General features: G+C 38.4%; 1 protein-coding gene across 1 annotated transcript; it reads left to right on the plus strand.

Annotated features, from left to right (window-relative positions):
* Nucleotides 1-4,059: 4,059 nt before the first annotated feature.
* On the plus strand, nucleotides 4,060-31,330 carry LOC146318453 (uncharacterized). The gene is made up of 3 exons (XM_084733153.1): nucleotides 4,060-4,394; nucleotides 23,386-23,448; nucleotides 31,222-31,330. Exons 1-3 carry the CDS (start codon nucleotides 4,140-4,142, stop codon nucleotides 31,318-31,320), a joined length of 417 nt encoding a protein of 138 aa, XP_084589279.1. The 5' UTR covers nucleotides 4,060-4,139; the 3' UTR covers nucleotides 31,321-31,330.
* The last annotated feature ends 40,759 nt before the right edge of the window (nucleotides 31,331-72,089 follow it).

Consider the following 72,089-nt stretch of genomic DNA (forward strand, 5'->3'; position numbering starts at 1 on the left):
AAAATCACGACAGTTCAGACAGGTGAGGTGACTTCATCTGGTCATGACACTCATTTCTCAGACAGGAGATGAAATGGTTCAGTTCATGTGTGATGGGAACAGATTTGAGAATGTGTTTACCTCTGAATGAACTTTACGTGATTATTTTAAGATGTCATGACATAAGGAAAAATAATCTCTTTGTGTGTACTTGTTTGTGTGTTTAGTTTCCAGGCAGGGTGGAAAAAAGTGACAGCGACTGAAAATGACACAAGCACTTCAACATCTGAAGACTTCCCCACTTGTGTGAAGAAACAGTTGCCACCTCCACCTGTGACTGAATCGTCATCCAAGAAGGAAAAGAAAAAGAAAAACTGCTTCCGGCGTTTCTTCTCCTGGATGAAGAAGACTTTCTGCCCCTGTATGACCTGCGTTGACGACGAGAAAGAGTGAATTGTATTAATATAATGGTTGTTTTTAGCACGAGACTCTCAGGCAAACATATTTTAGCTTCTAAAAAAATTAGTTTAAATGAGCAATATGTAGACATTGCGTGTGCAAAAATGAGTACAGCAGTCCAAACAGCGAATTGAAGCCATAGACTGAATATTAAATAGTTTGTAATCCTGTTTAATATGCAGTCTATGTTAAAAAAAAAACAACAACTCTGAAATAACTGTCACACTGCCCACCAAACTCCATTAACATTTTGCTCAATTTAACAGTTACAAACATATACGATAGTTCACCCATAAATGAAATTTCACTCAATATGTACTCTGTTCACAGAACACTCCCGGAGCCTTTATATAAACCGTATATCTCTCTCCCTCACTCAACCACACTAACGTTCTCCCCATGTGTGCGAGGTTTTCCTCCGGGTGCTCCGGTTTCCCGCACATTTCAAAAAAGTACATGTAGCTCAGGTTAATTGGACATTACAAATTGTTACAAAACCTGTTTGACCCTAAAGGGATAGTTTGGATTTGGAGTTGGAGTTTGAAGTCAGGTTGTATGAGGGACAGTCTATTACTGAGAGTAGGCTTCACCGTGCATTTCAGACAGAAAACCACCATTATATAATCCACATTTCACTCTCTCTCCCTCTCCTTCTCTCACTCTCTCCCTCTCCCTCTCACTCTCTCTCTCTCTCTCTCTCTCTCTCTCTCTCTCTCTCTCTCGTCTGCGGGGTTTTCCTCCGGGTGCTCCGGTTTTATCCACATTTCAAAAAAGTACATGTAGCTCAGGGTAATTGGACATTACTCTCTCCCTCTCTCTCTGTTTCTCTACCTCTCCTTCTCCCTCTCCCTCTCCTTCTCTCTCTCTCTCTCTCTCTCTCTCTCTCTCTCTCTCTCAGCCAGACTCTTTGTGTAAAAGCAATGAGGATGGTGAAAAGTGAAGCTCTGATAAGTTTTTTTCCAGCGTGAGCCTCTCAGGAGTCGTGTTGTAAAAACACTCATTGAGCTTCACTTGGGCGGCACGGTGGCTCAGTGGTTAGCACTGCGGCCGCACAGCAGGAGGTCTCCTCCTGTCTGTGTCGAGTTGACATGTCCTCCCATGTCTGCGTGGGTTTTCTCCGGGTGCTCCGGTTTCCTCCCACACACTAGGCTAATTTGTCTGTTATTGAAATAAATTAATAAACATTGAAATTGAATTTTAGAAAACTGTCTCATGACTTTTATTAAATAATACCACTATTATTCAGTGTTTTCCTCAGAGTTGGTCTCAGGTTCAGGACATAAAGCTTGACTAATCACTAATATGTATTAACGATGGATCAAATGATGATGTAAATGTGTCACCCACAGAGTATTATCAGCTTTTTTTCAGTGAAAAAAAAAACACTGTACACTACCTGCTCAGCAGCAGAGAACACACAGTTAGAAACACTCGCTGGTGAACAGAGTGGAGTATTTAGCAGACATTAAAGACATTTTCTCATGAGTTGGTAGAGACCAAAGTAGAGCAGAAACTGTGTGAATACTGGACTTGCATTCAGCAGGTCTCCAAATGAACACTAATGTTGCTCTGTGTCTGCTGGATCTGTCAGTAAACCACTGTTTGCTAACACTTCAACATATCAGCTTTATAAGGTTTGGACAGCTTGTTGCACTGTCCTCACTGGTCAAAAATATCAGTTAATGCTGCTTTGAGTAACAGTACAGTAAATTAACTGCTGGACTAAGTAACTTTGAACATTGATATAATCAATGTATATATTAATCATTTTATTTCAATACTTGCATTTTTTAAAATATATTTATAGTTTTTGCCCTTTGTCACAGCATGTTATCAAGATGGACAAATAGACACAACAACAGAACAAAATAAAACAAGCTGCCAGTTCCACAAAAAAGTGTGCACATCAGTCCTTAGACTGACTGAAATGTCCACAAGTGGATTGTGGGTCAGAGAAGGGGTCCACTCTGCCAAGACAGATCAGATCTTAAGAAGCTTAGGGTGAGTGTTTGACAGAGGACACTGAATTTCCTAAAGATATAAACAAGAAGCCATTTTTAAAGCAAGGAGGAGACATGGATTTCCACTCTCTCAGTATAACCCTTTTTGCAATGACCGTACCAAACATGAGGGCTTGTTTGTAATGCAGAAGGGAGCGTGATGGAAAAATCAGAGCAACCCAGAATCACAAAAATACTGTCAGGGGTTAGCTGTCTGCTGTATATGTCACTGTACAACTTAAAAATATCATACCAGAAAGACGCGAGTTTTGGGCAAGACCAGAAAAGATGGCCTCAATGATACATCCACTGCTATTAATACTTCTGGCAATATGGTGAGGATACTAGTCGGCAGTGAGCCTCAGGCACACTCAAAATTTCGTGCAAAATTTTCTAGTTTTTATTCATGATTCCTATCAATAATAGGTACAATGATAAAAAAAAAATGACATCTGTCCCCAAAATAATACAGTATGTGTGTATTAATAAGGGAAATAAAACAGACATTTAAAAGTAATGTAAAAGTTGTTTTCCCTGCTAAGTAGTTACTTTATTTTTAATTTTTGGGGGAGCCGAAGACGTCAAATTTCCAGTAGGTAACTGGAAAAATACAAAAATGAGACAAATCTCAAAAAATGTCCATAGCTTTGTGTGCTTTTCTTTCCTTAAAATCATCACAGGGCTCCTCAGATTTAATTTTCAACCTGACTTTAATTTAAAGTCAGGTTGAAAATTAAATCTCATCATTTCAAATCATTTTAAAATGTCTAGTGTCTAGTTAAAATGTCTAGACAGACATGTCTAATGTCTGTCTAGGACTGTGAAAGGTTGAGAACAATCACCTCTGGGCAGAGAAACAGGAGAGCATGACAGAGGTGGCAAAAGTACACACATTATTTACTCAATTAGACAGGTACATACATAAGAGACTCTGGTAAAAGTAGAAGTACTGATTCAACTTCTGTACTCAAGTAAAAGTGAAGAAGTACAGACTTTGAAATGTACTCAGTATAAAAGTATAAAGTGACAAATTGAACCTCACTTTTTCTGTTTCATCTTGTTTCATCATTTTACATTTGATGAGTGACAGTTGAGAGCCATCACAGTTTTTGTCTCGTTGTGTCTTTTAAGTTGTTTTTGTCTTTTTATGTCTCTTACACCTTTTTTATCTTGTTACACCTTTTTGTCTTATGTTGGGTTTTTTTTGTGCATCATTTCGTCAAATGCATTCAAACGTTGCATATTGATATTGGTGTTAAAATATATATGTTGTAAGTAAAAACTTGTCAGAAAAAGAAATACTCATGTAAAGTACAGATCCCTGAAAAATAGTAAAAGTACAGTAACAAAGTATTTGCACCCACCTCTGTGGTTGACTTCAGTCATTATTATACAGTCTTTCAGGATTACGTTTTAGTTTATAAAAGAAATTCTTCACTGAAAATCAATCTGTGCTTAAATTTTTTCAATAAAAAACAATAGGGGAGGAGACAAAGATGGTAGATAACACTGAGGATTGTAGTAAGGACATTTCAGAAGGTAAATGATCAAAGAGCTAAGAGAGGAGGTGGAGAATCTGGAGGACAGTATGGGAAAAGGGACAAAGAGCAGGACAGAGGCAGAGAAGAAAGGACAACGGAAGCTCTGGGGAAGAATCAGACCAGAAAAGAGGCCAAACTGTCCACAGAGGAGTCCAAGAAGATGAAGATTCATAGAGGTGATGAGAGCAGAGAGGCTGAGGCAAAAAGTGAAGCCTCTGGTTTAGAGAAGCAGGAAGAACAGAAAATGAAGAACAAGGTAAACAAAGTCCAAATGATCAGACACAAAACTGTGAAAAGGTGGGCGAACAAAACGCAGAAGAGGAACAGTGGAGATGGATCCCAAAGATCTGTGAAAAAGGGAGAGAAGGCTGGTGATCAACCTGTGGCATTGGAGGAGGCTGCTCAGATATTCAAGGTGAGTTTTCACTTTCTCTTCATCTGTGTGGTGTAGTGTTGGATAACCTGTCATGATCCTCAGGCTTTGCATGCTTCCTCACCACTGTGTAACTGATTACAGGAATCTCTGTGACCTGATTAAAAGTCTTTTGGGATGTTATATTCAACAAAACAATGGGGTACAAGCGCAGGATGTGTGTAATCCACTCAAGGCTGAATATGCAAGAGCCTGTGAACTATGGTAGTTACAATACAAGTTAAGAGTGGGGTTTTCCTATGATCCATCCACGATGACTGTTCTAATCTTTTATATGATCAAATTTAGAACTACAATAATTAGTCAATTAATCAATTAGTTGTCACATCCTAAATTGATGACCAGCTATTGTAGTAATCAATTTTTCATTCTGAGTCATTTTTTTAAAGATAAAAATTCCAAATTTTCTGATTTCAGCTCCTGAAATGTGAATATTTTCAAGTTTCTTTAGAAAAGCTGAACTATCCCTTAAATGTGGCTGTCTCATCTGAACAGAACAGGCCCAATATTTGGTGTACAGTATATGACACTTGTATAAAAGGTATATGAACTCTTTTTTTTTTTTCCATTTGCCCTTTTCACAGCTTTTAAATGTCTTCATGGTTTTGAAAGGACGTAAGAGTAACACAATATGCAGCTGGCTTTTATAAAACAGGTATGCTTTTAAAAGAAAAAATCACTGTCATCCCGATACAGCCCTGTTACCACGTAGTTATCACATGGCTTATCATTATCGTACAATTTGAATATTAAAATTCCCTCCAAGTTTCCCGCCGGACCGCTTATCTGCAGGACCCATATAAAGAGAGAATCAGGGAACATTCTAAGAGCTAGTGAGGCAAGTGAGGCAAATTCCACAACAAACATTAGATATCACATATATGAAAAAGTGTTTTTATTCTGAAGCTCAGAGTCTTTTCCACTCTGATGAGATAGAAATGCAATAAATGCAGCAATAAACGCAAGATTACTTTACCTTTAATGGCAATCACCAACATTAAAGTTCCCAAGTAGACAGAGATGCGGAGTAGGTATTAAACTGATTCACAAACTTGATGAAATAACAGAACATATTTCCTACCAGAAGAGGGTGAGTTTACAACAAGACCATAGCAAATGCAGAAAAGACCCCTTTTGTCTCTTGCATCTCCAACATAAAAAGGATATTTCTGGATGCATAATGTTCAGTTTTGCTGGACTGTAAAATTTTGTATGCAAACTCTTGAATTGTAAGAGATTGTGCCATGTTTTCCTCAAGATCAACTTCCTATTTTCTCTTAGTAGAGAGAGTGTTGTCTAGAGAAGACTCCATCAAGCCTTGGTAAAGTTTAGACGTGAATTTAGTTTCTGATGGTCTTAATATTTTCTCTATTACAGAGGCCTTTAATTTACACGTTAGGTGAAATTGTTTCACCTTGTGGTAAAGTGAACTGCACAAACAGGTGGATCAAGACTGGGAAAAGAGGAGTGTCAGAGTCACCTGCTTTACAGTACATCAGACAGAAAGGAACAGACTGACAGCACCACTGAAGTCAAGATAAGTCCTTCTCTCGACAAACAAACAACTTGAAGACTTCAGGTCAACAGCACAGCAGAGCCTCTGAGTACAACCAGAGAGTACAATAATTAAATGGAATTAATAAGGACACTGGCAAAAAGGCTGACATGCTAGTTTTTCTGTCTGGGCATTGTGAGGTGTCTACGCCAATTTAACGCCTAATCACTAGTGCTGACTATTAGCAGTGTAGTTTTCACTATGGTGGAAGTGACATTCAGACATATCAAAATATCTTTTTGACATGTCATAATGTTAAAGATGATATATTTCCTAAAGCAAACACAATAAATGGCCTCATATTAAATGATCTCTTTCAATCATCACTTGTGACTCACTAGAAGTGTGTGATGGTGTCTGTGATGGTGTCTGTATCAGGTATACTCTGAGTATACCTGATGAAAGTTGTCCAGACTGAAACGTTGGATATTTAATAACTCAGCAGAAAGCGAGACAGTGTGTGGGAGTCTTTCTGTGTTTTTTTTTCAAGTTGCACATTCAGGTGTGCAGAGATCTTTTTTTAAGGGGGAAAAAGTTTGATAACCACTAGTATATTTGTATATACATATGTATATGTAGCGAGAGAGAGAGATTTATGAAGTGACAGCTGAAAAAAATATGTTTTTTTTCGTGCTCAGATTTTGCAGCTTTAGTTAAACTGAAAACACAGGAGAAAAAATCTAAACTGAAAAACATCAAAACTAATTAGGTTTATTAAGACCTTTTAAACCTGTAGTGTGAAACAACATATACAGATATGAGGGATGATGCCAGCAGAGGGTGCACAAAGTGCAGGAAATGAAAAATGAATGAGGGAGACAGAATCCACATCTCACAACCACAAATTATTACCCAGAGTTTCTTTTCTTTTTCTTTATGTTAGAACATAACAGTAAAGTGAATAAAGTCTCTGGTAACATCCTCTCTGCCCATTAAATAAATAATAATTATAATTAAAAAAAAACTCACGTGCAAAAATAAATAAATGACAAGAACCAGCAATTCCACATTTCTTTCTCTATCTAAATATACCTACACACCACTTTTATTATTATTATTAAACACTCCATGAATGTTATTTTTCAACAGCTGAAATAAAGTTGCCAGTGTGAACCGTCAGATAAGGCTTCTGCATGCATGCTGGAGACTCACAAGCTCTCCTCCTCTCCCCTCTCCCTCACCTCCCTCTGTTGGCGAACACTGCCCTAGCGCTCTCTGATTGTGGTTGCTATGGTAACGTTTACATGCCTTCAAAATAAGATGCAGATACACCATACATCTTTTTAGATACATCTTTTTAACAGCAGCCTCTCCTACAAGTTCACGGCAAATGTCTTTAGTGGCGGGCAAGATCAATTCTTCACCAACAGTGAATGGCTTTTTAGCCTTAGCAATACGATTAGCCACTAAGCTCTGCAGTACATTCTCATTTACTGATGTGGTGGCCCTCAGTAATTTCTTCTGTCCTTCGTGTTCATGTTTTTTTCTTTCAAAATACTCCGGGGGCTTGTCTTTTAATCCAGGGTGCTTGGTCTCTAAGTGGCGAAGCAGTTTTGAAAGCTTCATTGCCTCATTAAAGAGCCGCCGCATATTATGCAGAGCGGGATTGGTGTGTGGGAATCACCTGTCGCGATAAATCCATATTTCAAGTAGGACTCCTGGTATTGTCTGTTAAAAGCTTTCTTTTTCTTGGAAGTCGTAGGCTGTTAAATTTTCGCGCTCAAGTGACCGAGATATAACCGAGAGAATCCGGTCATTTTTCAAAATAAAAGATTTTTCAAAATAAAAGATCGTTCAGACTCAGATAATAAATAAAACAGAAATAATTAATTATTTCTTGTGCGGCCCGGTACCAATTGATCCACGGACCGGGGGTTGGGGACCACTGAATTAGAGATATGTAAGTGTATATATATGGCCTGAAAACCACACCAAAAAAACCCTTCAGTCTGGCCTAACTTGCAGTAGCACACACACACACACACACACACACACACACACACACACACACACACACACACACACCCTCACCCCCTTCCTCCCACAGCTCACAGTTGTCTGTTGATCCTCCATTCATTCCTGGACCGGCCCAGCTGTCAGTCACTTCCACGTCACTGCATCTCCAACGGCTGCACACTACTGCTGGACAGCTCCAGACACTGAGCTGGGATCAGTTTCTGCAATTCGCCTGCTCACTGCAACAAGTGATCACAGATTAAAACTACTGACCCTGAATCAGTTCCTCATATGACACCTAGGGAAAAGGAGAGAAGAAGGGAACTAGACAGGGGAAAGGAGAGAAGGAAAGAGAGGAAGGATGTATGGTAGGAGGAGGAAGAAATGTTAGCCAATCAGCTTCTTAGCTCTCCATCATCAGTCAGCCAGGTCAGATCTGCTCTCAGAGACACAGATTTAGGTTTTGATTAATTAAAAAAATAGGAGCATATTGTTTAGCCCCCAGGGCAGACTCATACAGTAGAGAAGCTACGCCAGAGGAGACGGGGGTGGGGTCACATCTCCAGCCACCAACAGAGATATCCAATAGAGACTGGGGGGGTGAGAGGGGGGGGTACCCCGGACCATACATTTCCTCATCCAGGGATTATGCAGCTCAATCAGACTCTGGCAGATTATGTCTGACCAAAACAGACTCGACCAGAGACGGAGATTAACAACTATTTCCAAATAGTTGTGTTGGGTGAAAACAATCAGCTTTGTGATTGAGAGCAAAGCTACAGGCATCAAATGGCCCACAGATGTAAAAGCGACGGTTCTGGAAGATAAATCTGCTCCACAAATCCCCTCAGATCCATTAGGTTCAATATGTTTGAGAGGTTAGATTGTAATTGGCTTGATTTTACTAATCCAAAATATATTAACAGAAAGCTCCCAAACCCAATTAGAAGCATCAAAATATGTCTCTGTTGGGATAATTAGAAACACTCATAGTGTCATGAACACTAATCCAAGTTAAATGGATCAAATGCACAGATTAATTATTAATACACTAATTATTAATACACTTATGCTTGAAGTGCTTGGCTGTTGCAGTTGCCACTGACCATATTGTGATACACTCTACGACAATGTTGTTTTTTGTGTGTGTCAGACGTGTAGAGTACACAACCTTCAGGATCAGCAAACACTGCAGAGTGTAGAATATACACAGCATAGAGTGTTGTTCAAATGTTGATAATGAACATATCTGGGAAGTCACAAAGATGTTGATACTAAATGCATCAGTAAAACTACAACATTTATTTTCCTTCCATATCTGATCTTGTAATATGATAACTTATGCTTATATTTAGGCACCAGCATGTCTTGGTTAAATGGTAACTCAATGGTAACGCTGTTTTTTTAACCTGTAAAGATCTTAAGAGTGTAGGAACTCCTTTAAAATGCTTAGTTTAATCTAGAGAACAAGCTGCAGAGAGCAAGACTTGCCACGATCATCTAAAGTGTGTGAGTGTTTTAAACAGAGATGCAACAGTAGAAGTCACTTAAGATAGATTTTCTACATCTTCTCTACATCTTCATCACCCTCATGTTAAAAGTCATGTCTGCACTGCTGCTGTTAACGTTACACCATGTATCATCTAACGGTGTTATTCTGCCGTTTTTTACTGTCTCTTCATTTTATCAGCCACATATGAGACAGAAATGGCTTTAACTAATGTTACAGACTGTCTGTAATTCATTTCAGTCAGCAGTAAAACAATAAAAAGTATTATACTCTGCCAGAGATCATCTTACCTGGATATGACTCCAGAGATGAAATAACTTCATGTTATAACCAGTTTAAGTTTGAAGTCAGAATACTGATTGTCCAGTTCAGTGATTAATGATTTTATTAATCTGCATCAGAGCTCCTTATGATTTAAGGTCCAGTATTTTCTGATCAGGCATCTGACATGGAGTCTATGAAACAGAGTGGAAATCACACTAACTTTATCATTATTCTAAAGTGTGTTGTGTGTCTATTTTTCAGGATGATGATTGAATAAAATATTGAAATATTAATCAGACAAGTTTTTGATTTATTTTCAGGTAAATTAGTTGTTATATAATTGAATCATTAAAATAATAATAGTAATTATAATGGGACATCAGAGAAGCAGAAGGGAGAAATGACTTGAAGAGTCAGAAAATGATCACATCTATGAATTTAGGGTAGGGGTTCTTTCTCTTATGTTGTCACACACTTAGAAGAACAATCTGAGCTCTTCAGTGGCACTTTTAGCGGACGCACTTTGATGGCACTCGGTTATATTACAAACTGTTTCACGGCTGATGGCTGCAGTGGTCTCCATCATTACTGTACCAGTTTTAAACGTTGTCCTCATCAGTCACTGAGACACAAAAAATGTGTTGTTAACAGTAACAATACTTTTTAATTCCACAGTATTTAAAACAATACAATGCTAACATCCAGTAGTATCAGACTTTATTCTCTTGGCTTGCACCTGCAAAACTAGTCAGTGTTCAGTGTTCACTTTTTTAAAACAAATAAATAATTATAAATAAATTTTGAGTCTGAAAACTTTGGGAGATATTAAAAATACACTTAGAAATTTTAATGTTTTTAACTAGGAATTATCTTAAGCAATTTTTGTTTTATCATCTTTTTGTTTTTTTCCTGTATTGTTTCTATTGTATTTCTGCTTTTCTGCCTAATGTAATCTCAGCAATATTGAAAATAAGGGCCGACCCTCAATGTATTCCCAAGAGGTTAATAAAGGTTGAATGAATGAATGAATGAATGAATGAAAAAACTTTAAAAAGTTAGTTATTGTTGCTGTTAAAGTTATTGTTGTGGTATCAACTGAGGTATTGAGTATTGTTACTGGTACTGTATTGCAGAGTCTTGAAACCAGTGTGGTTATTAACGTTGAACTGAAACTATGATATTTCCCAAACATTAACCAAAGCGCTTGTGTTGCATAAATCTAACCACATGTAAGGATCTGGATGTGAACTGCAGACTGTGGCCATCACCCACCTTGATCACCTGCCTGACCTTCCTGAGACAGAAATGATGAAGTAGAATTTAAAAAAAAAAACCTTTTGTTATCCAGTTGCTAAAAATACTCAAGGCTCATTAAGAATAAAGGCATACAACAGGATTATAATTATTTTCACTGTCAATTAATCTTCCATTTATTTTCATGATTAATCAGTCAATCGTTTAGTCAACAAAAAGTGACTTCTTTAAAATGCTTCTTTAGTCCAGGCAAAACTCAAAGACTCTTCATTTACTGTCATAAATGGCAAAGAAAAGCAGCAAATCCTCACATTTTTTTGTAAAATCTGTTCATTTTATCAGTACAAATGACAAGGACAAACAATCTTCCCTCCTCATACCACACAATTTTCCCCAACACTTCCCAATAACACAAAAATAAAACTCTCATATATAACTAACAAAAGTGAACGTATGACAGCAGCAACACAACAGTAAAACAAAATATAAATAGTAGGACTGACATGAAAATTATTAGGAAGTACTCCTAATGTCATTCCTCCAAAGGTGATTATATATAATATTCTATGAGAGAATAAAAGATGCTTGCATTTTTGAGAAATGTAATAAAAGCTTTCCAGATTTCCTCAAACACTCTTTTGTCTGATTATAAATATCTAACTTATCTTCTTTAATGTTGCCATTTCATTTGTCCATTCTTGCAATATGCTATTTGGCCTGCAGGATGCACATGTCTATAAGAGTTTATTCTTTCTTCCTTAGTTTTCAGTTTGAAGGATATAAATCTAAGGTTTGAGAGCAGTGTGTCCTGCTGTGATAAGTCTGTCTAAAATACTCCCACACTTGAGATGATCGTGGCGAGGCTCTCTGCAGCTTGTTCTCCGGGTGAATCCATGCTCTGACTGGGCGCAGCAGTTCATAGTGATGCATCTATGCACGTTATGCAAATTGATGTACTTTCACTACCAATGACATTGATTATGTCAATGAATTGCCCTAGACCTGCATTCAACAAATCAATTAATTCAATTCAGTTCAATACAATAAACTAATTGTTGCAGCTCTGTTTAGTATTACACTTCAGTAATTTTAGATGACTTGCAACAGATGTCAAACTGATGCAGCAGAGGCTTACATATCCTGTTTTAGTCCATAGTAAGGTCAAACTATATTTCCCATAATGCAAATCAATGGTGCCTTTTGTTAGAACATCTCTGCCTGGTTTTATGGTTACATCTAACACATTTCTGTCCCATTTTGAATCTGCAGGCTACAGTCTTCTACCACCACCCTAACAAACACTAAGCAACCACACACTAAACACACTAAATTACATGTATGGTTAAAAATCTAATGTTGCAGACCTCACCTAAGAAACACGGTTGCACAGCAATGATCTCATCATTAGACATGTTTAATAAGTTGAAATTGAATTAAAGCTCCAGGCTGCTGACAGCGGTGCAGTGTGTCTGTGGGGAGTGTGGAGTGGAGCTGCAGGCTGGATGATGAGTGACACCCTGAATGTGCATTCCACTTGATTTGCTCAGTGCTTCAATTCACTGATGGTAGTCCTTTCATCCTATTAGCTCCAAATTCCTATAACTGGGTCTCTAAATGCATGGGCCCCCATATCAGGGCCGGCCCCTGCTGGGAGGGCATATGGGCTCCTTTGTTGGCAGGAAGGGAGTGTGTGTGCAGGGTCCACCAATCACTGCCCTCGCCTGGGGAGTTAAACAAATTGATTGGCAGGCTAGTGGCGGCCAGTTCCAGACACTGTGGTCCCTATTCATCTCCACACAGAGCACAGAGAGCTCTGCAGTGAGGCAGCTGAAAGGCTCAGCCCCGAGGCGGACTCAGAGCAGTCGTAAAAGGGGATTAGCTTATTCTTTAAACATACACTTCCACATTCTGTTACAACACACAACAGAGCCTCAAATTTACTCCCACTTCAAAGTGCATGTTTGGAATTCATCTGTGTTCATCAGCAGTGAGGTGGGAGGAGATCTGACAATTTGGAGCCGCTATTGGCTGCTATAGAAAAAACAGGAAGTCTTTGAAATGTTTTAGTTTCATTTTAAACTGTTTGTCAGAGAACATTGTCGGTACCCCATCTTATTTTCAATGCACATTCTACTTAATTAAGTACTTTAAAATAATGCATTTTTATGCACATTTTGAAATATCGCTGAAGAAAAGGCTGATGGAAATGCAATATCATTGAAATTGCAATATGGCTAAGTGCAGTATACAGATTGCAGAACCAAATCTCACTTTTTCATCATGATAAATGAAATATAATCGTAAATTATATATAAATAATGTTAAAACTCTAAAAAACAGCTTATAATGAGGTACTGTAGTCCTGCAGAGATGTCCTGGCCAAATAATCTTCTCCAGATATAAGAAAACATGTTTGTTTGGTTCAGATTCCAACAAACAAATCCCGAGTTATGTTAGGTTGTCTTGAAAGGATGTAATACTCATAGATCAGTACTCAGTTTAAGCTCATTTGATTAGAAAAAAAATTGACTGCTGTTTCCTACTGTGATTATCTTTGCCAAATCCAAACTAACCTGTTTAAAGTCACACAATAACAGACACAAACTAACCACTCAAGGCAGTGGTAGACTAGAAACTCCTGTGTTCTGTGAGGCAAAATGTCAAAGGAGTCAGGTGGTTTTGAAGAGAGTAATGTTTGACTTATATAACAGCATTTTAGCATTGGAAAAGGCTGTCTGATTACAAGGTAAAATGGTGTAAATACTTAATAAATTTAATTATAATATGTCTTTTTTTAGGTGTCTAAAATAAGTGTTGCTGCTGACCCTGTCCACAGCAGTACATTGCTTAGCTTCCTCCACCAGTGCTCCTGCTGCTTCTCCAAACTGGGGGCATGTCATGTGCATTATACGAATTAATGGTTGGAAATTATAACGTTATGAGCAAATAAGCATGAAACACACTGACAAACAGCATATTTTCACTATTACTAATATATTGTAGGAATATTGTGTTTATGATCTCCTCTCAAATGACCCAAAGCAGACTTCCAGGGGAGCCCATGTCCTTTTCAGGGGAGCCAAGCTCCCTATAGTTCCACTGCAATTCAGACCAGGCTTATAATGCTTGTTACAGATCTAGAAAGTAATTATTTCTCCCACTTCTGGTGACAGTGCCTACACTGTAGCTGCAGCCCAAACAAGCTGATGAAAACAGTCAGATAGGAGTGGTCATCTGTTGATGCCAAGGTGAATGGCTCAGTGCCCACACAGATTAAGCATGCCAGCAATTAGCCAGGGCCAGTCAGCCAGCAAGACACCAACACATGGAACAACAACTACAACTGGCCAACCAAGCAGAGCATTCTGGACAACACAGCAACACACACACTGAAGCCCAGATGCTAGCCACTAATCCCTGCGTGATTGTTGTGTTATTTCTTTTGTCGGGGCTGTTTATGACGCTCTGTCATGCCTCTGACTGCATGCAGTTAGCATTCACACACTCTGCCTCATGAAGCGTGACTTCTGACACTGGCTGAATTGATTTTTCTCCCCACCTTTTTATGTCCTTTTCTTTGCGTGTCACTGTGTCGTTTTGCCAACCTGAATGAGAGTGGGTGTTATGGGGGCCTTTGTTGCCTCCGCTGTATTGAAAAGGCTCTGGACTCCTTCCAGTGGAGGCAGAAAAGCTTCCTTTCACTTCGGGAAAAAAGTGACGATTTCCTTTACTCAAATATGATCTCTGCATACAAAACGCTACTGACGTCTTTCACAGTGAATGAAACCAAACTGAGAGGGAAAGATGGGGGGAAGAGAGGGTACAGGAGGGGGCACACACACACACACACACACACACACACACACACACACACACACACACACACACATATATACAAACACACAAACCATCTTTCACAGTGCTACAGTTATATTTGTGTGTAAGTAACCTTTCCAGCTCATTCTCACTACCAACTTGTGTAATACAACAGCTTGGACTAGGCCTGGACAATAAAACCATAGCCATATCTATCAGAGATACACACATGATCAATAGCAATAAGAAAGTACAAGGTATGTAGTACAAGGTTTGATAGTTTCACTTCAATGCACTAAATGCAAACCGTCATGAAAGCATGTAATTGCCTCAATGCTAAGCCTTGCCTCTGAATAGCAACTGTTCAATCATAGGTTGAACCGCAATAACTAACTGTAATTAGAGCTGTCAAGCTTTCCATTTCTGTCCATGTTGAAGGTGTGCAGGAGGCTCTGAGAAGGGCTCCTTGAGTTTGGACCGTGGCATCTTTTTTTGTCATCTCTCAAAGATGTGAAACACAAGAGCACACGTATGGTGAATGGATTAAACTCTGTCTTCATCTGCTCTAACATAAGCTGCAAAAAGTTAGCATGGCTGACTAATGAACACTAACTTACCAGCTGCAGTGACTTCACCTACAGACAAACGTGTTAGATACCCCTGCATCTGCATTTGTTCTGTGGGGGTTTGAGGAGGAGGATGTGGGCTGATGCAGAAACAAAGTGGGCTGACAACAATGAATCTCTCTCTGGCTCACTGTCTCAGGTATAAGCAAGATTAGCTTAGCTCTTATCCCGGCTTTCTTCCATGACTGTGGTCTGGCTGGGTGACCTGTCTCAAAGTCCGCTGCATTAATCAAGTCCCTGTGATTCCTGTTCCCACATTAATGGGTGTATTTCTGTCATCTATCATGTAGATATACCTGCTGTATTTCACCATCTGACCAATGTATGTTGAGATGTAAGCTAGCTTTAGCCTCAGTCTATTAACATTAACGTCATATCAAGTATGATGCTACTGCTAACTTTTCATAAACACTTTCACAGTGTTCATGTTTTAAAACATGTCAGATGGAAACATTAAACTGTCAGCTGGAAACTTCTCGCCTGACTCGGCTGACATAAGCATTAGCTTACATCAGCCAAGTATACTTACACTTATGTTTATGAGTCAGTTTTTAAGTCAACAAAATCCACCATCATCAGCTAGAAATGAGATTCTGCTTTTGCTGGCGTCTCTAAGGAATCACAGACCTCATGTTTTAACAGTTACTCCCAATTTTGATGTTAAGTCTGCCACTCTTATCACTGTAAACTGCATAAATGCAGTCCAAGAATGGAAAGTTTGGCAGGCATAGCAACAGTAAATAAGGAGGGCAGTGCTTAGCAAAGGGTCAGTTAATTCCCCCCTGGCTCATCAACAGCCTGCCATGTCCTTTGATAATGAAGCAGGCTATGAGTGACACGCAAATAGCCAATCATTTAAATAGCCAGTTATAGTCCTAGGTGCTACAAGTGATGTGCAAACAACCAGTCAGTGTTGTTCAGTTGCCCCATTGACACATGAGACAACAGCATGCAAACTTAATGCAGATAAAACAGGACAGGTCAGCTTGGTGGTACAGCAGCTTTTTTGGATTTATTAGACTTTTAGAGGTCATACAGTGGGAGCCAGGCACGTGCAGAGGGGGGGGGGCGAAGGGTGCTGGAGCACCTGCCCCTTTGACCCTTGATGCCCAAAGTGCCCTTTTGTCAAAGTGTTTTTTTGTTTGTTTGTTTGTTTGTTTGTTGTAAGTATGTGTGTAAAAGTCTGTCTGTGTCGCCCAAAATAATAAATAAAACAAAATAATAATAATTCAGATCTACCCTCGGTTGGTCACATGAACCACGTAGATGTGCCCTCACTGCCCAGATGTGCCCTGTAGCTAAGCGCTGCTAAGCAACGGATCGCCCTCTACAGTTCAGCACGCGTGTGATCCGCGGACCACATGTGAGCATCATAGTTTTACTGTCACTGTTACTTTTGTATAAGTTATAATATGCGAAATCTCAATGCAGAGTTACAGTGAACAGACAGGACAGATACTGCTGAGTGCAGCTCATCTCTGTGAAGAGCGACTGATTTAAAAGCCGTCCATCGCCTTGAGTGAAATCCAGACCATAACTTTTTTCACTGATGTAACTATGCTATCACCAAAGAAACAGATCATAAAACTGTGATGTTCATTGAAACTTTGGTGATATCAGCTGTCTTAACTTCTACACAGCTCCTCTCTGCTCACCGGTGCAGCTCTGTCTCACCCCGTCTGTGACACAGTGTGTCTGCTGATTGATTGATCATGACTTCTAACCAATCAGATGTGTTGTGCTGTAGGCGGGACATTGAGCCAGACTTCAGAGCGTAGTTGTGTATTATACTGTACAGTGTATAATGATCTAATATATGTATAGTATATACATAGTACAGCACTGTATAAGTTTGAAGTTTTTAATATTATTACCATTATCATTACTATTATCATTATTATTACATTACATAACTATGGTGATAATTACAGACAGACAAAGATCAAACACAAGTGCATTTTTAAAATAATTTAACCCTAATCCCACCACTTTTTTCTTTTTTGCTGATCCGAAAAATGATCTGACCCGTGACTCAAAACTATGATACGATCCGTGAGCATCCTGTGACTCTGCACACACCTCTCATAAGTTATAGCCGCTAGTTAACCACACACAGCATGCTGAGGGGAAAAAGTTTCTATATGTTTCTTTTGTCAAGGGCAAAGTGCATTAGAGAGATGTATCATTTTACTGTCAAGTGAGTTGCAGTGTTTTCCTATGTTTCTAGAGGCAATGAGGCATAGGCTATTATTTCACTAAAACTATGCAATGTACATGCATAGTCATATAAATTACGACTATTACAGTATAAATACAACAACAATAACAATAATAATTAGAAGAATTTGAATTGTGATTTTCTCAACCTCTCATTTAAACATATCAGTACTTGTTTCTAACATTTGTATTTATACACACAAATTCAATATAATATGCATAAATATAAAATATATAACTTTTATAACCTTGCTGTCTTGCACAAAGTGGATAGTCAAACTGAATAAAAGCACAAATACATTTAAATACACGATTTCTATATCATTTTATTCTTTTTTTACTTTATTATTAGCACTACAAATAATAAAGGGCAGATTATGAATCAGCACCATGGAGCAAATTCGTGGCCCCCTTTTAACTTTGAGCACCTGCCCCTCCAAAGGTCTCTGCATGTCCCTGGTGGGAGCTCAGAGTGGAACTGCTGCTCCTATGTTGCAAGGAGCCAGGCGAGGAGAAGGAGCTGGAAAGCATTGCTGGTGAGCTGGACATCTGATCTTGATCTGCTGTCACCATGACCTCACCACCTGGATACACATAACAACAATTCATGCAAAATCAACAAATTCCGTGAATTCTGCACAACCTTGCAATTTTGTTTTGCAAGTTTCACAGGAGCTGACCAATCATCACAGCCACCTGTGCTCCTGAACACCGTCATGTGAGTTGTAATTGCAATATGATGTTAGAAGTAATGGTCATTATTCTTATTTTGTTTCAAAAAACATATTAAAATGACTATGGTGTGATTTTTGCAAGAATCTGTACAAAATGAAGGTGAAGTCTATAGAATCTGATTTGTAGGACAGGACATCCCTGCCTCACAACATTCATTCATTTAAAAGTTTTTAATATATATTTTACTTTTAACAGATATTGCACCTGTGATTTGAAAATTTCAGAAAACTATAATGCAATTTTGATCAAAATTTTTAATTAACTGTGAATCCCTTGAAGATGTAGTATAAAGAGCAGGGACGTCAGCATATGGAAGAGGTGGGATGGATGGATGGATGGGTCAGATAAACACAGGACTTTTACCCTGCAGGACAGGTTTGAATGGACACTTCTTAAATTCAGTTTCAGATGCTGATGATGTCAATTTAAATGCTTGTGATGTGTACAGTCTTTAGGGGCTCCTTCATTTATTTATTATTTTCATATAGCACCAGCTGGAGCTTGAGCAAGAACAGCTTAAAGGGATAGTTCACCCAAATTTGAAAGTTCAGTCAGTATTTACTCACCCTCATGCTAATTGAAAGTCAGGTTTATTTTGTTAGTCCACAGAACACTGCTGGAGTTTCACAGGAAAATAGTGTTGCAGAATCTCCCAGACAATGGGAGTGAATGGTGACCAGTTTTCAAATGGAAAAAAAAGCACAGAATAAAAACATAAAGTACCTCCATAGTCCTTGTCTGGTGTAATCCAAGTCTCCTAAAGCCCCAATATACCAAGTTGACTAAAAAAAATGTCAACTGCCTTTAAACTGCTACCCAGGACTTTACACTGCAACATCAATAATTATTTAACTTCAATCATTCAATTAATGTCTAGATTTTCATTTAATCTGTTTTCAAGTTTCCATCCCATGTTTCCTTTCAGCTGTTCAAATTCAAACACTATAATATCCAAATAATAATCAGATGGAAACTCAGCTATTGCAACCTCACTTTACAGGAGTCTCCTTATCTCTCTCAACAAATAACAGAATACACACACACACACACACACACACACACACACACACAGTATAATTGTGTGTATGTGTGTGTGTGAGTGGGTGGACGGACCCAGCTGCCAATGTTGGCCCTCTACAAAGCACTGACCTGAGTGACATGCAGCACCAGTATGAGGCACATTATCCACCTCAACAAACAGAGCCCCTGAATTATCCTCTTTGTATCTAATGTACTGAGCTCATTTCAAAGGAGCAGAGAGACGGACAGAGAGGGAGAGAGACAGCTTTTTATTATTCATTGGACGGAGTCGAAGGCAGAAAGTTGTTCTGTAGCTTTGTCCCAGAATGGAACTCATATTTGCTGCACAGCTGGAGCACCGTGCCTTTTGTGTTGCATATTAAAAGAAAAGTTGAAAAGACAGAGCGTGTGTCTTTGTGTGTATGAAACGTATGTCAGCATGCCGCTCACTGCTTCAGTCCTGTGTGTGTGTGTGTGTGTGTGTGTGTGTGTGTGTGTGTATGGCACTAGATTTATAAATCTGTCTTGTTGTTATACTTATTTATATTTTTTTCATTCTTGAGAATTTGGACAAAACTGTATGTTGAGGGAATTTTGATTTTTATTCTTTAATTATGCTGAAAAATACATTTTAAAAGATCAAACTCTGGTCTGTTAAATCTTGTAACAGGCCAACCTCCTAGTGATTACATTTTTTATTAAATGTAGACATCAACTCCTTCAAATGGAAAATTTGTCAAGGTCGACGTCTTACAGAGTTGACAAAATGTTACATTTTTTCATGTCAGTGTTGTCATAGTGAGCAGCCATTTTATTTTTTAAAGTGTCTCAGAGTCTCTTAATGTTAATCAAAATACACATTTTTAAATCATAATTCTTATTTATCTTTGATTTAGTAGGACTAGAGAGGTGACATGTTATAGCTGAGACACATCTGATAGAAATATTATTGAATGAAGTAGAAAGCATACCAGTTCTTGAGCAGTATTCCCTCCTATTTTAAATCAGGAAGTGAGACAGATCCTTAGCGTACAGCTAAAATGATTATAATAGCACATTTTTACACCTATGTTATCAGTAGGTATTATTAGTTTTTTATTTCAAAGTTAAGTTTGAAGTTATGAATTCTTGTCTGGAACAAGGCGGTTTTCTGGCACAGAGCAAGTTTAGAAATTAAAAAAAAAAAAAAATTGAGCAAACCAAACCATGTTCATAAATTACTGATTTATTAGTTTCTTCATTTTAAGGATTACATTATCTGTTTTTGCAAATGTAGTTATAGTAGTAGCTGCAGTAGAAGTGGTGTTTATATCATCTTAATCTAAATTTGAATCAATTTTAACAACTTTCTGTCCATTCATCCCTTAACAAGTTGGTTCAGAGATATCTAAATGAGTCATAGCTACAATGAAATTGTCTCTGGACATTTGTGGTCCACAGTGGATCAGCTTATCATCTTTCCTTCACTACTGCATGAAGTCAGATTCATAACTTGTACACAAACAGTTGTTAGTGTCAGGGACAGAGCAATGATCGGTGTGTCTGTCTCCAGCCCTAATCAGACTGCATTTTTAGTCCATCTACAGAATGCACACATCCAGTGTAGTATAAACACATCTGTCCACATCTGTTTAATGCAAAGTCAGGGCCCAAAGAAACATTGCATGACTCAGGAGTCACTGCAAACTCTAGACTTAAAGGAATAGTTAGGATTTTTTGAAGTGGGGTTATAGGAGGTACTTATCCATAGTCAGTGTATTACCTACAGTGGATGGCAGGCGACACGCCCCAGTTTGGAGAAGCAGCAGAAGTAACAGTGTAGGACGCTAAGCAATGTACTGCTGTGGACAGAGTGAGCAGCAAACTGTATTTTAAATCAATATCACTTAAAGTGTACACTATATTGAGAATATTTTTTACCACTTACTGTCAAACAGACTTTTCCAGTGTGAAACTGCTATATAAGCCAACTATCAGCAACCAGACTCCATTGGCAAAAACAGTAATTTTACCTGACAGAACACAGCAAACAGTCTGTTTGTGTTATTGTTTGACTTTCATTAAATGGAACGAACCATTTAAACATCAAAGTAGCTGCAGAGTGAGTTCTCCTCACTTTCGTTCTGCTACTATGTGAAGTCATACCATTCACTTGGTAAAGTACAGGAAGCCGCAGGCCAGGGGTAAGTCTGAGTGAAGCCTGGATTATACTGCCAAAAGGATACATACATGGAGACACCATGGATGTGCAGTAGTTTTGACATGGAGGCAGCTGCCCGGAGGAGGACAGTCCTTGCCTGGTCAGGCTTTGAGATATCTCACTCAGAGCATCTTAATATGATGTAGTCTCTGGCTTTTGTTTAATATCTAGTGTCAAACAAACTGCACATTAGCTTGCAGGACTTAGCTTTGTTTACTACTGTATATTACCTGAACATCCCACCAAACCCTTTTCAAAAATCTGGAAGTTCAAGAAAACATGGCCTGATAGCTCTGCTGTACTCAAACGATTAAAATGTGCCCTCTAGGGTGCCCTTCTACTGGACAGAATGCGACAAAGTGCCCCTTAAAGTGCCCTTACAGTGGACAAAATGGGTTAAAGTGCCTTCTTGGGTGTTCTAGTGGAGAAAACACAATGCACACATACCAGAAAATTGTTTAGCTTCTGAGTGCCTTTAATTGTTAAATAGTTCCCTGCGTGTTTTTATCACAGAGTTGTAGTAGTAGTTGTACAACAGAACGAGTATAATCTAAACAATGATTTGGAACATTTCACTTTAAATACATAATTCATAATTTGTGTTGCACTGGTGCCCTGCCACATACAGTTGTGCCATTTTTATATTTTTTTGCCTCTGTCCAACAGCTAAATTTGATTCAACTGACAGAATTCTGGGTTGGGTACAGTCCTGCTGAAATCGTTGGACACAACCCCCATAATCAAATGTGGGAAAGATGGGGGGAGGTTTTTATGCAGTACTGACAAACAAACTGGCCACTTAGGGAGCAACTGACCACTGCTTGTCTGATTGTACATGTACTGTATGTACTGTCCTGCATAAATACATAAAGAGAGACGGTGCACACTCAGTGCAGACTGCAAACAGCCGCAGTGTTTGACAACACTTGTATATTTGACCACTGTCGGACAACGTGTGGGAGCTCACTGAGAGAAGACAAACAGCATACAGGTGGATTCACAGCTTTCAAGGGCTTCTTTATCTAGCACAAATGTTTGACTGCCATTCAGCATGCTTATGTAACTTGGCCAGCCACCTCAAGGGCTCCAGCAGAAATGCTAACAAAACTAATACACTCCATATCTGTTAGTGATTGATGAGCTGTTCACACCAGGGACAGTCATTACCCTCTCTGATGTTTGTTCACACAATTCAAGACAAATTTCATCTGGAAGAACCTACAGAACCTTCATGGTCTGTTATTTTTTACAGTAGCTCTTTAGTCACACCTGCAAGTGATCAAAGCAACACCACTATGTTTTACATCAGTTAGCTTCAGGAATATATTTATTGTATTATCTATTATGTAGAGCTGCAACAATTAATCAATTATTATATTAATCAACAACTATTCTGATAATCGATTAATTGGTTTGAGTAATTTTTTTTAAGAAAAGAAGTCAAAGTCAAGTCTGAGGATGTCATCTTGAGCTTTGGGAAACATGGATCAATATTTCTCATAATTGTCTAGCATTTTATAGGCAAACAACTATTAATTGAGAAAATAATCAACCAATTAATCAATCATGAAAGTAATCATTAGTTGCAGCCCTACAATTATAAAATATTTGATTTGTCAGCGTGCAATTCAACAGACCCCTGCTTCCTAGATACCTACTTCTTTCAAACCCAAAACCTTCAATTTGTAATGCATACTGAGTGATACATTTGTTTGAGAACTTCACTAATTTAGCATCCCACTCCTATAATACTGACAGTTTCAAAATCAGATGAAAATTGATGCAGCAGAACCTGAAATATCATCTTTTTTTTCCCACAGATTCTTCTCCCTTCCTTCTCAAAACTTGCAGCCTGCAGCAGAGATAAGGAGTGGGCTGCAGAGGTCAGTGAGCTCAACTACTTTGTGAGTCCACACAGCAAATTTTTTTTTTAACTTGTAGTTTTCAGCCTCCACTGATGCTGACTCAAGTGACATCATTTGAGGACATTTATCAGACTTCTCACAGCTCCCTGTAAAGGCTTTATTCTGCTTTTTCACATATGTAGGAGTGAACATCATGCCAAAGTTGGCATAAATCCACTTTAGTTTTACTTAATTCTCTCTTTTATTTGACATAACAGAGTTTTATTATTCTAAAAAGTAAATTTTGCTAAGCTTAATGTGAAATTTTTTTCTACATTTAGAATAGGTTGTAAGAATGAATTCCCAATGACAGTTGCCTGTGAATATTCTCATTCATCCAGGTCATAGTTATCTTAAGGGATTAAATCGATCGCAACTGGACTGGTAAAATTGTCTTAGAAGACGTTTCGCCTCTCATCCGAGCAGGCTTCATCAGTTCATGCTCATCAGACTAGATAGGACAGCTCTAGTCTGATGAACAGTAGTTGGAATTCAGTTATTTATCCTCTAGGAGAGGCCGCCTCCAGACCAAGAATGGTTTCACTCCCTATTGTGAGGCCTAACGACAGTCGTTTGGGTTGAGTGGGGTGAAACCCCAGTGAGCCAACAACCGTCATTGGGGGGGTCTCACTCGTTAGTGTTCCATTCTGTTCTAACGATGGTCGTTAGGGGCACCTGGAGCCAGCCTACCTGAAAAATGTGTCCAAATGATTTGTTTTAACTGCATTATCTGTTACACTATTTGCCCCTGCAGGTGTACTTCTTAGGGCATTTCTGTGTATTTCTGTAGAATCGGTCAATACAATATGCATCACGATACAGGGGGAATGATTCAATATACTGCGATTCTGTAAGCAAGATGATTTCTTCTTTTCATCTAATTTTAACAAAACTTTTACAGTATAAAGAACACACCACGATATGCATAAAATCTGAGATTTAAAAGTTTACTTTTTTATGCAATAAAAACAGTGAAGATAAAAAGCAACACTGCTATCTAGCAGTCAGGGGTTTAAACACAACACAAAATTAACCCCTGCCACAAATCTTTGCATGTATCGATACAGTATCACAAGACATACTATGATATTCAAGCGTATCAATATTTTCTTACATTGTAGTCCCTGTAATCTCCTTATCTGCACAGGACTGGTATTCCCTGGAGACCTCTAATAATTTTTAATGACAGTGGTTGTCTTTTCTACCATGTAAATCATTTGGAAAGTAAAAATTCAATGGCTTCTATATTTCTCCAAACACAAGTAAGTACTTGGTTTCAGGGGGAGATTACAGATATTTTAGCAAATATTGTCCTTAAATTAAACAGCGTCTTTAACTTAATATTTAATGCAAGTCTAATTTCACTTGCTTACACTGAGTTTCTGGTACTTTTTGCCCTCATACTTTATTCTATAATGTTTTTTTGGTGGCAGTAATGCACAACTAGTTTTCCCCTGGTAATCAGTTTTCTCATTTATTTTAACTAAACTGAATTTGCTAGACTTTGCACTCTATTAAGGTATTTTATATTTTAAAGTTATTCATCCTTCTATAGGTTTCTACATTACATTATTTGACTACACTCAGGTAACATCATATGTCTTTGGTATGGACTAGTAGCAGTAGGGAGATTCACTGAATCATGGGTTCAGTGTGAACTAACATGGTCAGGGTGAGGGGGTTTCACTCTATTTAAAGCATATTATCAGATTAGCTGGATGCAGCCTTGTTTAAATGCCTCTGCTGGCATCTGGTCCCAGTGGATGTGAGGAGTATTAACTTCACATTACCAGCTCAGTGAGCTCTGTGTTAACCTCACAAAATGTGGAGTGACAAGAAAAAGCAAAGAGCCACCTGCTATAGGCTTCTCTTTCTATACTGGTGTGACTAACTTAGGGAGCTGAATCCAAACACACACGCTAGAACTTTGAACTCAGTGGTCTGGAGGTCAGAACCTGGTCGGGATGCTGTCAGGACGAAGAGGGGCCCTCTGGGTTCAAGTGGACCAAGGGACCAGGGACAATGGGGCTTGGACACACACGCACACAATTGAGGCATTGCCCCTCCGTTCTTGAGGAGCTCTTCTCTGTCTCAAACCTCTTTGGGTAACCAAGATGAGGGTAAAGTGTCAGAGCAGAGGTTTCATGCCCTGTCCAGCGACCCACGTCAAGATCAGGGCAGGGTGTGAGCTAGTAACACTCAGTGATGGCTGGCCTGTACAGACTGATTAACAAGCTGGTGGTGCAGTAGTTTGTTACAATGCGTTGTCTGACCTCATAAAAAAGGCAAAAGATGTTCCACCCAAATGCAGGATGAAAACCCTGCTGTCATCGAGATGAACGTAATCTTTTTATTATGAAGATAACAGTGCACCCAATTCAAATGTTCAATTGTCAGTGATGTCAGAGGTCCTCCAGACGTTTATTATTGCATATCCATGAAGACGGAGAACTTAAAGGACAGGTGAAATATCCAGACCTGCTGTCAAACTGGCACTGCCTCTGTCCATCAACTTCAAACCAGCTCAGTTGTATGTTTTTGCTTCTAAAGTGATTTCTACAACCAATCAACATTTTGTGTAAAATAAGTTTTCTACAAAGAATACTTGATACTGATCAAGATGCTCAATGTTTTCTGATAACACTGTGGCCCCGACTTAAGCCACAGCTGTCTAACCACGTCTTTGTGTTTGTGTATATGTTCATTTCTGAGGATGTATGCAACCATCACTCCAAACACAAGTTGACTACGGCCTTAGAGTTCTAAAAGGCTGCTGTTCACTGAGGCTGGATACAATACCAGTATCCTTGAAGTAATACTGATACCAATGGAGTCCTTCATTTTAAACCTTTTTTTCAGGGGTTCTTCTTTATGAATGCCAGCGTTATAAATATTCTCTCTGTCTACAGTATCTGTGCATAGCAACAACAGGATGGTTGAGATTAAAGAAAGATCACGGTTTGGGTCTGTGATAGGACACAAACTGCGCTCTCTCATATGAAAGTTGGGGGCACTATAGGAGCCACCGCCACCACCCCAGCCTGCACACTGTTATTTTCCACCTCTCTATATAAAAGACACACTACTTACTGCATTGATAGTCTCACAATACAAGACTATTGAAGAACTTGCCACTTCCTAGGGCTGGGTATAGGTACTCAGAACTTATTTAAATATCGATTGAAATAACCCAGTACCAAGTTGTATCAAACATTCTCCAATCAAATGATACCTTTAACCAAACCTTTTTGTACCCATATCTAGAAAGAAATTTACATGTTTACATGTTTTGTTTTGTCTCGCAGCCAATTACTTGAAACATTCTTCATAAAGAATAAGTAGAAGTAGTAAGAAGAAGTAGTAAGAAGAAGTACTCCATTGGTGTGGGTATCATTTTAAGGGTACTGGTATTGATACTGGTATCATCTTTTTTTAAATGATACCCAGCCCTACTGCCTACAGATCTGGCATTTCTAAATGTATGGTAATTGTTACAATGGTGGCAAGAGTAGCTGCTAACAAGCTTACAACACCACCATTTTTTCATGAACACACCTTACCTGAAATGATCCTCTGACCCTATCCTCCTCCATACACAACTTCTCTTTCTTGTTATGTTGACCACTGAAATTTTCAGTGTTATAATAATGCTATTGTCCTGTTACATTGTAATATAAAATGACCTGTAGTACTGACTACAAAACTCTTGAAACAGTACAGCATCTTAAGGCATCAGTGTGCTGCACCAATGCCCACAAGCTTTTTGGGAACTTTTTGGGAGCTTTTTTAACTACCTGGAGTTCCCTCTTTTCAGGCATCTTCTATAAGGCGCTGAAAACTGCAGTTATTTAGCATCCTCTAAAAAAAGCCTTGCACAGATGAGTCTATAATTAGCAACTACAGAATCATCTCAAATTTTCCATTTAGAAGTAAAATAATGGGAAAGGTAGTCTACCAGCAAATGGGCTTCTAGATGCCATTTTAGATTTCAACCTTATCACAATATGAGACGACTATCATTAAAATTCTAAATGACATCTGATTAAACACTGACTGGTAAAAAGCTTGTGCCTCTAGATCTCAGTAATACTAACTGACAAGTTGTCGTTCAAGTCTTGAGTTGAACAAGTTGCACCTTCAAGAGAGGGAATACTTAGTTTCACATGTCAGCTATGTATCTGAGCCATCTAGCATGACATGTGGAGTTCCTCAAGGCTCCATCCTTGGACCACTGTTTTTTAATAGAATTATGCAGATGATACTCATTTTTATGTAGCACTTTCACCAACTGACAACCCTCCAGTAGAGCTGCTGTATCAAGGTATTTATTAAGTAATTGGTTGTCTGAACCAGATTTTTCTTCAAATAAATAAAGATAAAACTGAGATCATTGTCTTTGGTTCTTTGGAAGGTCATCTTGACTCACTTTCTTTTAAGTCGGAAATCTTGTCATCATTGTTTATCCAGGTTTTTCATTTTTAACAGCAATAAAATGTCAAAGCAACTTCTAGCCACGAGTAGGTGGCTGAAAAAACAAAACAAAAACAAAACAGAACAGCAGAATAGAGATTAAGAGCGCAGTCTATTAATGCAGGCAGTTCCTCTTACCTGAGATCCTGCTCTTGATATAATAAAAGGTGCTTTCATCAAAGATAACCTATACATATTGGTTCAAGAGCCCTGCCAACTAAATAATGGGAAACAAACAGCTCCAGAGCAAATGGCAGCATTTAAAACAAGTGCTATACCTCACATCAGTGAAAGTTCACCCCCACCTCACGTCTCACTCTGTGTTTGTACAGTCATCCATCAGATACAATAGATGCCAATAGATTTGAGGCTGTTACTGTAAACCAACAGGTTAGTGATGGGGATGCACTAAATGGCTTTATTGGATGTTATCAGCCTTTTCAGCAACACAGTGCCAGTTAATGATTGACATGCTTACACACTGAGCTGACTGAAACACATGGCAAGTGGGTGAAGCTGAGTTGTATTTTTTAACCTTTATGATATGGTTTCGTCGATTTCCCGGCAAGCCAACAGCAAATACTGATAACAGTTGGGTATATTGGCATTCTGCCACAGCCTTGACATGCTGATTCTACTGTTTTTATTTTATTATTTTTATTTTTATTATCATTTTTTTTACTTTCACTTTTGTAAAAGTAGAAAATGTGGATTTTTTTTAGCAACAAGAGAGATATCAACTAAGTTCTGTCAGGATTCCTAAATCTGTTCTGGTCCATGACCCCATTTTGAGAGCTATTAGAGAGCAATGGTTATGACTGTGTTGCACTGCTGTACTCTATTTTCATAGTTCATGAGATCCAAATATCTCCATCTCTAGATATCTACCAAAGTTACAGCCTCATAGATGTAACCTTAAGTACTGTGCACATGACATTTTTTGGGTTATTTTGGTTACTTAAGTTGATGTGTTAATTTTGTGTTTCTTATTAAGCCGTACAGTTTACTGGGTACATTAGTAGGAATATTTCCACAGTAATATGCACTTATATGTGCATATTAAATATGCAGAATTAAGTTACTGGTAAATACATAATTGTTTGGTGTCATTTATAGCACTTTAAATAGTATTTAATTTATATATTTGCATGCAGTATTTAAGTAGATTCTTCATGTCCCCTTGAGTCAATTAGTTCCTGTCTGCCATTGTTTTTGTGGGGATGAGGAAGTAGAATACCATATGCAAACAGTAGAGAGGGAGGTATGCTGTGAACCCCAGACTTGGATGTATTGTGCTGTTGTGTTATTTTGGTGATTATTACGTGAAGAGAAAAAACAGAAAGGCCTGCTTATTACCCACAGCCAGGAAGAACCAGTCAACACCAACAACCAATAAAAGAGGATCATGTTAGTATGAAATTTCCTGTTGAAAATCTGTAAAGCTATCCTTTCAAGTATGCTTAAGAGGCTACCATAACACACTGTGTTGACCATGGCTGTAGTTTTAAATAGAATCAGATGCACATTCCAGTCTGCCATATGAAGTCAGATGCACTGCACACCCATCTTCCACCTTGATTTGTTCACTCACTTTCCACTTTGCAACACTGGCACTGAACAGCAAACTGCACTGCACTGCACAGCACATTTATCTAATCAGTGTAATACTGAGCTGGTATGTGGCTTTGAAGGCATTTGGAAACATTTCAGTGGGAAAAATTTCAGTTTGGATTATTTACTTTAAAGGGACAGTTCACCCCCAAAATCAAAAATATGCTTCTCACATGTAGTGCTATTGGTCCATCTAGATTCTTTTGGTGTGAGTTGCTGAGCTTTGGAGTTAGTGGTGGTAGAGGTGTTGTATTGATTATAACGGGAAAGATAATCAACACACCTTGATCTGAACAGTTTGATGTAAGAACTTTTTTTCTACACTAGAATCTACCAGAACTTCTTTAGAATCTACTGCAACTACTATCTTTCTACCAGAAAAAAAAAATCCTGGATAAAACACCAAGGTCTGTGGATTATCCTAAGTAACTGGGTCATGTTTTTTGGAAGGAGACACTGGTGTGTTCAAAATAATTTCTGGTTGTTTGAGCTCCACAAACTGAGTGCCATTTAATCCCATTATATAGTATTATATCTCTACAACCTATATCACCCAAAACATTTAGATAGATGAGTAACACTACAGGCCAGGGGGGAAATGTGTATTTTTGATTAGGGGGTGAACTGTCCTTTTAACTTAAAGATTAAATTAAACATTGATTAATCTATCAACCATGCATTATGGTATGTGGGGGGTTTTATCACTGACCACAGTGTTTGCCATTAATACTGCTGAGCATTCCTGTGAAAATCTGCAATTACAAAAAAATAGTACTGGGTTTCAAAACTTTGGTTTGGTTGAAAATAGTCCCACTATTTAGAATTCAATACACATAAAAATCAATCAACTTTTGCTGAAAGAACACAGTAGAACAGTGATTCCCAAAGTGTGGGTTGGGGCCCACTGATGGGTCATGAAGGCCCTGCAGGTGGGCTTTGAGAGGTCATGAAAAATACATTTAAAAATAATGTTCTAAGTTTGAAATTACCATTAAATGTGCATGTTTTTTAAGTAATCAAAGCTAATAGAACAAAGCCATATGATTTAAATTCTATGTTGTTCTTCATTTATCTGATGTTGTTTTTACACTGTATTTGTCGACCTGTCACTTTAACATTAGACCATGTTTTTTATCTTATCATTGGTTGGATTAGTCTCGTGTGTGGATCAGAATTGTGATTAAAGGTTTGGGTGGGCCACAGAAGATTTCCAAATTGCAAATTGGGCCATGGCTTTCTGAAATTTTGGAATGGCTGCAGTAGAGGAGGGATTTTCAAACGTGTCAAGTGAGACTTGTTGGAAAAGTTGATAGAGGACAATAATGATCAAAAAAGAGACTCCTTTAATGATTGAATGTGGTGCCACCTCCCCTGTGAGAAAATATCACATTCCTCTTTAGGGCTACAGTTATAGGACACATGTCGAGTTATCTTCATCAGTGATAATGATGCATAACCCACCAATATTCCTGATTTCTTTATTTTACTGTTTTATCTTTACATCATTTGTAGTCCTTTGAGCTACTCAGACATGCCCAACACCAGCACTTGAGCGGAGTCGTCACTTGTCCACACATCCCCCATTTGCAAACACACAAAGGAGTTGTTGAAAGGCTAAAAGAGGCCACTTCACCACACAAGTGTCCTGACCTGACCTCTGTCTCTTCCTAGGAGACTATATGGATGACATCTTCAGCACCAGTGGAAGCTCAGCTTTGTTGCACCATGAATTCTACTGAGACTAGAAAATCAGCCTACCAGGACCTCTAAAAAGCTCCATAATAAACATGTTATATCTAATGTGTTTAATCTGTACAAATAACTAATTGTAACAACATTTTGCAGTTTGACAGGTATTATGTGCCGGACTGTGTCTTGGCTCTGGGCAGCTGCCAGGCAACCAGCACAGACCCCAGGGAGTTACTGGTCACAACAAAGAAATAGCTCACCACCTGCTGGCTGTGGCTTCATATTTAAGACAGATATGACTTTGGTATTGATTTTTCTATCTAATTTCAGTTGAAAATGTAAATAAGTATAGCTATTTTCAAAAATGTAGATCTATTCTCTTACATACTTACAGTACGTCACAAAAGTGACTACACCCCTCACGTTTCAGAAACCATTTTATTATATCTTCTCAAGGGACAATACTATAGAAATGAAACTTGGATATACTTTAGAGTAGTCAGTGTACAGCTTGTATAGCAGTATAAATTTTCTATCCACTGAAAATTACTCAGCACACAACCATTATTGTCTAAATAGCTGTCAACACAAGTGAATACACCCTTAGTGATACCTGTACATGTCATTCAAACATACAAAGCCACCTGTCCTTTTCATCATGTTCATGTTTTTGCCTGCTTGACTGGACCATACAAATTTGTGTGTCATGGATTAGAGCTGTTAAATTTGCTGCTTTGGGTACAATTCTCTCATAATGGCCACTGGATGTTCAACATGGCAGCTCATGACAAAGAACTCTCTGAGGATGTGAGAAATAGAATTGTTGCTCTCCACGAAGATGACCTAGGCTATAAGAAGATTGTAACACCCTGAAACTGAGCTACAGCATGTTGGCCAAGGTCATACAGTGGTTTTCCAAGACAGGTTCCACTCTGAACAGACCTCGCCAGGGTCGACCAAAGAAGTTGAGTCCTCGTGCATCATATCCAGAAGTTGGCTTCAAAAAACAGATGCATGAGTGCTGCACGCATTGCTGCAGAGGTTGAAGAAGCGGAAGGTCAGCCAGTCAGTGCTCAGACTGCATCAAGTCGGTCTGCATGGCCATCGTCCCAGAAGGAAGCCTCTTCTGAATCTGGCTCACAAGAAAGCATGAATTACTGGAACCATGTCCTGTGGTCTGATGAGACTAAGATAAACTTGTTTGGCTCAGATGGTGTCCAGCATGTGTGGCAGCACCCTGGCCCCTGGTCTGGGGCTGCATGAATGCTGCCAGCACTGGGGAGCTGCGGTTCCTTGAGGGAAACATGAATACCAACATGTACTGTGACATACTGAAGCAGAGCATGATCCCCCCCCTTCGGAAACTGGGCCGAATGGCAGTTTTCCAACATGATAACGACCCCAAACACACCTCCAAGATGACAACTGCCTTGCTGAGGAAGCTGAAGGTGAAGGTGATGGAGTGGCCAAGTATGTCTCCAGACCTGAACCCAACTGAGCACCTGTGGGGCATCTTCAAGTGGAAGGTGGAGGAGCGCAAGGTCTGTAACATCCAGCTCTGTGATGTCATCATGGAGGAGTGGAAGAGGATTCCAGTAACAACCTGTGAAGCTCTGGTGAACTCCATGCCCAAGAGGATTAGGGCAGTGCTGGAAAATAATGGTGCTCACACAAAGTGTGACATGTTCACTGTGAGGTGTACTTACTTGTGTTGCCAGCTATTTGAAAATAACTCAACACACACCCATTATTGTCTAGAGGACAGTAAATCTATACTGCTACACAAGCTGTACACTGACTACTCTAAGTTATATCCAAGTTTCATTTCTATAGTGTTGTCCCTTGAGAAGATATAATAAAATGGTTTCTGAAACGTGAGGGGTGTACTCACTTTTGTGACATACTGAAATTACCAGACTATTAGGTCAGTGGTTAGCAGCCATTTTTAGATTTGAAACGTCAAAATTAGACCACAGAGGCCCATGAGACAAGCCAGGAATTATACCATGGCCAAATGACCCATGGTACCCAACTGGTGACCTGCAAAAACATTGTGTAATGGGTAAAAAACATCCATCCATCCGTCCGTCCGTCTGTCCGTCCGTCTTCAACCACTATGTCGGGTCATGGAGGTAGCAGTTTCAGCAGGAGACCCCAGACTTTACTAGGCCACATTAACCAGCTCTGACTGGGGGATCCCAAGGTATTCCCCAGCCAGGGTGGAGATATAATCCCTCCACCTACTCCTCGGTCTGCTATGTGGCCTCCTCCTAGCTGGACATGCCTGGAAGACCTGCCTAGGGAGGCGACCAAAACCATTTCTAGAAATTCATGGGCATGTGTAAGAATTAAGTAATTGTCAACGAGCAGCATGTGAGAACAATGATATAACACATACAATACAATAATATGTTTTTTTCCCAGGGGAAATTAGAAATGAAAATGATTGTGTAGTATTTCTAACATTTACCTTTGCTAATACAGTAATATCAAGCCTAATCAGCCAGCAGCATTTTATTGTAAGTTTACAACAGTTTGTGTTTGACTCCACATCCTGCTAAACAATGGGATAATCACTGTTTGATGTGACAGCGATGTACGCTAGCTGCTGACTAAAATGCATGATATAAAGGAAAAAAAAACTACTAACGGAGGACACAAAATTGTGGACAATAAATTGTTGAAGGCCAAGTTGGCCAAGTTGGACATTTGGGAAGATTTTGGTGTGTTCAGATACTGTGAGAATAAAGTTGTCAGAGCCTTTGCTGCTTTTAAAAAGTTTCAAAAATTAGCTTTTGATAGCCATAGGCTTGGCTTTCTGTCACTATGGAAATACAAGAGAGCAACTGTGTGTTTAATCACAGGTGCTGGTCGGGTCGTGGGACTCATATTAATGGTTCCGATCAGATGTGGATCTGACTTAGAGATAATTGTGGGTAATGGGTCAGTTCTGGTTCTCAGCTTTGTGGGTGCGGGCAGCAGTGGTGGAAAGAGTACTGAAAATCTGTACTCAAGTACAAATACTGTTACATTGCTTAAACATTAAAAGTACTGGTGATAGAAAAATAGTTCAGTAAAAGTACAAACTACTCATTGCAAAAGCTACTCAGAATATTAGTTACTTTTAACCACTGATGTCACAGTATCCTCTCCAAACTAGGGTTGCAAATTTTGTGCGATTTCCTAAATCTTATAGTAGTTTCAAGTCAAAGTTTAAATTTCCTTATTCAACTATTGATTAAATATCCACAAATACATTTTTAATTAGTTAAATTCTTAATGGCAATTGATCGATTAATGATTAGTGATTAACATCCTTACTCCAAAGGTGTGTTGCTGCAGCACATTTTTTTATGTCTGTATGTCTTTGTTTTCATTGGCCTGTTTGTGATCAGATCACCTGATTAGTTACTAAAATACAGACAAAAGATTTGGATATTAATCCAAATTGTACTCAGTACTCAACTATGATTTTAAATGTAACTAAGTAGATTACAGCTTGCAGTGCATACTTAAATACGAGTAAAAGTACAGACTTGAAAATTTGGACAGCAGCTGTAGTGCAAGATTTCTTCCACTCCCCGAAATATTTGTGTAATGTAAATATTAACAGCTAATCCACTACCTAGCATCAGCTTACAATTAACATTATATCAAAAGCACAAGCTGCTAAACAATGTATAGTGTAAGTACTGATACATGTGTTTTACAGGTTATGAGGATATTTCTGAATAGTGCAAGCTAACTACAATCCCATCTGACAGGTTGCTACTGTTTTAGGACAATGCCATGAAAGGAACACACAAAGCATGAAAAGGGAACAAAACAAAACTGTGAGTACCTATCGTAAACTCCAGACCTTTGATTTGGTAGGTTTAATCTGTATACAACGTTCAGTTATTTTCAATTTGTGATTTACAGTGAAAGGTACAAGTGCAGCGTTAAAATGAATGCTGTCAGAGCATTTTGTGGAAAACATTCAGCCTGATGAGATCAGATTTACTTACACATAATGTTGTTGATTTTTATAAAATTTTGATGTCATGTAATGAGACTGATGCTAAGAGGGAAAGTCAGGTGACCACTGGGGCCTCATTTGGATGTTCCTTGACCCCACTTGTAGAAGTGCTGTATTAGAACCTCTTCAGAGGCACCTGTCAGAAAACTCAAACAAGACCAATCTTTAGAGTGGTCTCTTCGGGGACAATTACAGTATATAGTATAAAGAGAGGTAGATGGGCAGTTAAATAAAGAGAAAATATCAAGAAAGACCTTCACAGCTTTTGGAAAGAAGTAGAAGTCAGGAGTTCACATCAACACAATACTAACAGGATCAAAATGGATAAAAGACAGATTGGATTAGATCAATGGTACTATTGTCACTGACAAAACTACCAAAGTGATGGATGCATGGACAGTCACACAAAGGGATGGAAGGAGGGACGGGTGGACAGACAGACAAATGGACATGGTAGGATGAATGTAAGTAGAGTTGATGGTATAGAAGCCAATGCAGGCTGCAGCCTCTGTTGGTGGAGGCCCCTTTTGCTGCTGACGTCTTATTAATAAAGACGTTCCCCCTTCAGGTCACTTCAGTCGCCACCATAACCCACCCACCCCCCATGAACACACACTTCAATTATAGTGTTTCTGCTTTGTTTTCTTTTCTTTCTTTGTGTGTGTTTTTGTGTGTGTTAAGTCCTTTGCCTGGAAAGGCAAAGTTCAGTGTCCAGGTTCCACACTGTGGCCTGGTGGCAAGTGTGAGAGATGGGTTGGAAAGTGTGTTTTTTGTCATTCTTTCAATGACTTTGATCAGTGCAGCAGAAGTCTGCAGCCATAAACTTTTTTGAGACTTGTGACCTCAAATATAGGGAAGAATTTAATACCAAAACATCATTCAGAGAATTTGTTTCCTGCATACTGGTGACTTTTAAAGAATAAAGATAACAAAATAAGTAAGTACACTGCAACAGGGCTGCCACTAACCATTATTTCATTTCATTTTCGATTAATCAATTGTGTCATAATCTCATCACCTGAAAACTAGGTCCAAACATATTTCCTGTAAAGACTATTTACATTATTGAAAAAATGTCTGAAAAACAAAGTTGAAAAATGTCGATCAGTGTTTTCCAAAATCCATGATGATGTCCTCAAATGTCTTGTTTTCTCCACAGCACAAAATATTCAGTTTACTGTTAGAGACAAGTAAAAAAAGAACTAAAAAAAAAATCACATTTAAGACACTGAAATCAAAGAATTATGACTTTTTTTCTTAAGAAATTACTCAAACTGATTCACTGATTATCAAAATAGCTGGTGATTAATTTAATAATCAGTTCATAATAAATTAATTGTTGCAGCTCTACACTGCAACAGCATTTTTATGTTGAATGGTTTTAATTTTACTTTGAATTCTCAGGAAAGAATACAGAATAATTTATAGTGTGAACTTGCATAAATCTCTGGCATTAACTAATATTCATCAGTTTTCTGTCATTCATTCATTTTTTGCCCTGCCTCTAAAAGAAAATTGATGCAGCAGATTTACAAAATCCATGACTGTTTCATTTATAAAGTCAGTTTGATTCATACACAGACATAAATGAAATGTGACACTGTTGCCTTTAAATAAAAACTTAAATGTGTAATATGCAACATTTTTGCATTAAAATTATTGTTTGAAATCTGTCCTCAAACCCGACGGAACCCAGTGGGTTTGGGTCCGGTCTGGTCTGGTCTTTATTTTTCACATACTTCACGGGCTCACATCGCATGCATAATTTTATTCACAGCAATTGTGCCTTTTATTTGGTCAGCATTTGCTAACTTCCAGGGAAAGATGGAATTCCTGAGGAGAGAAGTTGGCAAATGTGACAAAACGTAATTTGAGTGGTGTCAAATAGATTTTCATCTGCAGTGGTGGTTGTCAGTGATGTGAGAGAGACTGCTAAAAGCAGAAATGATATTGTGCACTTAAAGCTCACTGTTTTGCCTTAACTTAAGCTAGATGTTTTTTTATTTTTTATTTTTAAACAAACATCCCTCAATTCTGCCACAAAGAAGACAATCATCCTGCCAGCTCCCCCATTTTACACATCGATTCAGCTCTTTCTCTGCCAGCTTAAGGGTGAAACAAAAATGCTTCCAACACAGAATGGCAAGGTGGAATAATAGCACAACATTCCCATCTTGAACAGGATGTATAAAGTTTATAAATGTTTTTGATGACCTTAAGGAAATCAAAGGGACTTTTCACACCTGAAAGTCTGAACCAAGGTTCACATTTTTGTCACACACTTTTGTTTAGTTTTGACTTCACACTGCAGTTATGTGAATACACTGAAGAACTATAATGACATCCTATTGTCACCAGCTATGTGACGTTAGTCTATGCTTTCAGTGTATTGGTTTGTATACTTGTATGCCTTTGACATCAGCATATTATCATCCATTCATTCATTTTCTGTAACTGCTTATTCCCAAAGGGTCACGGGCTGCTGGAGTCTATCCCAGCTGACATTGGGCGAGAGGCGGGGTTCACCCTGGACAAGTCACCAGTTCATCTCAGGGCTAATGTCATCCATGTTGATGTCATTTATTGAAGATCCATTGTTTGCCAGGATCTAAATGTAGGAGTCAAAGGTTCTGTCATAGACTTTCACAGTAAAAAAAATACCTGGTGACTGATTACACTTCATAAAATTAGTTGATTTAGATGTTAAAAACACTGAACAATCATTTTCATTTCAAAATTTTCTAGTAAGACAATGCTGACAGCCCATATTTTCATCAGTTTACCTGAATTTATATAAATATTTTTTACCCTTTGCACAACTTTATTACCTGCAGATTCCTGAACTGGTGCAGGACTCTGCTGCATAGCTATGATATGCTATGCTCTGCTGCTGCCATGGTGGATAAGAGGTTGTGTAGTAGGCTTGGGCATTATGAAGGCATTATGTTACAATGTACATTATATAGTGGATTAAAAAGCAGTACCTTACCACCAGAGCTCTCTACTGGTGGACAAGACTGACTAAAGGAACAAAAAGAAGAATGCCTAGACCTTGGGAGTATTTTGGGTTTAGTCCCACAGACAAAAGTGAGCCAACAAACACTGCAAACTGCTGATTGGTCAGAGTAGCTAATCATAGTGAGTGTGTAACTTTAGTGAGCAAGAGAAAGGGCAAGTGGCAGACTAATTACTGTCTGTGGTGGCAAAGAGTGGACGGTGAATGTGTGCTGAGTGGAGGGAAAGGTGAGGTTGTCAGTCTGGCAGTAAATGTTCAGTTTAGGTTTGAGTTTGTCAGTACATAAAAGCTGCAGCTTCTCAAGACCAACGCAGGGCTCCTGTGTGTGTGTGTGTGTGTGTGTGTGTGTGTGTGTGTGTGTGTGTGTGTGTGTGAGAGTGTGTGTGAGTGTTGTTTCCCAACTGCAGGAACAGCATCACTATGATGATCACCTCTGCCAACATTAAGGGAGTTACTGCAGTGGAGCACAGTACTACTGTCATAATACTGTATTCCCCAGTAAAATGTCAGGAAGGTATGAAGGTGCCTGAGCCTATTTTGTGGCTTTTATCTGTTTGATGACACCTTGCTCAACATCCTCCCTGATATTCTTCATATATGTTAACATTCTGTCTATAATTTTGTCATCAATTCTTTCAGTTGATTTAGTTGCTTTTCCTAAGGTTTCATCCATTTTGTCCCTGTTAAAGGGTTTTTTGCTGAGTTTTCCCTTCTCTAAATCCAGGGTCAGGGATAGAGGGTGTTGTTTGCTGTATTTGCAAATCTATGATTTGTGATACCGGCCTATATATCATTAATTTGACTCAAATTAATTAATTATAATGAGTTGTGAGCCCTTAAAATTTGATTACAAGTTCTAGTAACTTAAAAATGTTGTGTGACAGTAATTTCTTCCTTTCTCAGTACTCAATTATGATTTTAAAAGTAACAAAGTAGATTGTTGATAGACGGTGTAATGCATGCTCAAGTACGAGTAAAATTACAGACTTGAAAATGAAAAAAATGTAATTACAGTAATTTTTGATTAATATGAACTTTACTAAACATGAATTCATGGGTCTTTATACCTAAAATGACTCAGTTCTGTTAACTTATTGCAATGAGTTGCATTTACTGAAAATATTTGAGTTGGCTTAATCAACTTTAATCAAAAGTACATGTAACTAACTCTGAATATTTAAGCTCTGATAACCTTAAACTTTTGACTGTAACTTAAAAATTGTGGCAATTGATTACATAATTTACCTAAAAAAATCACAAAGGTGCAATGACAGCTTTTCCTAAGGTTGGTGCTGTGTAAGGTGCAAACAGACCAGCAGGTGCAGTCTTTTAGCTCTGGTGAATCTGTGGCTTATGTTCCCACACAGTATTGTGTCAGAGCTTTGTATCCAGTCTTAATGATGGGCCTCTCAGCTCCTATGCACAAACAGGTATATACATCTTCAGGCTATAGCCACCATATTCCTTTTACAACTACAGCTCTTCAGGACATGTTCGATAATCACTGCCTTCCCTCCACTGAGCACAAATAGAAAGCTGCTTCTTGAGTTGACTCAAGTGGCTCTTTCTTAAGTGTTAAGAGTAAACATGCACATCCTTCACAATCTCTGTAGTCACTAATCATCCTCTGGAGGACAATATAGGCTTCAGTAATAGGTGCTATACTTAAAGAAGTGGTCAGTCTCTGCAGGGCCTCAGCACAAGTCTTTGAGGCAACCAGAGCCCATAGCTACATGTGAATGCAGCTTTTAACCACAACACAATCACACTGCCTGACGTTAGAATACGGAATGATACATTATTGTTCTTTATGGTGCTAAGAGCTGACCCTGGTGATGAGCACTGCAAAGCAGGTGAGTAATCAGGGAAACAACTGACGTTACAAATGTAGAAAATGAAAATCCATTCCAGATATTCATAATATCATCATGAATATCCAAAACTACATTGTGACTAATCAAAATGCCACTGTGGATATGTGCAACTGACATTAACACTGAAACAATATCCACAAATGTATTGTGTATATATGTCAGAATCTTATTGTTTTTATTTTGGATATATAAAATTAAAATCCCGACTAATTTTTTCCTAGTAAGAATTCTGTTGCTGATATCTAGAATGACATTGTGGACAACTGAAATGTTCTTTTTGAATAGGAAGAATTTAATTAAGTACGTTTTTAATGGTTTTTACACATCTTATATTTAGTTCAACTAGTACAATCAAAGTTGTAGATATTTTGAAATATAATTCTACTAGTAAGAATGTTGTTATGCACATCTTTAAGTACTAGTCTGACTGGTGAGAATACAATTTTGACAAGGGTGGATGCTAATATAGATCTAATTGTGAATAGTCAATGAACACTTTTTTATGTTGAAACAGTATCATATCATATCTATCTAATAATTTTGTGGATATCTACAGTTGCATTGCTTCTAGTCACAACTGTGATAATGATAATGCAACTTCTAAAAGTCACAATGTATTATGGATATAACATAAGGAAAACAAATCTGCATTCATCGTTGATTCCATGGACACCATGAAAAGGCTGCACAGACATTGTGAAAATTAAATGATTTCACTTTTTTCATCTCATTTTCGATTCATATTCATAAAACAGATACAACAATAGTTTCCAATGGCTGGCTTAACAGTCCCAAACATGAAGCCTGGTTGTTTTATGATTTGAAATGGCAAAAGAAAGCTAGATGTCAAATATAGTCTAAAAAAATCTGGAAATTTGAGTCTTGGATTTTGGAATGGAAAATGTGTAGGAACCCTGTAATTAGCTAACCTGACATGCCAGATGGTTTGATACACAGAACCGTCTGGGAAGTCGTCCATAGAAATTGTTTGGAAAAGGGCAGGCATTTTCAAGAAAACCTGATTGGATGAACCATCTTTTATGTCTAACAGGGGCTAACGTTGACCAGTCAGATCAGCTCACCAAACCAAAACTGGCCAAAACAAGAGCAAAAACTTTTCCATCAATAAAATCCTTCAGTGTCGTTCTTTGCTCTTCTTTCAATGAAGAAATATTCTCCAGCTCTGATATAACTGATGCTATCACAGTATCTATGTTAACCTCTTCAGGAACTGCCATTGTTTGTTTGAGACGAGTCGTTTCCCAGGACGCTTCTCGCTGTCAGCGCACCTGAAACCACACCTATAGCTGCCAGAAGTTCCTCCAAGGACACTGATTGGCTCATGCCACCTCTGGTGCAGACACAAATGGATAAAGTCATTCTTGCTTTTAGATCTTATTCATTTATACAATTAAATTTATAGGATTTTTATGATCATACATGCATTTTGTTTGGGGAAGAATACTTCCTACTTTCTAAAGATGATATCTGACATTGGACAGCTGGGTTCAGGCTGAGGCAGAGAAACGTGCCACAGTCCAGTGTTAACATGTGACCTGTGGCCCCAGCAACAGGAAGGTTAAAGTCTGCCCGTCTCTTTAATGCTTAATCACCAACACACAACACCTCGCTGCCTCTGATCACAGCATTAGTGCTATCAGACAAAGAGAAAACAGACACGGGTTGCACACACACACGGCTCCCGCCACTATTGATTTTTAGTTAATGTACAACTGCTGATTCAGCACAGAGTCAACAATGAAGTGCATTCATCAAGGTGTCCAAACCAACACTTATTACCAACATCAGGAATGTGGATGTACGCTGGAGGATCTTAGCCCTCAGAACCATGCTCTAAAATATCAGCAATAAAAAACAGCCCCTTCCATATGAAAGCTGAATATGACCTTTTTTCTTTTTTCTCTTTGGTCTCAGTATTTTTATTCTGTCAGTGGTGAAGCAAACAGACCCACAGTTAAGACAAAAACACACTGAGAACCACCAAACAAGAACACAAACAATCACAAAATTTTTCATACCACACTGGAATATCAGGGGTTACTTTTTTATAATATTGTGAAGTGTGCAGCATATGAAGTAACCCTGAAAATGTACCTAATCACAGTCCAAAATGATGTGGTCTTAGAGTTATGTCTATCTCAAATACTTTATCAATCTCAGCTTGGATTGGCATACAAATATTTAATTTTTTTGCTGTTTCCACATAAGATGACTGTATGTACCATTACATTTTACTTTTCAGACATAGAGAAGAACACATAGGATCATATTTACATTGAATAGTTGGGGTAACGTGTAGTCCATAGATGATTTTATATTGGGACTCATAGGGTTTGTTAGAACATGTAATTTTCTTTGCATTCATTACAATTTTTCCCTACATGTCATCATCCAGGTGGGACCCAAGATCTTCCTCCCAAGTTTTACTGTTGATAGTAATGTTAACAAACATTTTATTATATACACATTTATAACTCAGAATTTTCTGACATTGGTTTAATATGGTGCACCTGTTTCATAAATGAGGAACACTGAAGCTGCTTCATAAATGAATCAAAATTGGAGCCAGATTAGAAGAGATCACCAGCAAAAGGAGTCGAATACAAGCACAGCAGTTTGAACAGCTTTTAATTTCTTGGTGAGGGGAAATGACCGTGCTGTGCATCTGTCAAGTGCTGGCGCTCAATAAGTATCTGAAACTGTGAATGTGTCATTCCTCCGCTGCCTCCACATTCTAGTGCCGCACCCGTGTGTAATATGCATGCACCTGGTAAGTGTTCAAAAGAAGTTGCTGATAAAAGGCACAGAAGTTTTGGCGTAAAAAGAAGCTTTTAGCTCTACATTTTGGTTGGAATTTTCAACAAAGGCCACAGCCAAAAATACTAAGTCAGCCCGCCTTTGAGATAGATAAGCAGGGAAACCCTGCAAAGCAAACTTGCAGACAGTCTCTCCTCAAAAGGATTCATGGTGTTGCAGTCTTCACATTATAAATGTCCAAGGTAGTATGAAAAAAGGCTCAAGAGAAAAATTCAAACCTTACTTATCTCCCAGTGCCTCTTGGGAACTTTTAGATGGTTCAACAAGCACCTCCTTTATGCATACTGAGGCCTTACCTTACCTAAGACCTGCAAGGTTATGGGAAACTGTAATAAGTCTCTTACGTACATTAAGTAAAGTCACTTACACACTTTATGTAAGTTAAAAAGAAGTCAACATTGACCATCGATCCAACCCACCTCCTCCATAAATGGACTTCCTTACTGTGTCACCATACTTCGACAGCACATCAAAACATAATGCTAAGAGGTGCCTCCAGGAGTGATGCTACAGGTATACCTACAACGGACCTAACCACGCAAAGGAGCCTGGAGGTGGAGGAGCCCTGGACTCTGGGGTCATATTTCTGCACTTTGTACACCACCATCCATATCTGAGCACCATCCTAAAACTCTGGTACCAGTCTAGTAAAAAACTGAAACAACACTTGTTTATGGTCAGGCACACCACTGGCCATCAAACAACAGCCAAATACAGTTCAGTTAAAAAGTTCAGCTTGATGTTTCATCTGTTTTCCTGGTTTTTACCCTGTGAAATACATCCATTGTACCAGCATGAAGGCTTAGCACAGTGTGGAGGGGGAGGGAACTGCACTTGAGGTCTACTGGTCAAGTGGGACCTTTGAGTGATAGTCATTTATAGTCAGAGTAATTGCCTCATTAGAGGTCTTTGTAGTAAGAATGAGGATTCTCTGTATTCACCACTACTGCCTTACACTACAATTTAAAAGCTAAAGGTCAGGCTCAGGTCCATCATTAGAACATAATGAATGTTACAGTGTGCACACAGGATGAAAAGTCAGTGACCCAACACAGGTTGAGAAGAACAGATCATTAAACACAAGTGTCAGCTTAGAAACCAGCGCTTCCTCAGTACAATTACTCCGGTGGCTGAAGTAATTATGACTAGTATAAAGAGTGAGAAAACCTTGTGTGGAGGAGGTGCAGTGGATAGATGGGTCAAACAAACACAGGACTTTCACTCAGGAGACCAGATTTAGCAAAAGCACATTAGTGGAACTGCACATTCATTTTCAAAGGGGCATTATCAACATGTGCAGACCAAAATGCCTCTGGACCCAATTAGATAGACCTACAACCAATCAGAGCATTGAATCATGATGCCATGCTTAGTGACACATGCAAGTTGGACCGATGCTTGGCCCATTTTCAAGCAGGAAAAAATGGCAGCCTGGTCACAGCTTTTGCAAATTACAGCTGAATGGTCTAAAGAACAGACTAAAATTTGTTTCTGAAAACATTTTAAGTGAGAAAAGACAATGCAGTAACATAATAGTTTGATCTCAGTTTCATGAGCAAGTGAAACATGAGTTTGCAGATTTGTCGGGATCTCAGAGTAGGTCACTGTGTCACATTAGGGGATTTTAGAGTTGCTGGGACTTGAACGAGAGACATGTCAAAAACCTTGATCCCGAACCAATCATAGCTTGCCATCTTTTACTTTCATGATGTCATCAGGAAGGAGATAAAAGAGCAACTTCCGGGACCATGAATCTCACCAAACAATGGCATCCAAAGCAGGGTGTGTGATACTGGCTGTGGTTGGAAAGTTTAATAAAAGAAAGGAAAAACAACTCTTCAACCTCACAGCACCAACCACACCATTCCTCTTTTCTTTGCTCTTTTCCATTCCTAATGTTTTACATCTGTTGTGTTGGGCTATTTTCAAGCTGATATCATGAAGTCTAAATGCACCATAACAATAACACATTATCCACTGATGGACTAGATTACTGTGCTACCCATTATTTACCAATGGTGAAAAGAAATGCTGTGTAAATTGTTGCATTATTAATGCTCTAAGACTGATGTGAGACCTCATGTATAGACCTACTGTGTGAAACTTTTTCATGTATTTGATTCATGCTGACTGATATTTGATATTTATGTTAATGCAAGAATTTTGGACTTGAGCATTTTGACTTAAAAATATTTGTTAACTTTCCCCAAGCCCAAAGATTAAGTCTGTTATATTAAAAATGTAAATCCACAAATCAGTTCATTTGCTTTCAATAAACTAATGTTACAAAGTCTAAGAATATATTGATACACTTGAGTATTGAGTATTATTATTTGTGATACTGTATCACTTCTCAAAAACACTGTATCATGATATTATGATACATGCAAGATTAATGGTAGTGGTTCTTTTTGTGTTGTGATAAGACCCCCGACTGCTAGCTAGCAGTGTTCCTATGTGTCTTCAATGTTCTGATTGTATAAAAATGTCAACTTTTTAGATTTTATGCATATGGTGGTGCAATATATTGAATCGTAACAGGTTCTCGTCAATATAAAACCCTAGTTAGCAGGTTGACTCATAATTGCCCACATCTACTTTGTTTGAACTAATCTAATAGCAGAGAACTGTGAACTAACCTTGTGCTATGCACCAGGGGAAAAAAATTATACAAAAGAAAATTTTAAAATTATGAGGGGGGGTCAACAAAAAATGAATTGCAGTCTGCAAAACATGCGGGTCGAAAATTACAGACTGAGCCACAACAACTTCCAACTTTGTTTTAGATTTGAAGTTGTACAAAGAACACTAAGTCGAGGTTCTGTTGTTAAAATAGCATTACATTTGGTGACAAGTGCGTTATGGGTTATGTTCAAGACTCAAAAGTAAAATTTTAAGACTTAGGATGTGACTTGGCTCTTGACTTAAGTGTGCAAAGACTTGAGACTTACTTGTGACTTGCAAAAGCATGACTTGGTTTCAGCTCTGGTACTCACTAATCAAAACATCATTCCATACCACTGCTAGTGCTTAAACACTGTGGGAATGTTCTGACACTGTCATTGGTTAGTTCAGTGGTTCACAATTTTTTTTAGGACCCCCCCTTTCCAGAAGCTGAAAAAAGTTTGCACCTCCCCACCCCCAAAATTTGTATCAATCATTAGCAATTATTGGGCATGGAACTGATGAAAAAAAAAGGATTCAAAAGTTGAATTTTAGTGAAATAAAGGTTAGCATGATAGAATCAGCAAACTCTTTGTTGATTTCCCCTACATAAATCATATTCATCCACTCTTTATTTCTCCCATTGTCTTCCGCACCCCTCAAGAGGACCTGACCCCCAGTTTGGGAACCGCTTGGTTAGTTGGACTAATAAACTCTATGGAGAACACTGCATTTTTCTGCAACAGCTGCATTTTGTGTGTTCCACAACTATTCATAAATAAAAAATAGGTCTGTTTTGCTCCTGGGAGTGAGGTCACTGAGGGTGACTTTCTTCTTTACATTTGGATCACAGACTGTGCCTTTAAGTGTTAGCATATGCACAGAGTTCACAGAGTTAATGAAGGAGCAGAGACTGTATCATTTGGACATTCTGCAGCTGTAGGTTTGTAACTAAACAGGCAGATGATGCTGTTTGCAGTCTATTGTCAGTGATAAACACCTACACATTTACTGTCTTGTCTCAACGCACAAAGCACATCAGGAACTGGACGAGCGGGAGGTCTGTCTCTCTTTCTTCTTCCATTTGGACTCCTTTCTTTCTTTTCTGTCCTCTCAGACTGAGGCAGAGAACTGAGGGTTTCACTCTGACAGGCTCGTCTCAGCCAGAACCAAAACACACAGTGACAGAAAAACGCCCACTAACACTCCCAACCATGGCTAATGTGACAGCCCAGGCTGCTATTCATTCACTCCAACACACACACACACACACACACACACACACACACACACACACACACACACACACACACACACACACACACACACCCACTAGCACACTTCCATGCACACACAAGCATACACAAATGGAGTCACAATCACACTCACACACTCACAGTCAACTCCCCAGTGGCACTCAAAGCCTTTTTAACACATGCTTTCACTCCAGTTGATAATGTGACAAGAAGGTGATGGGACTCCCTCCCACATCATGGCCTTTTACTGGGATTATTCTCATTGTTCACTGGAGATCTGGAGAGAATTTAGCCCTCTATACAAATATGTGCTTACAGTTGCAGCTACTTACTGTTGTAATGTGTGAAATAAACACAACAAACTTAACATTTTATACATAAAATGAGAACATTTTCATCTGAAAGAAAAAGTGGATTTGAGCATTATTTTGCTTGAACCAAGCACATTTATATACCAGTGCAGTAAATTACTTTTACTCGATAACAGTTCTAACTGTAAAAGAAGTCAGGATGTTCTAAAGTCTTAAAGGTATAGTTCACCCAAAGGTGAAAATTCAGTCATCATCTACTCACCCTCATGCACCCTCATGGAAAAAAAAGAAAAAAATATAAAATGTCCCAAAAGTCCCAACATTCCCTGTGGGAATGTGGCTCTACAGTGAAGATTCAGGCTAAAAACATGGTGTGAATAACAATTTTTTAAACATTTATCTTTGAAGTTTGAATGATTTTTCACATAAATCAGTAGTTTATTATACAATACAGTGTGTACAGAACCTTTTCACTTTATTGACTGTACTACATTATAAGAATCAATCAGAAATGCATCAGTTTGCTTATATATCCTTTATTTTTTCTTAATTACATTTGTTAAGTACTTGATTCTGATTGGTCAGTGACAGATTTGCAGATCTTTTATTTCTGTATAACAGACTGTTGCTATGTAGTTCTGATCATAGACTCTGGGGGAACAATAAAATCATTGTTAAACCACTGAAATCATTTTCAAATTAATATTCTGTGACAAATTATTTATTTTTTGGTACATAGCCATGTAAGCAGGATAGCAGGATAATGTACAGAAAGGAGGTCACTATTCAAGACTGCTTCATATCGAGGTCCTGCATCATTCTGTCAGGATTTATTTCACAATAATGACATGCTCACTGTGCATTATCTCTTCCATATCTTTGCATATAGTAATTTACTAGTGAAAAATAAAAATTTGAAACAAAAAATTCCTGAAATTCCAGGGCTGCAATAATGCAGTAATTCTTGGTATTCTCTTCTTTGTTCTCCACACTTTCTCCATCTCTCTGCCTCTCTTCTTTACCCACGAACCTGCCCTCCATGATCCATGTTTCCATAGAAAATCATTCCAAAGCTGTCCTCTTTTGTCTGTTTGATAATAATGTTTGGTAATTATTATTTTATGTTATTGTAAATATTGTACCACTATAAATATTTCAACATGATTACAGCTGAAATACATAGAATCATTTTCATTATGTGGTGGAGTATAAATAAGAAAAAGAGTTCATGGATTGTAGGAAATGTGGTTATTGAACAAATTTTGCATGAAAGAATTGAGAAAGGATTCACAGTTTGGTCCACAGACTTCTGTCTCACTGACCGCGTGAAGAGTTGACAGTGTGACTGATGCATGTTAGTAACTGAAAAAAAAGAATCAAATCCACATGAACTGGACAGATACTAGAGGGGTGTGTAAACCAACCCTAATCTGGGTGAACCGCCCCTTTAAATGACTTGAATTTTTTTGTGTACAAAATAGCATGGCTGCCTGTGAAAGCTCTACATCATGTCTGTGTGACAGTGCGCTGGCTGCCCTGGCAGACTGACTCGGTCCTAATGGTCATTACAGCTTCATCTATGTGACTGCGGGCATATTGAAGTAAATCAGATGTTCCGGGGTCGACCTCTGCTGCCCCGACCTTCACCTCCTGCTCTGACCACAAGCTTTAAATCAGCTGCTGCTCCCTATTCACAATACTGGCCGAAGGTCTTGAAGAAAGGCCAGCAGCGCACCCATTCACAATGCAGGACCGTGGGCCATGAGAAAGGACAGCGCTAGCCAGGTCAAGCCAGGCTCTTTGTAGGAGCTGCAGCTAATGGCACAGCAAGCACTAAACGCACAAATACTGCCATTCACTGGGTGGAGCCTGAGAAAGGCAGAAAAACACACAATGGATTTAAAGAAACATACAAAGCAACGCCTCCTTAATCAGGATGTAGACTTAACATGTTGTGAATGACGTCTTTACTCCATCACGTGTGATCTATTGATTTGTATTCAGATACACAGGGATCATTAGGTTTTCCTTCACATTTGTGTTTTTGTGCGACTTTTGTGAGAAAACCAAAAAAAAAAAAAAGCAACATAAAGTGATGAAAAGATTCTAAATATAATGTACACTTAAACTGATATTTTAAGTGTCTAAAATACAATTAACTGCTGACCCTGTCCACAGCAGTACACTGCATATCTTCCTACACCAGTGTTCCTGCTGCTTCTCCAAACAGGAAGTGTGCCGACCACCATCTTCTGTAGGTAACACACTAATAAGATAATAAGTAGGGGTGCGCATCTCACTGACTGAGACGATTCGATACGTATCTCGATACATGTTCAATGATACGATATATTTTATAAATCTTTAAGTGGCCAACAATTCGGTTCGATACGATTCAGCTCTGTCACAATACGATACGATACGATATGATACAAGACAATGCAATGTGTCAGTCTTTACATTTTGATTCAATAATGCTACATCTGTAGAGTGCTGTTAGTTGCCAAAAAATCCTGATAGTTTTCCTAAATATAGTAACAGTAGAGACAGAGAGAAGGAGACATTGCAGTGATGTTTATATCTTATTATGAGTCTCATGTAAATGAGATGAGATAAATGAGAAACTTAAAAACTGTTTAAAATATGAGTATTTTTGCAGTAAGATGATGTGCTGCTCTGCTTCATATGAAGAGTGCTGTGGTTTTGATCAGTGTGGAGGAATGGTGATGCTCTGTTACCTGCCCTCACAGTCACATGACGTCTCTGTGGCTCAGACTCATGTATCTGTACTCTGCTGTCAGACACGTTTTACATAAATGATCTGCAGCAGCGTTTCTCATCTTTCTTATAAAACCCAAACTTAGTCTACACTTGAGCGTTATTAAAGTTTGGTGGTGCGACATGGTACAATGTCACTTCTGTCGCTGTTTTCAGCGCTGTCTGTTAAGAGCAAATGAAAAGGAGACACAGGAGAGGGAGGAGAGAGCGCTTGTTTTGTGAGTGTGGCAGCGGGCGTCCAGTTGGGTTGTGAAGATAATGTTACGGAGCATGTGCAACAGTCGTTTCGTCAGCTCTCGCGTTATTTTAGAGATGAAAACTGTAAAGCCTCAGGCAACCGACTCCTCGTCTCGCAATAGCCGATCCATAGCTCTACAATCGATTCATCTAAAGATTTGTGGCTGATTACTATCGACTGGGGAGTCTGCTACTGACACAGCCATATCTCTCGCCTGTAAAACCGGATATCAGGTCATATCGGTTTATCGTTCCCAATCCTAATAATAAGTACCCCATACAACCCCATTTCAAAGAGTCCGTACCAGCCCTTTTAAGTGAACTTCCACAGGAAAAAAAAAAGTTGTCATTCTACAGCAAATGCCCACCCTCAAAATTGGCTGAATGCGTCAGGCATACAGGCCAGACCTGGTTCATATTTGGTCCACCAGTGAAGAAACAATTTTGAAAAAATATCTCACAGCAGTTACTTATACTTATATTTCTGTTGGTGTAGTTTTTATATACATTTACTCATTTCCTGTAACTGCTTATTCCTGAAGGGTCGTGGGGGCCTGGAGCCTATCCCAGCTGACATTGGGTGAGAGGCGGGGTTCACCCTGGACAAGTCACCAGTTCATCACAGGGCTGACATATAGAGACAGACAACCACTCACACTCACATTCACACCTACGGGCATTTTAGAGTCACCAATTAACCTAGCATGCATGTCTTTGGACTGTGGGAGGAAGCTGGAGAACCCGGAGAGAACCGGGACCTTCTTGCTGTGAAGCAGCAGTGCTAACCACTGTACCACTATGCCGCCGTAACTTTTATATTATTATTCTTATTTTCATTGAAAAATATATTATTATACTAAAGGTCAGTTTTTGCAGCAGTCTGTACTAAATGATGTAAACCTGCAATTATTTGTTACAATTAAATTACTTGGCAACTATTTTGATGATACATTAATCAGTTTGGATCTTTTTGTTTTAAAGAAGAATGTACAAATTCTCTGATTTCAGTTATTAAATGTGAATATTTTCTGGTTTCTTTACTCCTCTCGGACAGTAAGCTGAATATCTTTAAGGTGTGGACAAAACAAGACATTTGAGGATATTATCTTGGTGTTTTGGAAACACTGATCAACATTTCCTGATATTTTATGGACCAATCAACTCATCGACTAATCATAAAAATGACTGACAGATTCATTGATGATGAAAATAATCATCAATTGCAGCTTATAAAGTCTGTAGAATCTGAGGTGTAGGCCAGCACGTCTCTGCAGCACCACGATCATTTTACAAACAAAAGTTGGGGGGTTTATCAAATATTGCTTCTCCTACAATTTGAAATTTGCAGTGGACCATATTGTAGTTTTGATAAAATTTTGGTTAATTGTTCAGCCCTAGCGGTGCTCGAATTTCACCTGCAGCTAACTAGGCTGCCTCAACAGCACAGTATGTGGTATTAGCACTATTTTTAATTGTTTTTTGCAAATTATATTATTCATATTAAATGAGGTAAATTGGTGCAGTAATGTTAGGTATAACATTATGGGGGTGACCAGATTGCAGCAAACTAAATGTGAGGCTGGGTCTATGGCTGTGTCACGTTGCAGGCGTGTCGCAGACATTCTACACAGTGTTTGTGTACAGTACTTGTGATTCCACCAACTGTGCCTATTTTTGATGAATGGCACAATTAGCACAGAGCTGATCAAGCAGGCAGAAAGTCAGTCACAGGAAAAAGTGGAGAGAATCTACTCAATTTTCAAAATAAAAGATAGTGTGCAAACTCGTGATCATAAAGAGAGACAGAAATTAAACAATTTAATTACGTAGTGTTTTTATTTTCTCTTCCACATGGGAAAAAACGGAACCAAGGCAACAATTCTATGGCAACTCTGAGAGGACAAACTACCTAAAATATAGACAGCTTTTAAATCACTGATGATGGTAGTTGACTGTCAGCCATCATGATGGAACTGCAATCCATAAACACTAATGTACTGCTTGAATGAATTCAACTATAACTTATTAAAATGAAAATGTGACACTGAAAGCTAATCTTCTAAATTATATGATGAAATCAATTCATACACACACATAAACAGAGTCACCATTATCATTTTTATCTTCCAAAATAAAGCATCAATATTCATTATTCTCCCTAGTGACTGTGTTCATTCTTCTCCATTGCACCACACACACACACACACACACACACACACACACACACACACACACACACACACACATACAGCACATCATTGTGAATTGGTTTCTTCCACTTGTGTTTCACTGCAGGACATTTTGATACAAACAGATCAAGGTTCACCAGGTGCAGGTCCTGTTAAGCCCTACTCGTCTCATCCAGCTTTTCACTCTGTGAGCCGATGAATATTCATACTCCTGGGTCCACGCTGATTCACTCACACTTTAATTTGTCTTCTCGGCTGCAGGGAAAACAAATGCATTCACTGCACACACACATACACACACGCTGCCACACAAACACACACACGCACGGGGGTTCCTTTTACTTTGAGCAGGATTTACTCCAAAAATAAACCAGAGAAATAGTTTGATAAAATATGGAAAATGTTTCAACACAGCATTGCCTAATGACATGTTTATTCTTTTATTTGGGACTACATTTTCTTGAAAATAATCATTTTCAATCATTTGACATGTTTGCTACATATCTGAATATCCACGTTCAGGTCTCCAAAGGGCTTTTCACACTGCACTTAGCCCCAGGCTAAGAGAGCTGTTAGCCCCGGGTCAAGAGTTCTTGTGGCCTGGACACAGTTCTGGGCCACTCCAAAGTGAGCTAACCCCAACTTTAGCCAAGGGCTTGCAAGCCCTGGTACAGAACATGGATAGTCCCGAGTTTGTGGGATTATCCCCTGAAATTCAACTAAACCTTAATAATATGTGTGTGGAAAGGGTCTAAGTTATCCCAGGGTTAATTCTTAGCCCTGGGTTAAGCATAACCCTGGGCTAAGCTAAGCAATGTGAAAAGCCTTCATAACACCTGCATGGATGACAATATGAATATTCAGTATGGAAAACATTTACTCTGCAGCATGTGAGCAAACAGAAATTAAATCCCAACTTGGACATTATATACTAGGCAGTTGAATTATCTAATAAATGATCAGATTGAAAGTAGTGCTTTACTACACGGCTAGCATCTCACCTTATATTTCATGTCCCTTTCATCTCCTCAGCTGCAGCTATCTCTACAAAACTGTGCAGTCTGAAGTCTGCATGAGGTAAGCAAATTGCAAATCTTTTATAAATACCACTTTATGTGTGAAGACGGATGTACACATGGTTTTTGTGAGCACTAATTGTTACATACAGTATAGAGCAGTGTTTCCCAAACTTTTAATCCGGGGACCCATTTTTAAAAAATGACAAACTATTGCAACCCAATTCACAATAAGCCTTTTTAAATAAATCTTGGGAAGAGTTCATTTGTGCATAAATGAACCTCCCTGATAATTTTTACTGCCATTTCTGCCTCACCTCATATTATCTCGATGTGTTATTGTTTCAGTACCTGAAACATGGACACTCCGTCCAGCAGCTTTATTGAACACATCCAGACACCAGAGCCACAGTGACAGAGACAGGATGGGGTTTGTTTTCTTCTGTGTCAGGTTGTTGAAACTGAAATGAGCTAAAGTGAACTGCTGGGCTGATTTGAACTGAGAGAGTCACTGAAGGTACGTTTGTAATTGACCACCAGGGAGGGTGAGGGGAGGGGGAGGTGGTGTCATTTATTTGTTGGTTTGTGTGACTTAAATAGTGTTGGGGGACCATGGCTCCGACATGTCACAAAGCCATGTTTCAGGTCCCCCAAAAAATTTCTGAATACAGAAATGGTGAACAACCATTGAACAGTCCAACTCCACAATTCAGTACTACATAGTTCTCAGTCTTTTCATATGTTCTCAGCAGCTATCTTCTAACATTTATAATGTATTTACAAGAAAAACTCCCCTTTTCCTTTATGCAGACCTCAAACAAGGTATAAAATTTCATTTCATTTCATTTATTAGGATCCCCATTAGCTGCAGCCATAGCAATGGCTATTCTTCCTGGGGATATAGGTCTAAAACAATACTTACATGCCCATATGAAGAGTGAAACAGTTTTTGCCTCCTATAATAATTCCTCCAAAAGGATGCAGTTGCACCGAAGCTAACACTGTAAGCACAGAGGCAGTGTTATTGTTGCTTCACCTTTTCAGCAGTTGGGAAATAACAGACTTGGTCTTGAGAAGCTTCAGTGTTTATGAACTGACATTGTAACCTGTACTGTACATTTACAGACTGACAACTTACTGCTAACCTCTGCTTCACTGGCAGTACCATCACTCTCTGTCTGCTGCTCACTCCCACTCACTATCTCAGCCACACTTGCTACACACACCCCTACACACTGCCCTGATCCCACTAGAGTACATTGCTTTGTCACCATGGAAAGTTTTTTTCTTTCTTCTTTTTCCTCTTCTCTCTTAAAAAATATTGATATCAAACTTATATAGGATGCCTATGTTTCAGCATGTTGTTTGTCTTGATATAATTGATATTACACAATGAGTTTGCAGCACAGTGAGCAAAGTATGTACATGGATGAAATATGTCAATAATTAAAAAGTTCAAATATATATACTGTACATCCACAACACTGAACTGCAGTGGAGGGACTGTGGCACAAAGATGGAGTTTCTTACTAAAAATGCTGTAACTTTGAAAGATACTCACTTGTTTTGTCAAACTCCTTGTTCAAAACGCACTGAGGCCTTTTCTTGAACATCATCTGTGCTTTCAATGCAATAAAAAGTCAACAAATGCTGTATTCTGATGTAGATATTGGTCAATGTCCAATCATGTACGCGTCTCCAATCCAAACTCTAAGCAGATCATGTAATTGTCTTTAATAAAGGGGGAAATCAAGCTTGTAGAAGTTGGGTTTAAGAATCCAATACTTAGTTTGCAGCTTATGATAAATCAATACTGGGCAAAATCCATTTTTAAAAGCCAGCCCTATTGTCAAAGCTGCAGTGTCAAATATATCTCATATTATGTATCTCCACTGAGTGTCTCCGTTGACACCTGGCGGTGTTTTCTTTGTGTCTGTGATGAAGTGAGAAGAGAGCAGAGGTCACGGCTGAGTTTCCTCCTGAAGCTCCTGATGAGGAAGCTGAGACTCAACACTGACCTGCACAGCTGAGTTAACTGCAATAATCTGCAGGCCTCATATTGACTTAGTGATAATTGGTCTGTGGGCTTAATGAGCTTAGCTTACATGACTAGCACTGATAAGTCTGACCCCCCCTACTCCCCCCTCTGTCAATATGGAAGCTTACACTACAGACTGAGCTATCAGATGCACAGAAGCCAGACGATTCATTTGAGCAGATTATGACCATTATTGTTAAAAAAGACTCAAATATGTCAACAAGAGCATCCTGTGCACTGATTAGGCCTGAGGGGAAGCTTAGGGGGAAAGCTGTTTGTTTCTCTGTGTACATCATAGGACAGACTACACTGGATATTGCATTATGTTTATATAATTACATGAAAAGAAAAGTAGGGATTGTATTATTATTGTATTATTATTATGTGTATATGTGGCAGTTTATTATACACACACATAAAACATTATAATGCATATATAAGGCTGTATAAAACTCCAAGTGAAGTGTCTAAGAGTATTTGCAGACATTAGATATTATTCCAACTGACATCTTGAATGAATTGTAGCACCTGTAGCTCAGGTGAGATTGGTGCAGCAGCTAGAAACACACTACTCTGCACACTTTGAACTTTGTACTGGGGCCAGGCATTGGGGAAAAATGAGAGGGATTTTTTTTAATATTGCATTTTGGGAAGTCAAAATACTATTTCAATTTTATTCTTGAAATTTCAACTTTAATCTCAACACTTCAACTATTTTCTGAACATTCTGATTTTTCCTCTCACAAGTTCACTTTTTTTTCTTAATATTTCTTAATACTTTAACTATTTCAACATTTTGACTTTATCCTCAACTTTTTTCTTAACATTTTGACATTTTACCAACTTATTTGCAATATTTTGACATTTTTTTTAACAGTTTGACATTTTTCTTTTCTCAAATTTTATTGCAACATTTCCATGTTTTCTCTCAACATTTTGACTTTTTTAACAACCTTTCAACTTTTTTTTCTTAACAGTTTGACTTTTTTCTCAAGGTTTCAACTTTTTTTTTCAAAATATTTTGACTTTTTCTCTCAGCATTTCCACTTTCTTGCAAAAATAAAAAGAATAACTTTCCTACTGTCTTTTCATGCACAGCCCTAATAGCAAAACTTTAACTTTATTCTCAGCATTTTGACTTTATATTTGAAATGCAAAATAAAAACATTCTTCTTCCTTTAATTTCTTTCCCTTATGCCTTATACTGAAAACATTAGAATAATGATTTCACTGAATTCATCGTTCTTTCTTTAGGAATTTCATCATCAGGAAACATGTCTAGGAAACGTGTCTATTCTAACACTGGTGAAAAGAATCTCCTCTTATAAGGTAGGTTGACTCTGACCTTTAGCAGTTAGCATTGTGTCTTTTTCTCCACTCTAATTTTTTTTTCTCAAATTAGCATCTCATGTATGTCAGTGTTTCCATTTCAGGGTTTGTTGCATTGATTTTTTTTTTGTTGTTGTTGTGTTCTGGTCATGAGAACTTCAGTCTTTTATGTATGAGTATGCAGCATCCCTTGGGTCCTCTATTATAATCCTAAAGAGCACCTCCCTCCACATCCACAGACACTGAAGGAACTATCAATAACTCAGCATATGTCCAGCCATCTATCACTGCGTCCACCCTGCCTGTGGACAGAGCTCTGTGTGTGTGCTCCGTCCACTCTGATCTGAGTGCTTCAGTCAAGTAGAAGTCAACAGGGCTGACAGGGAGCGTGCTGGAGGGCAACTGCCCTTGAAAAAGCAACCGGCACACAGCCCAAAGATACAATGTGACCCAACGGGTTGGCCGCCCACAACTTTACCCTCCCCCTCCTTCCTATACACACCACCACCACCACCACCAGTTTTGGGTATCCTCATATCACCCCAGTTCATGCACACACACAATCACACACTCACCCACCATGACCCGACCATGTGGTCCCCAGGCCTCCTCCAGCCAGGTCCCAACCTTTTCTTCCCCACCCTCGCCCCTTTCTGCTCATAGATCACTGCTGACACATCAGTAATTGAGCTGGGATAGATAAGGGCCTGCGGACAGGGCCCCGGGGTCCTGACACCGCTGAAAAGCTGAGAACAAACACTGTGTGTCACCACAGAGGACCTGTTTGGCTCTGCTGCCTCTCGTTTCCCTGTTTGTCTCTCGCTCTGTCCATCTGTTTAAACCCCGACAGGACCTTTGGTCTGAGCTGTGGGCGAGATCAACACGTCACTTCTTCAGTGGTGGTATTCCAGCGAGGCAGCGAGCTGATAAGAGTCAAACAGCTAACACAAAATATTTCAAGGCTCATTATTTATCTCACCAGTTGATTGTTTTGACACAATGGTGTTAGTGTGAGTCACAGCTCTGTAATTTGTGATTGTTTGTTTTAGTAATTTGGACTTTACAATATTAAAGGCTCGAGCTGTCTCCATCTTTGATGTGCCCTGATTGAACAACAGGTTAGCAGAAAAGACACAGTTAGGACAGAAATTAATATGGGTGACAGATCCCATCACTCACTGTGCTCTCCACTGTGGAGCAGCAGCTCGGTCAGAAGCTGGGTTCACTAAAACACTGTCTGTCCAATCAGGTGAGCATCCTGAAATTTACAAAGCAGTAAGTTAGTGTTACATTTAGGGAAAGATGTGATGGACAGCCTGTATTAACTGGACTCATTCATACTGAGACTCTATAAACACAAGTTAGCAAAACTGATGATAATGTTACTTGATAATGACTTTATAATCTGTAAGGTGTATTATGGTGTACATTAAATAGTACTGGTACATTAAGCTGTTTTGTTACCTCATTTTGTCTAACTTAAGTGGAAGTACTTAAAAAGGACAGTTATTTTATTTTTTTATTTTTCCCTCTAGTGTTGTTTATCCATCTAGATTTTTTTGCTGTGAGTGACAGAGTTTTGGAGATATCAGCTGTAGAGATGTCTGACATGTCTACATTTTTTATGATAACAACATGGCACTCAGAAAAAGATACATTTGAAAAACTTGACAGCAATGTCTCTCCAGAAATCATGACCTGGTAACTCAAGACAATCCTACAGACCTTGTTGTGAACAGTTTCTTTCTAGTAGAAAAGGAAGTAGTTCCGGTTTATTCTAAAGTCATTCCAGTAGATTCTACTGCTGAAAAAAAAATAGTTTGTACAAGGTCTGTGGATTATCTTGATTAACCAGGTCATGATTTTTAGAAAGAGACACTGGTTTTGAATTAGGTGCTTTGAGCACCACAAGCTGAATGACATTTATTTTCATATGTTGTAGAGAAGGCAGACATCTCTACAGCTGACATCTCCTAAACTCTGCAACTCACACTGAAGCTATCTAGATGGATAAACAGCACTACAGGCCAGGGGAAGAATATGTATTTTTGAATTTGGGGTGAACTGCCTCCTAACACATTCATGTATTACTAATTTTCTTTCAAGAACCAGTGAGGCAATGTGAGCAGAACAACCAGAGTTGTTCTTGCTTCATTATTTTCAATGTCATATGCAATATTACTGTCAATATCCTGTGCAATATCACTTTTGCAAAATCATACAATATAACTTTCACAATAATGTGCAGTATTTATTTCAATATTATGTGCAATATTATTGTTTGATATGATATGCATATGCATTATTACTTTTTCATTATAATGTGCAGTATTACTTTCAATATCATGTGCAGTATTACTTTTTTTTAAAATTACTTTTCAATTCTATAATATCAACACCACTCTTCTGTTATAGTTAACTTATTTTACTAAATCTATCCTACTTTGATTGTTATTGAACTAGGCTTTTGCATTTACAGAATTTACACTTTATATTTAGTTTATTGGTTTTATTCTTATGTTGCTGTAATTTTGAGCAATCTCTGGCACAAGAATTTACTTCAGAATTATTAAAGGTCTGTCTTATTTTATTACTGGCAGAGGTATATAATTACTGGCATGCAATATAATTCTTGGTGGTGCAACAGATCAAAGAGGTAAAATCAATTACTTGTCACATTTTTGTCATAGTTTCCAATGATGAATAATAAACTGATAAATTGACAGATTTCCCAGATTATTTGATAAGGTACAAACAGCTCAAAAACACCAAATATTGGCTGCTTCCATATTCTGTTTTTTTTAATTTTTAAAGTGACTAAATAGGCAGTTTGAAGGCTTGTGTGACCGGAGACTGTTTGACATTTTGTGAAATGATGAAATTCTTTGAAACATTAATCAGCAGACTAATTGGTTATGAAAATAATCATTGGTTGCAGCTATACTTTTAAGCAAACATGATGTTGCCACTGTATGAACATGTTTTCCCATCAGTGTTTGAGGTTCAAAAGCCAGTAAGGCTGAAAGAGAATCGGTGTTTAAATAAAGAGCGAGAGAACACGTTGTTAGCAGGACATACAAGCGTGATAAATTTCCGTTCGTCTTTTGTCACTGAATACGTCTGGGCCCATATGCTGGACTACAAAGCTACGTGAAAGCAGCGTTTAAAAAGCCAGGCCTACCACATTAAAGCCTATAACAATCTCTGTTCATGGTAAGTTATCACTCTCAATTAATCACCTCCCACAATGGGATTTCTGATGTGTTCAAGCCCCCTGAAAGCTGCAGGTCAGGCTGAGGGCAGACTGACTCTCAGTTCCCCATTCTCCATCCCCTCACTCCCCTTTCACTTTATCACATCTCCCAGCCGCTGCCGACTGGAGCGCCTTTACATTTTTCTTACTCCTCGAGCTCTGTGAAAGAATGAGAGAGTCGAGCATCATACAATCCAAAACAAACACGGAGAGATAGATGTAGGTGTAGAGATGTGGGGCTTTATGTGAAGTAGGGCCTCTGTAGTCTGACTGACTGACGGACTGGCTGGCTGGCTGGCTGGCTGGCTGAGAGCCTTTCTGCCTGATTAAAACCCCTCCCTGGTCATTCCACTGAGGCTGTGTTAGCCTATGAATGGTATTGTATTGTTAGGGCTCTCCCCATTCCTGCACTGCTGAATGGGTTTAACCACTGGTTTAGATTCAGTTACACGGTTTTGGTTGAAAGTGTCCCCCTCCCACCGCTTTGGACTCCATGGTTCCCTTGGCTGACCTGTTTAGAAGCTGCCGTGGAAATGTCATGTCGCCCCTCCCATGGGCCGGACCCGACATTCACTTTGATAGGTAACAAAAAAATGACTTGGGATGGGATTAAACCAATGGCTCTTTTTTAAAGCACAATGAATCACCAATCTATAGCGGAACATCACAGTGTGGTGACAGAGGACTTTGAAGTGGAGGATGCAGTGATTCACCAGTGATGGGATAAGCTTTGATGGGACGATGGCGAAAAGTTAAAGATTCACAAAACCAGTTTATAAAGAAATGTTTTAAAGCATGAATTAGACATTTTAGAAACTTTTATTAAACTGTTATTGAGAATATATATATATGATGCTCTCCATCAACCACTCATTAATGCAAGCTTGACACACACTGCAAAAAAAAAAAAAAAAAAGAGAATTAAGGAATTTCTTCATTATCTTGAAACAATTGAAAATTGAGTTAATTTAAAACTCAATCTGATTTCCCAGGGAAACTCACATTTTTGCATTTGTATTTCTCCCAAATTATGACAAACTGGCACACACAAATAGCCTTGCATAAAGTTTTAAAAGAAAATGGAAGACTAATTAATACATCTCAAGAAAACTCTTAGTAAAATAATAATTTTACATTATTGTAATCAAATTTGAAATTTAACTACTAGGTGGCTAAGTCTATCAAATTCAAAATTTCCTGTGGCGGTTGCAGACCTCCTACTTTCGTTTCAAAATCCTCATAAGAGATGATGTATGATAATCAAGAAAGATGAGGAAGAAATGCATTACTTAAGTATTTGTGTGATGAAAATGGCAGAACAACATGATGTCCTTTGTTCAGGATAAAGTTGATGGAAATAATTTATTCTTTACCTTCCTGTTATCCTCAACATTTTCCATGTCATATACAACATGTATTCTGTCATATATATATTTTGATATGTCAGAATTATGCTTTTAATCACTGCAAAACTGTGTAAATTAAATATTTGTGGTAAAATCTTGAAATTTGAAGGTTTTACTAACTTAAAAATGTTGAGTACAACTAGAAATTTCTTTCTTTTATGTTTATTAAATTCATCATTTTGGGGAATGAGGTCCCTTAAAAGGTTCCTAAAACACCAATATTTTAAAATTTAAAAAAAAGTTTTAAAGTTATTTATTATTATATTGAGTTTAATAACATCAAATTATGGGTTTTTATACTTACTATATATTCTCAAACTATATTCCAACATATCACATACTGTACTGTACTAATTTGTTCGGTTAACTTATTGCAATGAAAATTCTGAGCTGCATTTACTGAAAATATTTGAGTTGACTTAATCAATAATTTTAACTGTAATCAAAGAGTACATAAAAAGTAAAATTCTAAATATTTAAGAAGAAGAAGAAGAAGAAGAAGAAAATGCTTTACACAACTTTTAAATGAAAATACAAAAGCAGAATCTACAAGGAGTAAAAATGAAAACATAAACACAATAAAAAAGACACAATTTACAATGTGACTGCACACTAAAAACATAAGGTGCAGACCCTGTGGATACAAGTCACCCAAAAGCTCTGACAGCCTCTAGCTTTGGAATTGATGAACTCTTACAAAAAAGTTGAATTATGAATTTGAGTACTGATAATATTTTTAGATTGTGTAGCTACTGAAACACTGTCTGCTGGTCACAGACCATCCTGTGAATACAGCAGCATATTGCTGCCACTCCAGGAAAGAAAAACAGATTAGTATCATGTTATAACATGAAAAATGGATTATAATGACAAGATGTTCACGTCATTACAACATCGAAATGAATCATGTTATAAGTATTTGCTTTTTATCTTGTCATAATATGAAACATTTCAAGTTATTACATGGTAACTTATTATAACAAAATGTTTCACGTTATAATGTGATAACTTACATTGTGATTGTGGTATAATTTCTATTGTTATAATCTCATATTATAGCAAACATTTTATTTATTTGATACTGATCAATTTATTTTTTCTGGCATGAGAATAAATAAATAACTTGAAACTCTGGCTCCAGAAGTTGGAGATTTAGGTACATTCTTATTGGAAGTCATGAGATATCAAGGACTTTCACAAACAAGCAGTTTGTTATTTGCCAGGCGAGCAATAGAATGCAGTTACACACATTCAGTGCATTAGATGTTTTCAGCTCAACTGGAGTGGAAAAACAATGTTAATCAAGCAGGAAGTCAATGAACAGTCAGGGAGACGTCAGCTCTAGGCCACAGTGAGAGGCTTGGAGCTGATGGTGAATGAACTTTGTTTTACTCCTCTAGTCTCACATGTTTAACTCTGTGAAGATGAATTTGATGATGATGAGTTGCCTGGAGTTGCTCTCTCTCCCTTTCCATGTCACTTATAGATTCTATTTATCCTGAGAATGTAGGAGCTTAAGAATGGTCCATCTGTCCAGCATGCTGGTCCACAGAGGATCACCATGGTAATTGTTGTATCTGGAGGATGAGACCTATATTTTTGAACTGAAACTATCAGGTTATATTTTTTAGGCTTCTTCATTAGATTGCCCATAAATCATGCAAATATAATGGAGAGATAGCATTTAAATGTCTCATGTACACTCATGCTCCTCAAAAGATGAACTGTTTCCAGTTTGAAAACTCTGTGCACAGGCAGCCTGGAATCTCTAGGGCAGGGTTGTTCAACTAGTGGCCTGCAGGCCACATCCGGCCCACCAGAGCTTCTCATCCGGCCTGCAGAGTGTTCACTGTTAAAGCATAGCAATATTAATGAATTCGCAACATGACAGACTGCTGAAAATCCCAGACAAAAATGTTGTTCTTGCTAACACAAACCAAACATTTCCTATTGCTGCAGTTTCCCATTAAAAGCATTCAACTGGCAAGACAAGAGCTGACTTATTTTGAAGTAGTCACAGGAATTGCAATGCACTGTTTTCATTTAGCATGATGCTGAACACAATCGTTAATCAAATCCGGCTGTACAAAACAAGACGATGTTGAGTTTTGTGGTTTTTTTGACAGTGAATCAGTTTGAAATATTGCACGGAGGAATGCACACACAGGCTGCACAAAACTTCCCAGCCAGGTAACCAACTTCTTTTATTGCCCCCCGCTGTTCACAGACTGATGCTGTGAGCAGCATCAAATCAGATCCCGGCTGCTCACAGCAGGATGTAAAAAGGCCAATTATTGCCTGACTTCTTTATTTAAAAGCACCCTAATAATTCTGTAATTTGTAATATTAAACCACATTTGCTGTTTTCACCAGTAGCAACAGGTGTCATGTGGACAGTACTAGTCCAACTGCATAATAGCATCAGAACTGGGTGAAGCTGACTAATGTGTCCTGCCAATCAGGACTGCATTCTGCCAGTACATTTCTGAAACAGATTTTACCCATCACTCCTCAGTGAACTGCTGCTGAAAGCATTTTCTTTCATTTCTTTTTTCTAGTTATCATTATGGATTTCTCATGGAGTCTGTTCACACTTCATAGGCTCATAAAATGAATGATTCTGTAAGACAGTGAAGATATATATAATATATATAACAAACTTATTTTAATAAACTTGCTGCCACTAAGAGCTTTTGACTAGTCTTGTTACTGTTAGAATTGTATTTTTGTGCATGTCAGTCAGTTTTATATAGACTAACAGAGGTGTGGACTTGGGTCACATGATTGATATTTAAAAATCTGATAACTGTAGACTCGACTTGACAAAATGAAAAAAGACCTGCAACTCGACTTGAAAATATTTGATACCTTCCCCCAAGTCCAAAGATAATTATCGTTTTTTAAAAAGTATGAATCCACAAAGCACTTTATTTCTCTGAATCAGCTAACATTAACACTTTTTTATTCTCAGCAAGTCACGTAATTCCACAGATCTACTTTGTTTGAATCAATCTGACAGCATCCAATCACATTGCAGGAGAGAACCATGAAGAACTAAAGATACATTACTGAGCTCCAGTTGGAAAGAATGATACCAAGAAACAAATTACAGTATGCAAAATGTGCAGCTCACAAACAGAGAAGGCTGGCTCATTAGGCAATATAGGCAAATGCTAAGGGCGCCATGGCTTCCAGGGGGCACTACAAAAACTGGAAAAAATTCACCTTCAATATAATTATATTATAACTAGTTATTACTATTAACACTTAAAATGGAAAAGCTAACATAGATTCAAATGTAAAGCAATGCCTAATTAATATTACTACAAATGATAATACCAAATAAGCCCCGCCCCTCCTCTGGCTGATCTTTACCTGCTCGCTCTATGTGGGGGGGGGGATTTATTGATGTGACCTCAGAGAACTTTGTAAACATGTCAAAACAACCTAAACTGTCTGGAGCACAGGGAAGAAAAAACAGAAAAGAAGAGGAGGGAAAACGGGAGAAAGAAAGAGGTAAAGTGAAGATACAGTAATGAAATGAAGCATCAGTTGTACTGCATCAGTTATTTAGCACAGTGTGCTGTTCAGTTGATAACTTGCTTTTGAGCAATTAGCCTCACCATGGTATGCTAATCAGTAAATAACCAGTTTTATATCTCTGTAGCTGAGTGGCATGGTAAAAATAATGCTATACGATTTCTTTTGTAAGCCCATGTAAATCGCCGATGAAGGGGGGTGCCATATTAAATCTCGCCTAGGGCACCACATTGGGAAATTTAGACAACAATAGCAGGCAGAATGCTGCTGAGTCCAGTTTTATCTGGTTCTGTTCTTCACTGTTGTTTTAGCCTCTTGTTGCTGCAGTTCATTGTGACAGGATGCTTGCCTGTTGCAGCAACACATGTACAGTTCATTCACTGCAATGAGCCAATTTATCACCCAAAACCTGTAACAGACAGTTAATACAGTGAATGGTGAACTTTCTGCTGTCCGTCTGTGCTGCTGCTGCCAGCAGAATGAAGAGTAACCTGTAGCTTTCATGCCTTTGTGGTGCACAAACACATAGGAATGCCATCAGGGCTCTTTGAAGGAATTTTCTGTGACACTAGCAGCTCACAGACACACAAAGAGGGAGGAGACAGGGAGGAGGGCATGATGCAGAGCTTTCTTTACATTTAACCCCATTTATAACTAAACAATCCCTCACTTCTTTAATTGGATGCCACCTCCATAGACCAGTGTCTGGAAGTCTGAGGCCCCCTGCTATATAGTCGGACTTTCTAATAAAAATTTAGAAGACGCAGCTTGGTTTATTTATGGCTCCATAAAGACTTGAGGAACTGAAAAAGAAATTTACACCAAAGTATTTCCTAAAAAGAGAAATTCAAGTATATATGCTCACTCACACACAGCGTCAGACAGGAAATCTCCCTTAGTCCATTTCCCATCAGTCCCCCGGTGAGCTGGAATAGGACAAGCCTATAATCAATTAGCTGTTCTCCCTTCATGCGGCTGTCAATTAGGCTGGCAAGTGATTGGGGATATGAGTGCTTTATTAGCTGAGCCAGCTGCCCTCCTCCTCTGCTCACTACATTACTTACAACTAGTAACCTAATAACAACACTTTTACTTGACATTTATTGGACAGACGCCTCCTGTCGAACTCTCAGCACAACATGATGGAGACTCAATAAAAGCATCTGACTCTTGACTTGTGGATTCTAATGTAGAGAGGATTCTTGTGAAGCCTTTCACTTGTTTAACCTGCAACTTCACTGCATTTTTTCAGATTATTGGAGGTTTAACATCAACCTGTTGTGTACTTTATCTCCTCCAGAGTGGAGCTTGATGTAAGGAATATGCTATGTATCAAGCAGACTTTTGTGAATTCCTTTATTTTAATATTCTAATGACATGTGTAACAAGTATGTTAACACGGTCTCTTCAATTTGCATACAAAGAACAGCACTTGTAGAGTCAGGTGACGTCATCATGGAGCTTTGTTGTGGTAAGGTTGCAGGTTGGTTAGGTTTAGGTTCCAAAACTACACAACTCGTTCTCATCCCAGCTCATCACATACCAATGAGATGACACCACCCCTCGGCATCTGGTCTGACACTGAGGGTACGCTTTGGCTGCTGTATCTGACACGGTCTAAAAGCTGTTTTAAGGCTGGGAAATGGTCACAGTTTAGTTAGATTTAAGCACTAAAACTACAACATTAGATTTAGGCACAAAAACACTTAGGTTTAGGATAAGAACATGTCTGGGGTTACCATAACTGTAAAAGTCATTAAACAAAAGTTACATGTCACTGAGGCAACTTACTACACGAATGTCACATGACATACGTAAATTATGTGTCACTGAAATGACTCATGACACAAAAGTCACCTGATGGACAAAGTGTTGGGAAATTTACTTACTAGTTACTTTTTTACTTATTACTCCTTTAAAAGGTAATAACATTGTCGTACTTATTCCTCAGTATCAAAAGTACATACACATTAAAATTGAGTCACATTACTAGTTACATTACTATATTACTTTTTTTTAAACCTTGCTGGTGGCCTTGCTGTGCTCCATTGAAATGCTGATTCACTGAACACCCACAAAGCTTTTGTTGTTAGCTGTTCAGTGTGTGGCCTTCAGATTGGACTCCATTATTACAGATTCTCTCTCAAGGAGCCAAACAAACTCAAAGTAATGACAGTATTTCCACCTGTAGAAAGTATGTCTCTCCCTCTCTCATCCCGCATCATTCATTTAACCTTTTAGATGTGACCCGCCCTGCCACATGTACATGTTATCATAATTAATTAATGATTTGATCATCTACCTAGGTCAAAAAGTAACTCAGTAACTCAAAGTGTCTGTAATATAATTACTCTTTGGAATTGTAATCCCTTACACTACTTGCTACTGGAAAAACTAATAATATTACAGTAATATATTACTGCTCAACACAGGACGCACTTGACATTATGTGCTTAGCAACGTCTATTAACATTTTGTTTCTTCTATAGACAGGACAGGAACTCCAGTCTCCTGGGTGAAAGTCCTGTGTGTGTTTCAGTCATCCGTCCACCCCACCTCCTCCATGTGTGGACCCTCTTTATTCTGCGTCAACAACCTGGGCCGTCTCATACAGGTGCAGAAAAGCCCGGTGCACTGGCTCCAGACACACATGGGTACAGACACACATCTGTATGACTCACTGCGGGGCGGTGACATTTCATCATTATCACACATCTGACATCTTGACTGATGATTCTTGTAGTACAATCCACCAGAACTACTTTAGGATTGACCGGAATTACTTTCTCTCCACTAAAAAGAAAGTAGTTCCTTCATTAAACAGCTCACAACATGGTATGTGGATTATCTTGAGTAGCCGGGTCATGATTTTTGAAAAAAGACACTGGATTTGAAAGAGTTTTGAATTTTTCAAATTTATTTTTTGGTGTTTTCAGCTCCACAAACTGAGTGCCATTTAGTTCCATTATATTGAAGAGAAAACAGACATCTTTATAGCTGATATCTCCAAAACTCTGCAAACACACACCAAAAAATGGATAAACAGCACTACAGGCCAGAAGAAAACACATTTGATTTGGGGTGAACTGTCTGTTTAATGTGTGCAAACTGTGTTTAAATTTGTGTTCATCCTTGGCTACAACTTGGCTCCTTGACAACTCTAAAACTGATATCAGAACATGGGTAGTAAAAATAGTAATAAGAAAATACTTGAGTTCTATCAAAGGCTTTGTTGTCCTTCAGGCTTCTCTCACACATCAGTGCGTCTCCATGGATACTGACTTTAGGTATATTTTACAGCCTGTTGAAGCAGCTCAGGAGGGTTTCCTACTTCACGTCTGCCTCTCCTTTCACAGCCATACTCTATTGGTCTGCAGGAACAACACATATAGTGTCGGCGCCGAGGTTTGCTGTAAAAGTAATTGGTTTCATTGGAAAGTGGATAAATAGCAGTGGCTGGTTGTGGAGGGCTTCCTGCCGAGTTTGACCGCTCCTGGGTTAATCACAGTCCCTCTGAGGCTGGAAGCTTTCCCAGTCACCACTGGCCACCAGCCACTGGAGGCTTTGACTTACAGCACAGCCGGCTGGGCTTCAGCTGCAGGGAGAGAAGAGGGACCTGTTAGACGGGTACAAAATGTAATATTCCTCCCACAGGATTACACACACACACCAATGACATCACTTTTAAACACAGGTAAACCCTATAAATACATTTTTACTTGACTATTTCTATTTTGTGAGACTTTTTACCTTTAGTGCACCACATTTCAGAAGGAAATGTTGTATTTGTACATTTTCACTGTAAAATTTTTAACAATGATGTTCACCTAGTGTATATTTTGTATTTACCATCAATCTAAAACAATATATTTGTCCTTGAAAACTTGAGTCACAAACTTGATGACTTTTAACTCAACAAAATCAAATAGACTTACAAATTGTAGACAACTTACAGCAAGATTAAAAAGTCAAAAATCAGTTTCTCTTCATGTGCAAAATCTACAGGTCAATGAAAAATAAACTGGAGCACACAAAACTTGCAGGTTGAAAATTACAAACGACAACATTCAATTTTGTTCAAGATTCAAACTCGTACACATGGGACTTTTTTGACTTGGATGGCCCGACCAGGGGGGCATGAAGTATGTGTGTGCATGCATACACACATACTTCATGCCCCCCTGCATGCACACACACATCAGAATAGCATTCATGTAGCATTAATAGCATTAATAACATCAATTTTAATTTCTCATAAATACTTTAATTAACAACATTGCAGTATATTACAGTTTCTTACATTCCTGTGCTAAAAATATAATATAAAGTTTCCAGACTCTTTAAGTCCTGAAGTAGAAACTGTAGCTCCATTCTAAAATTGCTAGAGGAGTGAGTGAATTATTATTTAGTTATGAAAAAACGGTGGGCTACATACAAAGAAAACAAGGTACATTTAAAAATACTCATTAAACAGCTGGTTGAAATTAAGGTCTCGCCTCTCACTGGACAGATAGCCAATCATACTTGAGGATAATAGGGTGGCACATGGGATGGCCGGTGCCCCCAGCTAGAAACGCCCCTGGTTGCATGAAGATCAGTAAAATGTTAAAATGGTATTATATTTGGTGAAGAGCTCATTATGTTTGTTCAGTGTTATGTTTATTATGTATTTTCATGTGACTTGCAAAGCAATGACTTGGGTCCACCTCTGATTAGCAGTGAAAGCAAACATTTAAAAATCCTGCTGGAATAAACCCACAAGGATGAATTTATCTTGAAGCATCATAAAACAGCCACAAGAGAAGCCTCATAGCACAACAGACTCATTGTCTTCCTCTATAGTGTTTTATGTTGTGTTCTACAATGTTGTGACTGTTTCCACACTTTGATTGTGGTTTTACATTTGGTTGCTGACAATGAACACAGTAAGACTGTCAGTAATGTTCATGTTTATATTATGACCTTCCTAGAAATTGTTACCAATTTTATTTTACTCCAGCTCCAAGATAAAATGATTTGTGTTGGCAGTAAAGCAGTTTCATCCCACACACTTTAAATTAAATCAAGAGTGTTTTTTTCAGCGATCAGAACATTACTCTATTACTAATTACTCTGCAGATGACTCTGTATGGAAAAAAAGAAGACAAAATCATAAACTGTACTTTTTATAAGTGAACACACTTATCATTTAACACTCTTAACTACAAGGTACTTTGATTTTTAAGTCTAGTGCTTAATGATGTGAAAAATTTTAATGCAGTTTTAATGTTTTATTTCTGCTTTTTAGAAGTAGTCCTGTTTTACCACCAGTGTTTTCAAGTAGCCTAAGACAAGTGCAGCAGTGATAAGTACATTTACTCAAGCACTGTACTTAAATACAATTTTGAGGTACTTGTACTTTACTTGAGTAATTCCATCATATGCTAATTTATCTAGTCCATGACATTTTGGTGACCAACACTGTACTTTTTACTTCACCAAATTCATTTTTAGTTACTAGGTACTTTGCAGATTAGGATTATTAATACAAAATATAAAACTATTTGCAAAACATGATCTATTGATATAGATGAATCTACCAAGCAGTATATAAAGTCACTGAAATTAATCCTATCCTTACCCGCTGAAACATTAAAGGGACAGTTCACCCTAAAATCAAAAAAATACATATTTTCTGTCTGGCCTGCAGTGTTGTTTATTCATCTATATTCAGATATACTGTTCTGGTGTGACTTGCAGAGATACCAACCTTAGAGATGCCTTCTCTCCAATATAATGGAATTAGATGGCACTCTGCTTGTGGTCCTCAAAGTGGTAAAAAGTATTTAAAAATGTATTTTTCTGGTGTTTTGAGCACCACAAGCTGAGTGCCATTTAGTTCCATATCTCCAGAACTCTACAACTCACTTCAAAACTATCTGGATGGATAAACAGCACTACAGGTCAGTGGGAAAATATGTTTTTCTTATATTTGGGGATGAACTGTACCATCAAAGTGACACATTAATGGATAACTAATTATAATCCAGTAATAAAGTAACCTACATTATTCTGAAACTGGCCATTCTGCACACTAAATACTTTTACTTTTGGACCTTTATGTATATTTAAAGGCTATACTTTAACTTAAATTATGAATGCAGGACTTGTAACAGAGTATTTTACACTGTGGTATTACTACTTTAATTATGTACAAGAGTACTTATTCTAGCACATGACAAGAATCACTGGAGAGCTGCAGGTATGAGAAATTTGCAGTGAGTCTGACTGAATTAACTCTGAATGAAAACCACCCACAAAGTGTCATATCTGCTTCTCCTTCCAGTATTTAGACCTTTTATTTTAAACTTTAATCTCTCCCACAGCAGTAGTTCATTCTGCAAAAAATCAGCTGCAATTTCAGCCCCATAAACTTTGTATTTTGTGCATGCGGCCTTTTGTTTTTGATTGATTTGACGTGCGCATAATGCTGACTTTCTCCATCCCATCGGCTGACTGAAACGGCCTTTTTGTGCCACTTGACTCCCTCACACACACACAGCTGCATTTGTCTTGCAAATCCATCCCCGCTGCGCCGCGTTCAGACGAGGAAAAGAGAGCAGTCGGACATCAGTGAAGTTCAAGCCAGCGAACAAGCGGAGAGGCTGTTCCATAGCAGCCGCTTTTGTCGATATCAAAACGGAGAGCTGGTGAAAAATGATGCATGCTTTTACACCTCTGAAGCCTGGCAACTGACAGGGCGAGATGGGCCGGGGTGGGGGGTGGGGGTATAAAAACTAAAAAAAAGAAGAAACTTCGCCGTCCCTGCAGGCTGAAGTCAGTCAGTGTTGAAGGAACAAAAGAGGCCGGTCTGAACGGGCTGAGTGTCCTCTAGCGCACGACGGGGATCAGCAGCGCAGAATGTGGAGATGGATGGAGACGCACACGTACAAACGGCCGTGACTCGAATTAGCATATTTCTAATTTATCACTTTTTTTGTTGAGTTATTCACTGATTTTTCAAAAAGGAAAATGGATCATTTGTCAACGCGTGCAGGTTGAGGTGGAGCAACATCCAACAGTTCATGAATCACTGCTAAGAGCCTGA

The sequence above is a fragment of the Lutjanus erythropterus genome, chromosome 12, assembly GCF_056507025.1.
Source record: "Lutjanus erythropterus isolate fLutEry1 chromosome 12, fLutEry1.hap2, whole genome shotgun sequence".
Taxonomy (NCBI): Eukaryota; Metazoa; Chordata; class Actinopteri; order Lutjaniformes; family Lutjanidae; genus Lutjanus; species Lutjanus erythropterus.

Excerpts from the sequence above, each read along its gene's own strand:
- LOC146318453 (XM_084733153.1), top strand. The coding sequence starts at position 4,140 with ATGAAGATTCATAGAGGTGATGAGAGCAGAGAGGCTGAGGCAAAAAGT. Across the intron at positions 4,395-23,385 it reads AGGCTGCTCAGATATTCAAG|ATTCTTCTCCCTTCCTTCTC; the intron begins GTGAGTTTTCAC and ends TTTTTCCCACAG. Across the intron at positions 23,449-31,221 it reads ATAAGGAGTGGGCTGCAGAG|GAGACTATATGGATGACATC; the intron begins GTCAGTGAGCTC and ends GTCTCTTCCTAG.